General features: G+C 39.0%; 2 protein-coding genes across 3 annotated transcripts; both read left to right on the top strand.

Annotated features, from left to right (window-relative positions):
* Positions 1 to 28,205: 28,205 nt before the first annotated feature.
* On the top strand, positions 28,206 to 29,800 carry LOC130462753 (uncharacterized). Its single transcript, XM_056831643.1, has 2 exons — positions 28,206 to 28,363; positions 28,914 to 29,800. Exon 2 carries the CDS (start codon positions 29,023 to 29,025, stop codon positions 29,584 to 29,586), a length of 564 nt encoding a protein of 187 aa, XP_056687621.1. The 5' UTR covers positions 28,206 to 28,363; positions 28,914 to 29,022; the 3' UTR covers positions 29,587 to 29,800.
* Positions 29,801 to 30,410: 610 nt separating this feature from the next.
* On the top strand, positions 30,411 to 36,619 carry LOC110777747 (endo-1,4-beta-xylanase 3). 2 transcript variants are annotated; one of them, XM_021982332.2, is made up of 10 exons: positions 30,411 to 30,893; positions 31,011 to 31,076; positions 31,796 to 32,148; positions 32,243 to 32,393; positions 32,673 to 33,037; positions 33,117 to 33,270; positions 33,504 to 33,853; positions 34,256 to 34,433; positions 34,578 to 35,114; positions 35,285 to 36,619. In XM_021982332.2, the coding sequence occupies exons 1-10, from the start codon at positions 30,828 to 30,830 to the stop codon at positions 36,389 to 36,391; spliced, it is 3,327 nt and encodes a 1,108-aa protein (XP_021838024.1). In that variant the 5' UTR covers positions 30,411 to 30,827; the 3' UTR covers positions 36,392 to 36,619. The 2 variants fall into 2 exon arrangements, with proteins under 2 accessions (XP_021838024.1, XP_021838025.1); XM_021982333.2 differs by having other exon boundaries at positions 30,465 to 30,893; positions 32,676 to 33,037.
* Positions 36,620 to 72,089: the final 35,470 nt, after the last annotated feature.

The following is a 72,089-nucleotide window of genomic DNA, read 5'->3' as shown; positions in this document are numbered from 1 at the left end:
TTAAGTCTAATAAATGCGGTTCAGTATTAATTAACAAGTTAATAATTCAGTGAGATCAAGTGAGCTGAATGCCTAGCTAGAGGCCGCTTCAGTTCAAGTGGAATTAATGATATTAATCCACAGCTTACTCTTGACTGAACCCGTAGGGTCACACAAATAGTACGTAAACGGATCAAGTATTTAATGGCATTAAATACTCCATCTATGGATATTCGGAATCGACGGATCTTGGTTTCAGTGGGAGCTGAGATCGTCACAGGCAAGAAATGAATACTCAGGAAACGATGATATTGCCGGAAACGGAAATATGGATCGTATCGGAAATATAAATATTATCCAAGTCGTAGATGTTGCCGGAAACGGAAACATGGTACGTATCGGAAAATATTATCGGAAATGGAAATATTGCCGGAATCGGAAATATTGCCGGAAACGGAAATATTGTCAGAATCGGAAATATTATCGGAATCGGAAAATAATTTCGCAAACGGAAATATTAAATATTTGTTCGAAACGGAAATTGATTCCGGAATCGGAAATATTAAATATTGTTCGTATCGGAAATGAATTCCGGAATCGAGAATTTAATCGGAAGCGCATCGTACGAATTAGCATCGGACGAGGCCTGCCAGACGAAGGCCCAGCACGAAGCCGGGCCATCGCCTAGCAAGCCAAGCGCAACAACCACACGCCAAGCATGCGACCAGGCCCAGCGCAAATGCCAGGCCCAGCCGAAGCTTAAGCGCGCGCGGGGCTGCGACGAGTGGGCTGGCGCTGTGCGTGGGCCGCAAGGCCTGCGTGCGGTGCTAGCGTATTACTCGAAGTGTGTTACTAGAATCCTAAGGCTACCGGGATTCGTCATATGATTAAATCTAATCCTAAAAGATTTAGTTTATTTAATTAGAGTCCTAGTAGGATTATAATTAAATAAATTAGTATCCTAATAGGATTCCAAATCCTTTTCCATAACTCTATAAATAGGTGCCTAGGGTCACATATTTACGACGAGCATTCAAGTATTCAAAGTGAGTTTTTGAGAGCAAAATTCAGTCATACAATTGCCTATAAAGTGCCGAAAATTCAGAGTACCTTAAGGGCGATTCTAGTTGGTCAATCTTAAGGCGGATCCGGACGTGCTGTGGACTATCTACGGAGGGACGACAATTGGAGTCCTAAAGACTTGTTCTTGTTCGGTTCGGGCGCAGCTAGGGAAGGCACGCAACAAAGAGTATGCATCTAAACTATGCTAAATGATTATGTGTAAATAATATGTATTCCTGGCTTAATGGTTGTTTCCGCATGATTTATGAATTGTCATATGTATCATAACCTAACAGTGGTATCAGAGCCTCTTATTATTTTCATAATCTAAATTGCATGAACATGGTTAAATATTACAAATTTGCAAGAATTAAAAGGGGTGATTAATTTTCGTAATTGTTAATTAATTGCAAATTGCGTTTATTTAATTATACGTACGCAGTTTTTCGGCAGTTTCTTCGTTACTCATCCAAATCGAGTGATTTTTGTGTCAATTCCGCATGTAAAAGGCATTCTAAAATTTTGACAAAAATAATATTTTACTGCCGAACCCAGAATTCTCAAATTCGAAGCCTAACTATGACTTTTCGGAGGTTTTAGTTTTTCGAATGCAAAATTTCGTAAATTTAAGATGTTAAATTAAATATTTGCGATTCTTGTTGATAAATCTTGAATTTTTGATTGACCTACTGTATATGTTTAACAAGTTTGAATGCCTAGCCTTGTTAATTATGCAATCTAATTTGTAATTATGATTAATTTGTTGAAAATTAGAATAATTTAGAATTAATTTGATTTTCATAATTAATTATAATTTAATTAGATACCTATGATTAAAAACCACCATAAAAATTGTAAATTTATGATAAATTTTAAATTTTTATGACCTAGACTTGAATCCATGTTAATCGGAAATCAATTGAATAATAAATTTTCGATTTTTCGCCCTAAAATTATGAAATTAATATTATTTATTAATTTGTCATTAATTTTAAATATAAAATTTTTAAATTTTATGCGATTCGCTCATATAACTTGCACGCACAAAGCAATGGACGCTACGTGTAACCCTTAAGGGGTGTTGTATAGTGCGGGCATGTGACGACGAGCAAGGGAGCTCGTCGCCCATGCGGCACGAATGCAATGAGCAAGGCCATGGTGCACGAGCACAAGGCAGCAGCCCTGCCTTGTGTCGTGGGCTACGAGCAATGGACGAATGGGCATGGGCGAAGGCAAGGCACGGCAGTCGCGTGTGGGCAGCAAGCGAGCTGCGCCACAGCGCGTACTGCCTTGCGCAAAGCGTGCGGAGCCTCGCGCGCAGCGAGCGCAAGCTCGCGTGCCACGAGTGCTCCGCCCAGCGTCGATGCCTCGCATAGCGAGCGATGGCTCGCAGCATCGAGCGCTGGCAAGCGCATGCAGCGAGCGCTGGCGAGCGCGCACAACGAGCGCTGGCGAGCGAGCGCAGCGAGCGATGGCTCGCGTGCATCGAGCGCTGGCGCGCGCGCAGCGAGCACCAGCTCGCATGAGGCCTTGCGAAGGAAAGCAGCAGCAGCGATGCGACGCAGCGCATGGGCTGCGCGCACATGGCCAGCGATGGCTGTGTGCGTGTGGCCCATGGGCGTGCGTTGCGTGGGGTTGTTGCGTTGCGATTGGATCGTTTTGAAATTTTAATTTGAAATTTTCAGTTTACGTAATTTTAATTAATTTTAAAATTAATAATTTAAATTATTTTCTTGGATTTTAATTTTGAATATTGTAATTATAATAAATTTTATTTATTCTAATTATTTTACTAAAATTAAAATCATGAATTAATTTAAATACGACTGAAATTAAATTAAACTTTTTGGATTCAATTATAAATTTACATGAGCTTTAAATTTTAATTAAATTTGTATGTTTCCGGTTAGACTAGAAATACATTTTTATGTTTAAAATTAGTAAAGCATATGAATTTATTGGTTTAAGTGGGAGCCCTTTTAGTCATAAACTCTTGATTAGGTCTACAAATCCTTAAGGTTAAAACAACTTGATTAGAATTAATAAGGACTGAATAATTGGTAGATTATTGGTGCCCTTGATTAATTGCTGCAAATGTTTACGTGATGCATAATGTGTTTTACTAACCAGCTATGTGGGCCATTCATGATAATGAATGGGTGAATGGTATATATTGTATATGTACTGTTTTGCAGGTTATAAAGTGACTAGTATGGCCCAAATAGGATAGAAAATATGGTCTGCGTACCATTAATTTGAATGTAATTGGTCTAAAGTACCAAAGTTGTTTTTCAATTCAAATATGGTCTGCGTACCATCAAATAGTTGTAATTAGTTTTAATTATAGCTTATCCTATTTGAAGAAAATGGTGCCTCCCACGGAGATTTTCAAGACGGACTTTGAAGTTAAAACTTCAAGATGAAGTCGGGCCATACTAGATCACATTTATCTTATGCATGTTTTAAGTTATTTATTGCTTTTAAATATGTCTTAAAATGCATGAGATCAAAAGCTTGATTATGTTGCATGATTAAGGATTTTAGTTCACTTAAAATCTAACCAACATAGTAAGAGCCTTAAGTTCCAAACTTAAAAATTGAGTTAAAAGGTGCCATGCCAAAATATACACTTGCTTGGATATCCTTTACATCAATCTAGTAATAGTTTTCGCTCAGCGAGGTGTTACTTATTGGTCCTAAAGGGGCAAGGTACACAAATAATTGTGAGTACATGTTAGTTTTGGTGAAACTCAACGATATAAGTAAGGAGTCCTTTTATGTCGTGGCAAAATCGATAGGTTTACCTAATAAGTTCTTAGACGTACCTATCAACCAAGAGTAGTTTCTAGACTATTAGCAAAAGGCTTTTGCTTACCTAAAATGTTTTAGAATTGAGTCGACAAACTGTGCTTAATTCTTCAATGGTTTTAGGATCTTGGAATCATTTTATTCACACCTGCCGGAACACATAATTCGAATAAAATGCTAATGACTTGTTTAAATTGCATGATTGCTTTTATTTTCAAGTTATTATTCATGATAAATGTTTAGACTTTGCATGCTTCAATGTATGTTTTAATTATTGTTTATAATTAAATATCTTGCACTGCAATAAATCCTTTTAGAAAGGTAACAGTAAATTTCCTCGATTGGTAGTGAATCCAAGAACGATTCACGGAAATGAGAGAAAGTGAGCAATTTAAAATGTACGTTTCTTATATCGACTTTTATGGTTGTTTTCGAGTATCAAAGTCAAATGGCAAACCGATTGGTGCTTGTGAATTCAAAATACAATGTAGTTTTGAGATCATAAAGCATTGAGTTTAAACGCTCAGCTTTACCAATGGTTAACAACCTAAAATCCTTTTTCCATTTAATTCTCGAATGAGTCTAGTCCCTAGACATTCGAATAGATCGATGCTTAGAGAACTTTAGAAGCTTCTGGTAAGATCATCTAGTTGAAACTTAATGTTCAACATAAATTAAATGGAAAGAACCTTGTTGGTGAGATTGGACATGTCTAACAAAGTATAAAAGTCAACACTAAAGAATTCAATTCTTAAGACTATAAGAAAGGGTACAAGAAATAGGAAAACAAAGGAACAAATGAAAGGAATTTATAATTCCGTTTCTACCTATAAGTTTATGTTTAAAGAGAAGTGACCTAGGAATCAAACTTCCTTGGTATCATATACCGCTTGAGGTTCTTACTTCGGTAATAACTCAAATAATGGAAGCTAGGCTACACTAATGGCCTACAAGTGGGAAATGAAGCATGGCAATGCTACATTAATTGTAGGGTCATCTAGTTTGTTTTAACTCCTTTCAAAGGCTGGAACTTAATGGCTATTTTGTTCCATAATCAGCATACCTAAATTTCTGTTTTCAAACACAGAAAGACTCACATTCAGAAGAACAAAAACAATGTTTGTTTGTTTATTTGAATGAAATGGTCATTTACGGTTTGAGTCAATATGCTTGATTAAAACAAACAACTCTTTAAATAAAAAACTTTACTAGGTTCAAATCAAACCCTTGATTTGAGTTCCATTAGTCTTTGGCATTGTTGCTTAGACCATATCAACAAGTTAACATTCATAAGCTCTATTTTGATGGACTTTTGAAAGTTGTTTGATTTCTAGATCAACTTAAGACAAGCTAGTCTTACTTGTTGAAAGTAACAAAGAATATGAACTATTGTTAGAACGCCGAGACGATAGAGTTCAAAGCTAAAGAAAGGTTTTATGACTTTATTATTTCACATGGATTTGAGTGAATATAGGTTTATTTACTCAAATGTGATATAAGTTGAATCTGTTTGGCTAGTTCAAAGATTCAGAAGTATAAAATCCACTTGGTAAGAAATCATAAAGATCTAGGTTAGATCATGTTGATGATTACTTGAGACCAAATATGATCATCAATGATTGTGTGTTGTAATTTCACAATCTAGCTCCATAAGATATGGCATATCTACGTTGGAATAATCGAAGTCAATTAATACTTGATTCGATCAATGATGAATCATAAAGACTTTTCCTATAATTTCTAAAACAAAATGCTCAACTACCACCAAACTAAACCAAATTCTTCAAAGCTATTGAAAAGTAATTTCAGAATAACTTTTCATAAAATATATCTAGAGAGTTGCTAAACTCAGTGGGAGCTTAGTGTTTGTTATTCAACAAACTAAGGCCCAAGTATAGATATATGTTTCATTGTGATTTATTCAAATGAGACACAAGGGTATTGTTTCTACCACGAATTTTTGAGAACATAATGTTTGTTTGCTCGAAATGATGTCCTTTTGGAGATTCGTTTCCAAAATGACAAGTGGGAGAAAATAGACCTCGAAAGTCTTCGAGGCGAACAACAAACATAAACGGACATTCCGGAGGCTTTTCGAAGTTCTTTAGAAAATCTGAACACGTATTCTTTAAGGACTTTAGAAGTAGCTTTAAAGAATAGACATCTCTTAAAAGACTTTACAAGTGCTTCAAGGAGAACAGAATATTCAAAGGACTTTCAAGTGGCTATTGATATTCTATTGTTTGATGTTCTATACCCAAGTAGGCATAAAGTTCAGGTCACTGAATCTATGCGATTCTTCTATTAGATAAGTGAAGAAACCTACAACTTGCAGTCAAACTATTATCATGTAGATTAATGAGTTTGTGACTTGTAAGAAAGCTATGACGAAACCCAGATTCCCTAAAATGGTTAGAGGCCATATATAGACTCAAATGTTTTAAATGGTTAGAGGCCATAAAACATACTCAATGTTTTGATGACAAAATTGAAATTTTGTTGATTTGCAAGAATAGTTTCACACCTATTGGTTGCAAGTTTGTTTTAAGGATAAAAACTATCAAACATGAAATTGTGTTCACACACAAAGCTAGATTAGTTGCTAAAGGTTACAAGCAAATTCACGGCGTGGATTGTGTTGAAACCTCATGCATAATCGTAATGCTCAAGTCTATAAATCAAGCAATGATTGCATATTGGTACATATGGCAATTGGATGACAAAACAATTCCTCAATAAAATGTTGGAATAAACTATGTACATGGTATGTCATAGGATTTATGGATCCAAATAAATGCTTGAAAAGGAAAGCTAGCTTATGAAATCTAAATACAGATTTAAGCAAGCAATTGGGAATTAGAAATGTATTTTAGTGAAACTAATAAGTATTTTAGTTTCATAAAATGTACGTGATTCTTATAGATATATAAGAAGTTTAGTGGGAGTACATAAAAACTTAATTGGTTCTATGTGTATCATACACATATCTCTCTATTGTGAAATAACATTCAAATGCTAATGACTTAGATTTGAAATTATTCATCAATGATGGACCATGGCGAAACTTAGTGCATATTGGGTATTAAGATCTATTTATAAAGATCTTATAATATTGTTTTGGATTAAGTAATGGCATTTACTAAATCAAACACGAAATACTCCATTGGAGACATTCGACCCATATGAATAAATCTAAATAAAGAATGTTTGAACTATGTATAAGCATTTACTAAGTTAAACATCAAAGGATCTAAGTAAGATTCTTAACCTATATTATATGTCAAAGAATTTAGCTGGATTTAGTATCTACTGAAACTAGAATAAGCTAAAATTACATGAATAGAATTCAATTGGGAATTATTCTGCAAAAGAATTTATCATGTATGATATAATATGAGGATCGCCAAAAACGTATCGTATGGCTTTAGGCATGACGAACATATACCAATCTCTATTGATCTAAGTGAAGATCAACTAGATTGAGATCAAGAATACTTATGGTACTTGAAAAGGTACATAGGAATAGTTCTTGATTCAAGGAAATAAAGATATGTTAAATATTGATGCTACACGCATAAACACTGGCAAAGGATCAAGCAAGATTCCCTTGGAGTTAACCATTGACAAGGACGAGCTAAAGAGCATCGTGTTTCGAAATGGCAACATGGATTGGAGACCATGAGTTGTTGCGTGGGAAATTAAATATTAATTTCTATGTTCTAAGATACAACTGGAAAGTCTTCCACATATCTGTGAACTGCTTGGATAAGTAAATCCAAACAAAGCATCACTAGCAACCTAAACAGTTGAAGTAAAAGTACTTATTGCCTAAGAAGCAATAAAACATGGTTGTTTGTTTATGTTAAAGAGTTCTTCACTGAACTTGGGTAGATCATATGTCTGCTGACTTGATGGTTCTTCATTGCAAAATACGTAGAACCACTCTTGTAGCTAGAAAGAATAGATCACAAACTAAACACACTCAAAAGATCTTATCATCCTATCTCGAAGAGACATTCGATGAAAAGGATATTTAGATTGGCAAAGCATGATAACTAAACCTATGCAACAAGTGAGAAGCAACACTCACATTGTAGCACTGGAAATCAAGCATAGCTTTGAATTCCATGAACTGTTTTAGAAGATGGGTTTGAGGCCCATGGTTGTAAAACATTGGGGTTGAACATTTATCATATATGAAATGTATTTTCATATTCCATTTAATCTTGGTTTAGTATTAAATGATGAGTCCCTTCAATTTGACGATATATTCAAGATAGACTGTCAGGACCAGTCCTGTGACTAAGAAATGTCTATCAAGTGAACTTGAATGTCAAAGGTTGAAAATGGTCCCTAGTCAGAGTTTTCTATAAAATTGGACGCATAGAAAACGTTAGACGATTAGAATGCAAGATGACTAGTAGTTCTGTTTCTTGAACTATGTGGACATGGCAATGTCATAATCATTTGCATAGATACTTACTTTGGGAAGACTAGTATCGGACAAGACCTATGAAACTTTACTGTAAGAGATGAAAATCTGTCATAAGTAAATTTCATTAAAATTATTAGACACTAAATCCTCAATACCTGAGTGATTTGAGATTACTTGTTTGAGAACTGGTTGCTTTGACGTTGACCAACCGTCGCACCGTAAAAGGAGGCTATAAAGGCAACGCTCAGGTAATCACCTATCAAACGAAGTCTAATCTCAAGATCGCAAGATTGGGATTGTCCTCCCATAAATCGGGATGAGATGCTTAAAAGTTGTACAAGGCCACTCGGAGAGCTAGAAACTGTGAAATGCATGGCCGTGCTCGGATGAATCATAGGCTATGATTATCTGTTTATTTGATCAGTTGAACTCTGAAACCGAGGAACACCTCTGGACATAATAAGGATGACAACTCTTACCTTATGTTCAAGAGCAAGCATCGAGCGACAAAGGAATTAGGAAATGCACACTTGTCCCTAAGGACAAGTGGGAGACTGAAGGAAATAATGCCCTTGGTCCAAGTATGCATTCAATGTTAAGTCTAATAAATGCGGTTCAGTATTAATTAACAAGTTAATAATTCAGTGAGATCAAGTGAGCTGAATGCCTAGCTAGAGGCCGCTTCAGTTCAAGTGGAATTAATGATATTAATCCACAACTTACTCTTGATTGAACCCGTAGGGTCACACAAATAGTACGTAAACGGATCAAGTATTTAATGGCATTAAATACTCCATCTATGGATATTCGGAATCGACGGATCTTGGTTTCAGTGGGAGCTGAGATCGTCACAGGCAAGAAATGAATACTCCGGAAACGATGATATTGCCGGAAACGGAAATATGGATCGTATCGGAAATATAAATATTATCCAAGTCGTAGATGTTGCCGGAAACGGAAACATGGTACGTATCGGAAAATATTATCGGAAATGGAAATATTGCCGGAATCGGAAATATTGCCGGAAGCGGAAATATTGTCAGAATCGGAAATATTATCGGAATCGGAAAATAATTCCGGAAACGGAAATATTAAATATTTGTTCGAAACGGAAATTGATTCCGGAATCGGAAATATTAAATATTGTTCGTGTAACACCCCGACAATTCTCTCTTTTCTAAAATAATCTTTTAATATAAAACGTAGAGAATTATCAAGGCATTATCGCCCGTGTGAAAACGTAACGGCTTATTCAGAATTTTGCAGCGGAAAACATAAAACTATTTGTAGGTTTATAAATAATCGATTACAGGTTTAGTCCCAAAAATCATCCTACAAAAATAAGGAAATATAAATAGTACGACAAGTTTAAAGTCCCAATTAACAAACCCAAGTTAACTTAGCAAATCAAAACTAAATACAAGCTCTCTATTCCCGATCCCAATGATGCAACATCTTCAAACCTGCAGATGGACAATGCTTATTGATCCTTAGAAACTGCTCACCAAAGATTGGGTCATCACAGGATCAATAAGGCATAGCCATGATCAACATGCACAAGCAAAAGCACGTAATCAGCAAAGCTGAGTACTACATACTAAAACAATAATAATCCTAACATGATACTATTGAACGAACACACCTAACATGGTACTAATAAAACACGAGTAAGGGTAGACAAAACATGTTAATTTGACGACAACACTTTACTAGGCTAGGCTACACTGGACTAGACTTTTAAAACAATAACATTATTTTAATTGAAATAGTCAATGGACCGAGTTGCTACTAGAAACTTCTTCTTCTTCACTAAGGAAGACGAGGTACGGGCGCGACTCCGTAAACCCCAATGACCTGCGATATCGAGGGACTTTTAAATAAAAATAGAACCGGTGATCAATCCGGCCCCAGAAAAAGTCATAGGCTACCCATGACCCCAACTCCTGATTGTCCGTCACTTTAGACGTGCACAGTCTAAAGCTATTGCTACTCATTTTCACTTTACATGACTTAACTTTTAATACTTGGTTATGACTCATCAAACATAAATATTATATTCAACAAGTAAACACAACTTCTTTTATCTTTGAATTAAACAAGTGATCACAACGTTCAACCAAGAGCCAATTCCAACTATTTTAATCCTTCCTTTATCCATATTTAAAAACCTTTATTAGGTATAAGGTTCAACTACCAAACAAGGTCCTCGGCCCTTATAAAGTAGTGAAAATCTAAACCAATGTTAAATACTATAAAGTTCCACAAAACCAACATGCTTGCATCAATATTCCATGCTAACATGATTCGATTCTTATAAATAAAGTTCTATGCTCAACGCATTAATTCAACGACATTGAACATGGAATTCCAACATAAACAAGTTCATAAATATATTCATCATATTCTCAATACAACACACATCCAAGCACACGGTATGTACGTACCTTGTGTAAACAAACTGATAGGCCACTTTAAAGAATTCAAAAGTCGCCTACAGAGAATTCTCCGCCTAAAACAACCAACAAATATTCCCAATCAACTTCTAATCATTCACAACTATACTAACACATTCTAACTACATCCTAAACATATTTAGAACTTTTCTCCAATAACAAAACTTGAATATTTGATTTCCTAGCATAACAATTATTGAATTAAAGATTGAAATTCGTTGAAAACTCTTTGCAAATATCGTACTTAAATTTTCAGCAATATAACTTATTTAAAAACATTGCCAAGGCCAATCTACGTTCTTAGAACATCGAAACAATAAATTCAATAATCCACAATCATCCTGTCATGATTTAAAACTTAAAATTCATGCTTTTAATAATAAAAATCATTATTTCAATGCATTTATATAATCTGAAAATTAAATTTATTATTTAAACATAATATATAAATCTGAAAATTCTAATTAAAACATAAAAATGTATAATTTAAATTCAAGAACATAATTTGAATTATTAAAACTTAATTAAATTCGTTAATTAACTTAGGTTTAGAGAACAACCGAAATCAAGGAGGAGAGGAGAAGATTGGGCAGCGGCGTATGGTGCGGCGGCGACGGATGGCTGGTTGACGAAGGTGGTGTTGCGCGGCGGCGAGGAGGCTCGCGAAGAGCTGCACTGTTGCTTGCGAAAGGAGAAGGTTAAGGCTGGCTAGCGGCGCAATAAAAATGCACGGTGGCAGCGACGGTGCGGCGAGGCTGGTTGCGCGGTGCAAGTGGTGAGCGCTGGTGGTGGCTGAGCAAGAAGAGCAAAGGCAAGAAAAATAACAGATCCATTTATTAAGGAGAGAGGAACGAAAGAGATAAAGAAAGAATGAAGGAGTTACCGGTGGTAAAGGAGAGCGAGGAGAGGGACGACGATGGAGAAGCAGGCGGCGGTCAGGCGAGGTGGTTGACGGCGGCCTGAAGCAAGGAGAGGGGCAGCAACGCACTTCACGTGGAACTAAAGCAAAGAAAGGGTTTTGGTTTTGGTTTTACGTGAAATAGAAAAGAGGAAGGAGGATTATTTTGGGTTTATTGATTTGGGCTTTACCCATTTGGGCCTAGAATAGGATTTGGGTTTTAGTGTTTGAGTCAAACCGAATAGGATTGTTTTCTAAATTCAATCGTGTTTTCGTAATTCGATTTCTTTTCAACGTAAAATTATAAAATTACTTTTGATTTCATAAATCGTTAAAAATATTTAAAATGTAATAAAACAAATATACGTTAATTATATATTTATTAATAAAACTCGTAAATTCTATTTTAAATATAATTAACTATACATTAAAATATATTAATAAAATTTATAAAATTACGGGGGATTACAATCTACCCCTCTTAAAAGAAGTTTCGTCCCGAAACTTGACACGAAAATTCACATATCTTTCCAAACTTTTCAACTTATTCTTATTGTAGAAGTACTTTGTGCCACTCTTGTGCACTCTTTTTCCAACTAAAAGTTACTTGTAATACTCAAGAATACATTTTCTTATGCGGAGAATCTATTTACTTGCATCAACATGTATAAGTTGCTAAAAATTAGCATAAAATGCATAAAAATACCATAGAAATAGGTCAAAAGCGCGAATTTCTATCGCATTCTACCCCCCTTAAAGAAAACGAGTTACGCCCTCGTAACTCATCTCAGGGAATAACTTTGGATATTTCCACTTCAACGAATTCTGTCCCCAATACAATATTTTCACTCAAATCATTCAATGCGAACGCACTAGCAGCTAGCTTTAGGTAATGGGTAGGGTAATTGGTTTCATAAAGTTTCAATTGATGCGACAACCGGTGCGAAGGTCAAACGCTCTTTTAAAATCTAGAAAGCTTTCTCACATTTCTCACTCACTCGAATTTCGATTCCTCTTTCAACAAGTTGGCCAATGGTTTTGCTCTCTTCGAAAAGTCTTTCACCACCTCCCATAATGGTCATCTAGGCCTAGAAAACTTTAGATATCAGACACGTTCTTGGAATAGGTCACTCACTCACCTCTCTAATCTTAGCAGGATCTACAGAGACTCCTTCTGGTCAACTTTTCCTTTTTACCAAACCTCATTATGCCTTCCATGGATATGTATAACTTTTGGGCACAACTCCTAGCTCTTTCACCAATTCATATATTTCTTTTCATCTTTTTAAGACGCCAAATGATTTCTAACGATCCTGGACCACTCGAATCTTCTCTAAATTTATTCCCTTAAGTAACGTAGTTTTCAATCAATTCAGTCATTCACTTTTCCGCCAGTGTCACTTATACCCATATGACTTCAAGATTTGTATACTTCATTTAATAAAACTAGATTCTTTCTAAGCGTCTCCAAGTAATCCTCAAGTGTTTGTCATGCTCTTTCTTGTTCCTTGAATAAATCGGGATATCATCAATAACATAATAACGAACTTAATTCGGAATTCGTAGAAAATCTCATTCATCAAATCCATAATTAATGCAGGTACATTGGTTAACCTAAAAGACATTATTCTAAACCCACAATGACAATACGAATCCTAATGAGGTCTTAGGCCCTTATCAGCTATTCTAAATTGGTGGTACTTCAACACAAATCAGACTTTGAGAACACACTCGCCCAATTCAATTGATCAAATATGTCATCTATCCTAGGCAAAGGATACTCGTTCTTGATGGTGTTTAGCTCCCTAAAATCGATGCATGATTCCATACTCTTATCTTTCTCCTTAACAAACAACACAGGATCTCCCCACGGTGATGCACTAGGCCTAATATACCCCTTAACGAAACAACTCTTGCAATTGTGTCTTACTTTGCTCATTTCGAGAGGTGTCATTCTATATGGTGCTTTAGTTATAGGTGTCGTTCCAGGAACTAAGTTTATAGTGAACTCAAAGGCTCCAACAGGTAACATACTTGCAATTTCACTCGGAAACACATCAATGAATCCACTCACAATACATCCCTGATTTCCACTCCAACTTCTTTACCCACCTCTAACACACTGCAGAAAAACAGTTCACACTCCTTATTCATCAAGTCCTCACTTGCATTACAGAAATAACTAAAGGTTCTTGGACTTCTCAAAACATCTATACGAGGTCAATATTCCAATATGGTTCCTTAAATTTACTTTCTGAATTTCACAGTACATCTATCTTAGCCTTGTACAAACTTAGCCAATCCCATCCTAAGGTTTATGAACTATTGTGCCTTTTGCTTTCACATTAAAGGAGTTTCCTTAAGACAGTAACAAACGAATCCCAATTGAATCTCTCAACAGCGCTAAGTCTAACCCCATTTTCTCTCCACCACAAATCAGCTTCATCTTCCAAGTACAGTACAACTTGACCACTCTCATGTTCTCAAGATAGTTCACATCCCCAAACAGTTTCTCAAACTCTCTAACCCAGTTCTCTAAAAAGGTAGGATCAGCTTTCCCCTTAAAGTATGGTGGCTTAACTTGGTTAGCCTCTCAAACATGTCCCCAGTAGAATCAGGACGCTCAGTTCTCTCTTCAGCCGGTCTTCCCGCCAAAAGGCGAATAACAGCAACTAACTCACTATTGCTTGACATTCTAGTGTGCGACCTAAAATTAATTACTCTACGATACATAACTCATATGTCCTCTCTACGAAAGAAATTTAGATTTGATCATAGAGATCGCATCAACAAACACTTATTCGAGAATGTACACCAATAATAGAGCAATCATCGTCACTCATTCAAGAAAATATCCCCATCAAGGACATACAATTTGAAAATCAATGAATGGAAATTCAATCACAACAACTAAGTAATAATATTCCCATTCTCGTGCCCAAAATAAACTCTTGATCCTTTGGATAATCAATGATCTAACTCTATTTCTCAAAAGAATGTTAATAACAATCCTAAATATCCACAACACACCTGTCCTTAAAATAAAATTAAGAGTTCTATGATATAAACATAAACTATTGTTGGCGAATTATGGAATTCTCACACTGGAAACGAATACTTTAACTTTTATTGCTAATTCTATAAAGGTTTAATACATCCTTGAAAAGAATAAAGAATAACTCAAACTCTTATTGCCTTAACTTTAAACTGTTGTAGCTTTGCTACTTATTCTCCAAAACATTTAAGAACAAACTAACTATTACAACTTCAAATGTTTAAGGCATCTTGTCTATCTGTTCTTTCCTTGGAAATTTGTGAAGTGAAATCTAGATCCTCAGTATTCGTCGATCTTCTCAAAGGATCCTATGTTGGTGTACTTGGAAAGAAGCATTTTATTCATGAAACAAACAACTTAAGATCTTACTAGCGATTTCCCAACCAAAGCATAATCAGAATTCAATAAAACAATAAGTTTGGTGTAATCAAACAATTTTTATGCACATTTACATGCAACACTTAAACATTTAACATATGCACATAGCAATTAACTTCTTATGCTAGCAATTAACTACTAATGCACATATAATTCTATCCTATATGCCCTTTCCTATATTACCCATCTCTCATAATAAATCATAATAGGCCAAACATTGAAGAATTTAAAGAATAAAACAAGAACGATTAGTAAGAAAAAAAGTTTATTAAACGAATTAATAATAAACGAATAAATAAAATAAAGAATTTTTTTTTTTTTTTTTTCTTTTCTTTTTTTTTTTTTTTTTTTTTTTTTTTTTTAAACGAATAATTAATAAGAACTTTTTATTAAACGAATAAATAAAATAAACGAATAAATATACTTAAGGAATAAGATTTTTATTTTATTTTTTTCGAATATATTTAATTTAATTTCGAAAATAAAGAAAAACGTACTTAATTAACATAAACGAAAAGTTTCGAATAAATAAGTTAATTCCGAACTTAAATAAGAAATATTATATACTTTCAAACAAGATAAAAGGAAATCGGCCCCCCAAAAAAAAGTACCAATTTTTTGAACAATATAGTGCGTAGAAGCTCGATTTTTAAGAAATTTATTTTAAATAACTAGATAGTTAGGCGCCTACAAAAATTGTTAAAGTAAAACCTTAGCTTCTAGATACCACTTTGTAACACCCCGACAATTCTCTCTTTTCTAAAATAATCTTTTAATATAAAACGTAGAGAATTATCAAGGCATTATCGCCCGTGTGAAAACGTAACGGCTTATTCAGAATTTTGCAGCGGAAAACATAAAACTATTTGTAGGTTTATAAATAATCGATTACAGGTTTAGTCCCAAAAATCATCCTACAAAAATAAGGAAATATAAATAGTACGACAAGTTTAAAGTCCCAATTAACAAACCCAAGTTAACTTAGCAAATCAAAACTAAATACAAGCTCTCTATTCCCGATCCCAATGATGCAACATCTTCAAACCTGCAGATGGACAATGCTTATTGATCCTTAGAAACTGCTCACCAAAGATTGGGTCATCACAGGATCAATAAGGCATAGCCATGATCAACATGCACAAGCAAAAGCACGTAATCAGCAAAGCTGAGTACTACATACTAAAACAATAATAATCCTAACATGATACTATTGAACGAACACACCTAACATGGTACTAATAAAACACGAGTAAGGGTAGACAAAACATGTTAATTTGACGACAACACTTTACTAGGCTAGGCTACACTGGACTAGACTTTTAAAACAATAACATTATTTTAATTGAAATAGTCAATGGACCGAGTTGCTACTAGAAACTTCTTCTTCTTCACTAAGGAAGACGAGGTACGGGCGCGACTCCGTAAACCCCAATGACCTGCGATATCGAGGGACTTTTAAATAAAAATAGAACCGGTGATCAATCCGGCCCCAGAAAAAGTCATAGGCTACCCATGACCCCAACTCCTGATTGTCCGTCACTTTAGACGTGCACAGTCTAAAGCTATTGCTACTCATTTTCACTTTACATGACTTAACTTTTAATACTTGGTTATGACTCATCAAACATAAATATTATATTCAACAAGTAAACACAACTTCTTTTATCTTTGAATTAAACAAGTGATCACAACGTTCAACCAAGAGCCAATTCCAACTATTTTAATCCTTCCTTTATCCATATTTAAAAACCTTTATTAGGTATAAGGTTCAACTACCAAACAAGGTCCTCGGCCCTTATAAAGTAGTGAAAATCTAAACCAATGTTAAATACTATAAAGTTCCACAAAACCAACATGCTTGCATCAATATTCCATGCTAACATGATTCGATTCTTATAAATAAAGTTCTATGCTCAACGCATTAATTCAACGACATTGAACATGGAATTCCAACATAAACAAGTTCATAAATATATTCATCATATTCTCAATACAACACACATCCAAGCACACGGTATGTACGTACCTTGTGTAAACAAACTGATAGGCCACTTTAAAGAATTCAAAAGTCGCCTACAGAGAATTCTCCGCCTAAAACAACCAACAAATATTCCCAATCAACTTCTAATCATTCACAACTATACTAACACATTCTAACTACATCCTAAACATATTTAGAACTTTTCTCCAATAACAAAACTTGAATATTTGATTTCCTAGCATAACAATTATTGAATTAAAGATTGAAATTCGTTGAAAACTCTTTGCAAATATCGTACTTAAATTTTCAGCAATATAACTTATTTAAAAACATTGCCAAGGCCAATCTACGTTCTTAGAACATCGAAACAATAAATTCAATAATCCACAATCATCCTGTCATGATTTAAAACTTAAAATTCATGCTTTTAATAATAAAAATCATTATTTCAATGCATTTATATAATCTGAAAATTAAATTTATTATTTAAACATAATATATAAATCTGAAAATTCTAATTAAAACATAAAAATGTATAATTTAAATTCAAGAACATAATTTGAATTATTAAAACTTAATTAAATTCGTTAATTAACTTAGGTTTAGAGAACAACCGAAATCAAGGAGGAGAGGAGAAGATTGGGCAGCGGCGTATGGTGCGGCGGCGACGGATGGCTGGTTGACGAAGGTGGTGTTGCACGGCGGCGAGGAGGCTCGCGAAGAGCTGCACTGTTGCTTGCGAAAGGAGAAGGTTAAGGCTGGCTAGCGGCGCAATAAAAATGCACGGTGGCAGCGACGGTGCGGCGAGGCTGGTTGCGCGGTGCAAGTGGTGAGCGCTGGTGGTGGCTGAGCAAGAAGAGCAAAGGCAAGAAAAATAACAGATCCATTTATTAAGGAGAGAGGAACGAAAGAGATAAAGAAAGAATGAAGGAGTTACCGGTGGTAAAGGAGAGCGAGGAGAGGGACGACGATGGAGAAGCAGGCGGCGGTCAGGCGAGGTGGTTGACGGCGGCCTGAAGCAAGGAGAGGGGCAGCAACGCACTTCACGTGGAACTAAAGCAAAGAAAGGGTTTTGGTTTTGGTTTTACGTGAAATAGAAAAGAGGAAGGAGGATTATTTTGGGTTTATTGATTTGGGCTTTACCCATTTGGGCCTAGAATAGGATTTGGGTTTTAGTGTTTGAGTCAAACCGAATAGGATTGTTTTCTAAATTCAATCGTGTTTTCGTAATTCGATTTCTTTTCAACGTAAAATTATAAAATTACTTTTGATTTCATAAATCGTTAAAAATATTTAAAATGTAATAAAACAAATATACGTTAATTATATATTTATTAATAAAACTCGTAAATTCTATTTTAAATATAATTAACTATACATTAAAATATATTAATAAAATTTATAAAATTACGGGGGATTACAATCTACCCCTCTTAAAAGAAGTTTCGTCCCGAAACTTGACACGAAAATTCACATATCTTTCCAAACTTTTCAACTTATTCTTATTGTAGAAGTACTTTGTGCCACTCTTGTGCACTCTTTTTCCAACTAAAAGTTACTTGTAATACTCAAGAATACATTTTCTTATGCGGAGAATCTATTTACTTGCATCAACATGTATAAGTTGCTAAAAATTAGCATAAAATGCATAAAAATACCATAGAAATAGGTCAAAAGCGCGAATTTCTATCGCATTCTACCCCCCTTAAAGAAAACGAGTTACGCCCTCGTAACTCATCTCAGGGAATAACTTTGGATATTTCCACTTCAACGAATTCTGTCCCCAATACAATATTTTCACTCAAATCATTCAATGCGAACGCACTAGCAGCTAGCTTTAGGTAATGGGTAGGGTAATTGGTTTCATAAAGTTTCAATTGATGCGACAACCGGTGCGAAGGTCAAACGCTCTTTTAAAATCTAGAAAGCTTTCTCACATTTCTCACTCACTCGAATTTCGATTCCTCTTTCAACAAGTTGGCCAATGGTTTTGCTCTCTTCGAAAAGTCTTTCACCACCTCCCATAATGGTCATCTAGGCCTAGAAAACTTTAGATATCAGACACGTTCTTGGAATAGGTCACTCACTCACCTCTCTAATCTTAGCAGGATCTACAGAGACTCCTTCTGGTCAACTTTTCCTTTTTACCAAACCTCATTATGCCTTCCATGGATATGTATAACTTTTGGGCACAACTCCTAGCTCTTTCACCAATTCATATATTTCTTTTCATCTTTTTAAGACGCCAAATGATTTCTAACGATCCTGGACCACTCGAATCTTCTCTAAATTTATTCCCTTAAGTAACGTAGTTTTCAATCAATTCAGTCATTCACTTTTCCGCCAGTGTCACTTATACCCATATGACTTCAAGATTTGTATACTTCATTTAATAAAACTAGATTCTTTCTAAGCGTCTCCAAGTAATCCTCAAGTGTTTGTCATGCTCTTTCTTGTTCCTTGAATAAATCGGGATATCATCAATAACATAATAACGAACTTAATTCGGAATTCGTAGAAAATCTCATTCATCAAATCCATAATTAATGCAGGTACATTGGTTAACCTAAAAGACATTATTCTAAACCCACAATGACAATACGAATCCTAATGAGGTCTTAGGCCCTTATCAGCTATTCTAAATTGGTGGTACTTCAACACAAATCAGACTTTGAGAACACACTCGCCCAATTCAATTGATCAAATATGTCATCTATCCTAGGCAAAGGATACTCGTTCTTGATGGTGTTTAGCTCCCTAAAATCGATGCATGATTCCATACTCTTATCTTTCTCCTTAACAAACAACACAGGATCTCCCCACGGTGATGCACTAGGCCTAATATACCCCTTAACGAAACAACTCTTGCAATTGTGTCTTACTTTGCTCATTTCGAGAGGTGTCATTCTATATGGTGCTTTAGTTATAGGTGTCGTTCCAGGAACTAAGTTTATAGTGAACTCAAAGGCTCCAACAGGTAACATACTTGCAATTTCACTCGGAAACACATCAATGAATCCACTCACAATACATCCCTGATTTCCACTCCAACTTCTTTACCCACCTCTAACACACTGCAGAAAAACAGTTCACACTCCTTATTCATCAAGTCCTCACTTGCATTACAGAAATAACTAAAGGTTCTTGGACTTCTCAAAACATCTATACGAGGTCAATATTCCAATATGGTTCCTTAAATTTACTTTCTGAATTTCACAGTACATCTATCTTAGCCTTGTACAAACTTAGCCAATCCCATCCTAAGGTTTATGAACTATTGTGCCTTTTGCTTTCACATTAAAGGAGTTTCCTTAAGACAGTAACAAACGAATCCCAATTGAATCTCTCAACAGCGCTAAGTCTAACCCCATTTTCTCTCCACCACAAATCAGCTTCATCTTCCAAGTACAGTACAACTTGACCACTCTCATGTTCTCAAGATAGTTCACATCCCCAAACAGTTTCTCAAACTCTCTAACCCAGTTCTCTAAAAAGGTAGGATCAGCTTTCCCCTTAAAGTATGGTGGCTTAACTTGGTTAGCCTCTCAAACATGTCCCCAGTAGAATCAGGACGCTCAGTTCTCTCTTCAGCCGGTCTTCCCGCCAAAAGGCGAATAACAGCAACTAACTCACTATTGCTTGACATTCTAGTGTGCGACCTAAAATTAATTACTCTACGATACATAACTCATATGTCCTCTCTACGAAAGAAATTTAGATTTGATCATAGAGATCGCATCAACAAACACTTATTCGAGAATGTACACCAATAATAGAGCAATCATCGTCACTCATTCAAGAAAATATCCCCATCAAGGACATACAATTTGAAAATCAATGAATGGAAATTCAATCACAACAACTAAGTAATAATATTCCCATTCTCGTGCCCAAAATAAACTCTTGATCCTTTGGATAATCAATGATCTAACTCTATTTCTCAAAAGAATGTTAATAACAATCCTAAATATCCACAACACACCTGTCCTTAAAATAAAATTAAGAGTTCTATGATATAAACATAAACTATTGTTGGCGAATTATGGAATTCTCACACTGGAAACGAATACTTTAACTTTTATTGCTAATTCTATAAAGGTTTAATACATCCTTGAAAAGAATAAAGAATAACTCAAACTCTTATTGCCTTAACTTTAAACTGTTGTAGCTTTGCTACTTATTCTCCAAAACATTTAAGAACAAACTAACTATTACAACTTCAAATGTTTAAGGCATCTTGTCTATCTGTTCTTTCCTTGGAAATTTGTGAAGTGAAATCTAGATCCTCAGTATTCGTCGATCTTCTCAAAGGATCCTATGTTGGTGTACTTGGAAAGAAGCGTTTTATTCATGAAACAAACAACTTAAGATCTTACTAGCGATTTCCCAACCAAAGCATAATCAGAATTCAATAAAACAATAAGTTTGGTGTAATCAAACAATTTTTATGCACATTTACATGCAACACTTAAACATTTAACATATGCACATAGCAATTAACTTCTTATGCTAGCAATTAACTACTAATGCACATATAATTCTATCCTATATGCCCTTTCCTATATTACCCATCTCTCATAATAAATCATAATAGGCCAAACATTGAAGAATTTAAAGAATAAAACAAGAACGATTAGTAAGAAAAAAAGTTTATTAAACGAATTAATAATAAACGAATAAATAAAATAAAGAATTTTTTTTTTTTTTTTTTCTTTTCTTTTTTTTTTTTTTTTTTTTTTTTTTTTTTTTTAAACGAATAATTAATAAGAACTTTTTATTAAACGAATAAATAAAATAAACGAATAAATATACTTAAGGAATAAGATTTTTATTTTATTTTTTTCGAATATATTTAATTTAATTTCGAAAATAAAGAAAAACGTACTTAATTAACATAAACGAAAAGTTTCGAATAAATAAGTTAATTCCGAACTTAAATAAGAAATATTATATACTTTCAAACAAGATAAAAGGAAATCGGCCCCCCAAAAAAAAGTACCAATTTTTTGAACAATATAGTGCGTAGAAGCTCGATTTTTAAGAAATTTATTTTAAATAACTAGATAGTTAGGCGCCTACAAAAATTGTTAAAGTAAAACCTTAGCTTCTAGATACCACTTTGTAACACCCCGACAATTCTCTCTTTTCTAAAATAATCTTTTAATATAAAACGTAGAGAATTATCAAGGCATTATCGCCCGTGTGAAAACGTAACGGCTTATTCAGAATTTTGCAGCGGAAAACATAAAACTATTTGTAGGTTTATAAATAATCGATTACAGGTTTAGTCCCAAAAATCATCCTACAAAAATAAGGAAATATAAATAGTACGACAAGTTTAAAGTCCCAATTAACAAACCCAAGTTAACTTAGCAAATCAAAACTAAATACAAGCTCTCTATTCCCGATCCCAATGATGCAACATCTTCAAACCTGCAGATGGACAATGCTTATTGATCCTTAGAAACTGCTCACCAAAGATTGGGTCATCACAGGATCAATAAGGCATAGCCATGATCAACATGCACAAGCAAAAGCACGTAATCAGCAAAGCTGAGTACTACATACTAAAACAATAATAATCCTAACATGATACTATTGAACGAACACACCTAACATGGTACTAATAAAACACGAGTAAGGGTAGACAAAACATGTTAATTTGACGACAACACTTTACTAGGCTAGGCTACACTGGACTAGACTTTTAAAACAATAACATTATTTTAATTGAAATAGTCAATGGACCGAGTTGCTACTAGAAACTTCTTCTTCTTCACTAAGGAAGACGAGGTACGGGCGCGACTCCGTAAACCCCAATGACCTGCGATATCGAGGGACTTTTAAATAAAAATAGAACCGGTGATCAATCCGGCCCCAGAAAAAGTCATAGGCTACCCATGACCCCAACTCCTGATTGTCCGTCACTTTAGACGTGCACAGTCTAAAGCTATTGCTACTCATTTTCACTTTACATGACTTAACTTTTAATACTTGGTTATGACTCATCAAACATAAATATTATATTCAACAAGTAAACACAACTTCTTTTATCTTTGAATTAAACAAGTGATCACAACGTTCAACCAAGAGCCAATTCCAACTATTTTAATCCTTCCTTTATCCATATTTAAAAACCTTTATTAGGTATAAGGTTCAACTACCAAACAAGGTCCTCGGCCCTTATAAAGTAGTGAAAATCTAAACCAATGTTAAATACTATAAAGTTCCACAAAACCAACATGCTTGCATCAATATTCCATGCTAACATGATTCGATTCTTATAAATAAAGTTCTATGCTCAACGCATTAATTCAACGACATTGAACATGGAATTCCAACATAAACAAGTTCATAAATATATTCATCATATTCTCAATACAACACACATCCAAGCACACGGTATGTACGTACCTTGTGTAAACAAACTGATAGGCCACTTTAAAGAATTCAAAAGTCGCCTACAGAGAATTCTCCGCCTAAAACAACCAACAAATATTCCCAATCAACTTCTAATCATTCACAACTATACTAACACATTCTAACTACATCCTAAACATATTTAGAACTTTTCTCCAATAACAAAACTTGAATATTTGATTTCCTAGCATAACAATTATTGAATTAAAGATTGAAATTCGTTGAAAACTCTTTGCAAATATCGTACTTAAATTTTCAGCAATATAACTTATTTAAAAACATTGCCAAGGCCAATCTACGTTCTTAGAACATCGAAACAATAAATTCAATAATCCACAATCATCCTGTCATGATTTAAAACTTAAAATTCATGCTTTTAATAATAAAAATCATTATTTCAATGCATTTATATAATCTGAAAATTAAATTTATTATTTAAACATAATATATAAATCTGAAAATTCTAATTAAAACATAAAAATGTATAATTTAAATTCAAGAACATAATTTGAATTATTAAAACTTAATTAAATTCGTTAATTAACTTAGGTTTAGAGAACAACCGAAATCAAGGAGGAGAGGAGAAGATTGGGCAGCGGCGTATGGTGCGGCGGCGACGGATGGCTGGTTGACGAAGGTGGTGTTGCGCGGCGGCGAGGAGGCTCGCGAAGAGATGCACTGTTGCTTGCGAAAGGAGAAGGTTAAGGCTGGCTAGCGGCGCAATAAAAATGCACGGTGGCAGCGACGGTGCGGCGAGGCTGGTTGCGCGGTGCAAGTGGTGAGCGCTGGTGGTGGCTGAGCAAGAAGAGCAAAGGCAAGAAAAATAACAGATCCATTTATTAAGGAGAGAGGAACGAAAGAGATAAAGAAAGAATGAAGGAGTTACCGGTGGTAAAGGAGAGCGAGGAGAGGGACGACGATGGAGAAGCAGGCGGCGGTCAGGCGAGGTGGTTGACGGCGGCCTGAAGCAAGGAGAGGGGCAGCAACGCACTTCACGTGGAACTAAAGCAAAGAAAGGGTTTTGGTTTTGGTTTTACGTGAAATAGAAAAGAGGAAGGAGGATTATTTTGGGTTTATTGATTTGGGCTTTACCCATTTGGGCCTAGAATAGGATTTGGGTTTTAGTGTTTGAGTCAAACCGAATAGGATTGTTTTCTAAATTCAATCGTGTTTTCGTAATTCGATTTCTTTTCAACGTAAAATTATAAAATTACTTTTGATTTCATAAATCGTTAAAAATATTTAAAATGTAATAAAACAAATATACGTTAATTATATATTTATTAATAAAACTCGTAAATTCTATTTTAAATATAATTAACTATACATTAAAATATATTAATAAAATTTATAAAATTACGGGGGATTACAGTTCGTATCGGAAATGAATTCCGGAATCGAGAATTTAATCGGAAGCGCATCGTACGAATTAGCATCGGACGAGGCCTGCCAGACGAAGGCCCAGCACGAAGCCGGGCCATCGCCCAGCAAGCCAAGCGCAACAACCACACGCCAAGCATGCGACCAGGCCCAGCGCAAAAGCCAGGCCCAGCCGAAGCTTAGGCGCGCGCGCGGGGCTGCGACGAGTGGGCTGGCGCTGTGCGTGGGCCGCAAGGCCTGCGTGCGGTGCTAGCGTATTACTCGAAGTGTGTTACTCGAATCCTAAGGCTACCGGGATTCGTCATATGATTAAATCTAATCCTAAAAGATTTAGTTTATTTAATTAGAGTCCTAGTAGGATTATAATTAAATAAATTAGTATCCTAATAGGATTCCAAATCCTTTTCCATAACTCTATAAATAGGTGCCTAGGGTCACATATTTACGACGCATTCAAGTATTCAAAGTGAGTTTTTGAGAGCAAAATTCAGTCATACAATTGCCTATAAAGTGCCGAAAATTCAGAGTACCTTAAGGGCGATTCTAGTTGGTCAATCTTAAGGCGGATCCGGACGTGCTGTGGACTATCTACGGAGGGACGACACTTGGAGTCCTAAAGACTTGTTCTTGTTCGGTTCGGGCGCAGCTAGGGAAGGCACGCAACAAAGAGTATGCATCTAAACTATGCTAAATGATTATGTGTAAATAATATGTATTCCTGGCTTAATGGTTGTTTCCGCATGATTTATGAATTGTCATATGTATCATAACCTAACAGTGTGATGTAACTCACACTTGATGGAATTCACCTACTTAGGTGTGGAAGTGAGGCCGCTGCCTATGAGAATTGCATGGGCTATTCTCTAGAGCACCTATGAGCATCCAGGTTATGGACGTATGGCCAGTATAATGCGTCACTTTTATTGGCGGAGATTCAGAACATAGTATATGTTCAATTGTGTGCTTTGAGTAACGGGTTTCTAAACTCCTATTAAGTTCAAAACGAAAGTCACTTGGTAGGAAAGAGATCCTAGCTTGAATGCCACTAAGTGATAATTCAAGTCGCAAGACATTGATACTTATTCAATTGTTTGTTTTGCCCGGAAATTCAATTCCTTCATTTCTTTCTTTTTTCTTCTCATCTTCGGACCTGTGGGGATTGTTGGAAGTCCTAGTGAAAGAGCAAAAGAAAATGAGTGGGAAAGTTGGGAATGTGAAAAGGCCCAAATGGGAAAAGCACCTACTACATTCATTGTTTATATTTGGGGATTTGAGGGAAAGATTTGTTTAAGAAAGCATGAGAGTAGCATGGGTTTTGTGGGCCGGGTTATTCTTTTTGGGCAGAAGTGATTCTAATTAATTCTAACGGTTAGAAGAATTAATCAACCCATTCAATATTGTAACTACCCACTTATTCCACCCACTAATCATGTAACCACCCACTACTTCCATTATTTATTTTCTAGCCATTTTATGGCGGTTACAGTTCCCAGAAACTCTCAATATATATTTTCCACTTCCGTTCTTCAAAACACATTCACAAAAAACTGTTAACTCAATTCTCTCTCAAATTCTCTTCCGTTATGGGCAAATATTCTGGTCTCCAATCGAGTCTTGTGAGTGCACATAAGTCTTGATGTCGTGTTAACCCTGGAGGACAACCGCAAGCGTTCTACTGCACCGGGGTAGCGCGAAATTGTCTTTTAGAGTAGTGGTTCGGCCACGACGCGCCAATCGTTCTAAATTGGTCACCTCATTCATCACGATATTGAGATAAATTTATTCTAATTATATTCTTATTATGTTATTGTTGCAACATTATTATTTTATCGTATTAAAGCGCAACAATTTTGAAACCCTAATTTGAGATTTTTGAAGAGAAATGTAGAAGAAGAGAGATAAAATTACAAATTCTTTGCAAATGCTAATGAGGAATTGACTTTTAAGCAGAAGCTTCGATTGAAGATGTGTGAGGACTGAGGTGACGCTTATTTTAAATAAGTGTCACTTTTGAGCTTCACAAAGGTGGTTGTGTTTGTAATAAACACCACCTTTGTGAATCAAAGGTGACGCTTTTTTAGTGCGCCACATTTGTGAATTGGCCAAATGTGACCAGACCATGTGATGCACTTGTAAAGCGCCACCTAAACCCCTGTTTTAAGCGCCACCTTTGATGTTTTTTCTACTAGTCAAACTCGGAGTTAAGGTGTCGTTCTTTATTTTAAATCACCGTATCCAATAAGTTAGTAGCTCATAAATGCGACAAAAGTACCAATTGTTTGTTAGTTAAGTGGTATTTGAGGCTGAACTTGGTAGGGAGAACATGTGTTCCATCCCTCGCAACAACCATTGGGAGCGGACTGGAACCCTTCCACCCAAAACTCGCCCCGAATCCGGATCAGCCCTAAGGGTGAACCGGGTGCTAACACAAAAAAAAAAAAAAGCGACAAAAGTAAGGACTATTTTGACAATTTTGTCTGAAATTATATACCATAAATAAGGGATGTATGGTTCTGAAATATGTCCTATTTTTTTTGGACTGAATTATTATAAACTAGATTTTAACCCGTGTGATGCACGGATTCAATTAAATTGTTAAGTTAAAATAAAACACCTATGTATACCAACTGCTATTACATATTAGATTTCCGTCACTAAAAGATTGTTTCATATAATAAACTTCACTTAATTAAAATTTGAGTGTAAAATGCACGCATGATGTGTTGACAAAGAGGGTCCTCGAGGAGAACGATAGAGAGAGAGAAAAAAAAAGTTATTAAATAAGGTATGAGTAAACAAATAGAGACATTTAAAAAAAAGAATATGGAGTAATCCTTAAACAAAAATGATAAAGGTCGCAACAAGCGATCTTTAAGCCGTGTCAATAAAGACATGACATGCTTATGTGTCATGATTTAAATTGAAAACTAAAATATTTAACTTATATAATCTATTATATATATCTATTATATATATTTCAATAAACAAGAAGGAAAATCTTTATATTCTAATTTGTTTCTTTTTTTATATCAACTACCTTATTTATATATTTTCATAGTAAAAATATTGCATTGATATTTGATAGTAAAAAATTTCAATAACGCATAACTTACGTGGTGCCTATATGTACCAATTAAACTCAACACGTAAGATTATGACAAGTAAATATTGTCACAATTTGCAATCTTTATGATCACCCATCTTTAAAGACGGGGTGAGTACAAAAGAACGCGCTCTAAATTCGGAATAATTGGATGCAATATGTAGAGACGTAGAGTTGCTAGTTGCGACACACTCCATGCCTCGCTCCAACTACTAGTAAAAGTCAGGTAACTCACGTGAATATTTCACTCTGAATTCGTTACAATGTCCTCTTTCCTGTATCTCGCGCGTTTTATAATTTATCCCAACTGATATTATATTGTGAGTTTGTGACATATTGTTTCCAAAGTTTGCAGTGGTACTTCAACCTCCTTATTATGATGTCTCCTGGAACTCATTTGATTCTTCTTTGGTCAGTTTTCTATTTTACCCTTCGCTCTTGTTCTTTGTCTTTCATATTATGACATCATTTTGGGCTTATTTTTGTGTATATTAGGGAGTACTTTTGAGTTATTTGCCACATTTTTAATAAAAAATAATTATAAATAATGTATTGTATACAAAGTATTACACTTTCATACAAGCACTTCAGTGACACTAATGTTCTTTTTCTTCCTTCTATTTTCGGTATTAGAATAACTTTTTCTTAAATATATGTAAAAAGGGCAAAAATCGGTCTAAACCGGTCTGGTTCCGATCCAGGAATAACCGGTCCAAGTCGTGAATTTTAAGTTTACGGCAGGCACGGGTCCGATCTAGAGTGATTTGGTTTTGGACAAAGGAACAACCATATCTAGAGGCAACACCTTGATGTATCTCAATGTATTTAGTTATTTACTGATAGAAGTATATATCAAATAACATTGATGTTTTCCTAGGAATAGCTTTACAAGTTTATATTTGGCATTTCATTTGTATGTCCAGTATGAATTAGCTGATTATATATACCTCCTTTTGTACAGGGTTGGGTTACATTGTTTGTGGATCTCTTTCAGTCTTTAGCACATTGGTTTCGCGTACCTGAGCTTGTCGTTACAAAAAGTCTGAGAAAGATAACTTTTGAACTTACTGATGTTTAAGAAGTCAGTAATTAGAAATCCAAAGGCCAAAGGCTTGAGGGTACAGCATGCAGTTAAAACATGTTTGCTGATAGTGTTGGGTATCTGGATGCTGTATCAGCTTAAGCTCCTCCTTGTGAATTTAAATAGTAGAAAGAACGGTCTTATATCAACAGATGTTTCAGGGAATAAGCCAAAGTACATGAGTAATAAGCAATCGAAATTGACTAGAAAAAGCCTTTTCCGAGTGGAAACTCAAGTTGTCAGTTTTCAAAGTGGTAGTGATGAGGAGCAAGAAAGGAACAATGACAAGAAGAGGGATGAGGGAGATGAGGAAAGAGCACAAGAGAAGATGAAAATGTTGGATTATCAGATAGGCGAGGAAGCTGATATTCCGAATCTCAGGAATACAATCCAAACATCAGAGGATACAAAGTATCAGTCGGAATTCCCTTTTGTGAGTAAAAGAGACGAGTATGAGTCTTTTGAGTATTCAGAATCTGTTGTTGATCAAGACAGCAAACAAGATGATTTCGAGCTGGAAATATACAGATCAGTAATAAAAATAGAAGAGTAAAAGATACAGATCAGTAATAAAAATAGATTACAAGCTACAAGTATATACTAGTTGTTTAGTTCTTAAATTGCTCAGTATTTGTGCTAGTTAATTAGTGGTATCCAGCCGCATTAACAACTATAGCATCAGTTTATCTGTTATCCACATGGCTTTGTACCAAGTATTTCCACTCTGCCTTTATCTTGATATTTCTCCTTTGCTTGTATTTCATTAACATCCTTGTATGTGATTAGTTTGTTATTACCATAATTGGATGTGACAACAGACAAACCTATTCCTATTTATGACAAATCAGAGGTCTGCATAGATTCAGCTCTGCCGCCCTAGAAAATGTCGAGTTTGCCTGCATGTCGTGGCTACGTCAGATGGAAGAGGTTAATTTAACAATATCTGACTTGTAATGAATTGAATGATTCACAACTTATTGACATCCGGTAGAATGCTTATAATTGGATCAACTACGGAATCAGCTATACCATTAGCATCATATCTGTTGCTAAAGCTTCTGCTACGGAATAGGTTAATGTTCGGATTATGATGACAATGCATATATGTTCTGTCACTCAACATAAACACAATCTGATCATTAAAATTTTCCTTGGATATAAGCAACCTAAGATGCACAATGCAATTAAAATATTACAGCTTATTAAAAAGTAGCTCATGTTTAATGAAAAACCCAGCTCACCTAACATTAACAATCAAGTTTAGAATCCAGACACCAAAATTAAAGATTGGGTTAATTATAACTTGAGATGGAAGACTACACAAGAAAGGAATCAAGTAGGAAAAGCACAACTAACCCTTCCATTTCAATTCAAGCATACTCATCTAACCAAATATTATTGTATCTAATCTCTCCCCCAACCCCAAAAAAATTAGAACCCCCAACCCGGTTCACGTGCGTACGGGTGTTACAAAGACTTACCCCAGTTGTCACGTACCAGGTACCACAACCCTACTCCGTTACCCGGGCTTCGGACCAGTTAGAATTAATCTAGGGTCATTTATCGTTAAGAAAATTCCCGACACAAAACATCAAAAACACAAAACCCCTCAAAAACCCCAAAAGAGGGGAGACTGGAGAGTGGAGAGAGATAGAAACAGAAGGGTTTGAACTTTGATTGGAAGACTAGATTAGTTGGTGCCGCGCTTTCCTTAGACTTTACTTGAAATTAACATTCTAATTTTCTTTTCTCCAAAAACAAAAAAATAAAACCTTTGAAGTTTCCCACCTATAAATGAACAAGTTCAAAGGTTTATGCCTCCCACGTCCATTCCAGAACTTCAAAATCAAACATCACCTGGTAGAATATCGTCAAACACTTTAATTATTCCACATTTTCCCTAAATATTCTTATTTTCTGATTTTGTACCTTTTTTCGCTCTATTTTTTTTTTTTTTGTAATTTTGTATTTTGATAGGAATTCGGGAAAAAGATGGAGAATCAACAATGGAGCAACAGTTGCAGCACTGATGGTGTTGATGAGGTTATTCATTTGTTTTGTTCAATTCGAATTTAATTGCTTTTTATTTAATTTCTTTTTGACTTATTTTTTATTGAATAACTTTTTGTTGGCCTGGATTTAGAAATGAGTTGGGTTGAATTCAAATTGTACGATTCAGACTGTAATATCATGTTTTCTACTTGTTTTATTATCACTAATTCAGTATTATTACTATTTTCGGGCTTTTCGCCATAGTGTGGTTTAATGCAATCTCTTGACAAATTGTAATTTGTAACATTCATGTTGTGTTACTGAATTACCATCACAAAATCAATAAGCATGCTGATTTTCAGTAACTTTGTTCATTGATTTCAAATTTTGCTAGACTATAATTTTATGTTTTCGTCTCTAATGTCAAGTATATGATTTGATGCAAGTGTCGGTTGTTTATCTTCTTGCGTTCATACATTTCTGTGTGAAAGCAGTCTCTCTGATCAACTGAATCTTTTTACTGGTAACTTTCTAGTATCGTATTAGTGACCATTTATTCGTTGTGTCAGTGTTACTAGCAATACTAGTAGAGGTTAATTATAGGAGAGAAAAAAGTGGCACAATCTAGACAATTCTTTAGTTGGTCTGTGTTGATTGATAGCCCAAAAAGTTGCTGGTACAATATAGTATGTAATGATAGAGGCAATGTTGTGATGGTTTCAGAAAATTTGAGTTGTGTCTGATAGAGGTTTTATGCATTTTGATTACAGAAAGAGTTGGGAAATATGGGCAGTACAAGCAGTAACCTTATTGACACTGTTATACTGAGTCATGATTTTGCTCAAGGCCTGCACTCATGGCACCCCAATGGTTGTAAAGCATTGATAGTGCCACCCGAGTCAGAAAAAACTGATGGAACATCAGCCGGTTATGCTGTAGTCACAAATAGGAAAGAGTGCTGGCAAGGATTGGAGCAAGATATAACAAGTAGAGTTTCTATTGGTAAAACGTATAGAGTTTCTGCTTCTGTTGGAGTGTCGGGAAGCCATGAAACTTCTAATATCCAAGCCACGTTGAAATTAGTGTATAACGGATCTGACACTAGTTATGTGTTCATTGGAAAGTGAGTTTATCCCTGGCCACCCCCGCTGTTTGGAATTTCACACTGTCTTACACACTTGGAAAAATACTGATTTATTAATTGTTGACTGGGACAGGATTCCAGTGTCAACGGAGAAATGGGAATGTTTGGAAGGAACTTTCACTCTCTCGAAAATGCCTGATCGTGTTGTATTTTATCTAGAGGGGCCTCCTCCTGGTGTAGACCTGCTCATCAAATCGGTGGTCATTTCTTGTTCCAGCCCCACAGTAAGTAATGATATTATGACAGTTAAAATTTTTAAGGAACATTTCTTTTTGGTAAGATTCATAGAATTCATTCAGATAGCTGCTTAGAAAAGTAGAGTAGTAATTAATCATAAGCTGACTTTTCAACCGACAGGACATTAGTACAAGAGATATAGTCCAAGATAAGATGGTTGATTCAAATTGCAATTATTAATCTTATGATAAGGAGTAATAATGCAATCATGATATTTGATTAGAGAAATGCTAAGTTGCTTCTGACGGGATTTATTTTGGTGACAGAAGATGAAAGGAAATATTGGTGATACAAGGACTGACCTTCCTGAAAACATTATACTGAACCACAACTTTTCCCAAGGCCTGCATCTATGGCATCCCAATTCCTGTGATGCATCTGTAGTGTCACCTGAGTCAGGAAGTACTGAAGGAGTGTCAACAAAATTGAGTGGTGGCTATGCAAGAGTTACAAATAGGAATCAGAGCTGGCAAGGATTTGAACATAATATAACGAGCCTTGTTTCTCCAGGATCTACTTATAAAATTTCTGCACAAGTTGGGGCGTCAGGAACTCATGAATCTTCAAAGATTCAAGCTACACTAAGATTAGAGTACAAAGGATCTGACACCAAGCATCTTTCCATCGAAAGGTAACTGGACATTCTATTTCCAATTTACTCAATTTTAAATGTATTTGAAGATGCTGATGTATATGTTGGTCTGGCATAGGATTTCTGTATCCAATGAGAAGTGGGAGACCTTGGAAGGAACATTTGTTCTCACAACAGTTCCAAATCGTGTTGTGATCTATCTGGAAGGACCTAATCCTGGCACAGACTTGCTTGTAAAATCAGTCACAATTTCCTGTTCTAGCCCCGTTGAGGTGACTTTCATTCCCAAATCCTACTGGAAAAATACCCAGACTTAGGTACAGAGGTGCATAGGGATGATGATAATGTCTCCTGTACTGATGTGAAATATTATGTCTATTTAGTTATTTTAAGATGCTAGTATTGCTTGAAAACTTTACTTATTGGCATGAATTACCCTCTTATTACAAAATTTGGGGTTCGAATTTAAATATATTTTTATATGCTTGGTTGGGTAATTGGACAGACTGTGAGCAGATGTGGTGATGATGGAGATGAGAATATAATATTAAACCCCACATTTGAAGATGGACTCAATAACTGGTCCGGAAGGGGATGCAAAGCTGTGTTACATGACTCAATGGCAGACGGAAAGATTACACCTCAGTCTGGCAAGTGTTTCGCTGCAGCAACAGAACGAACACAAACTTGGAATGGAATTCAACAAGATATCACACCTAGAATTAAGAGAAAGTTGGCTTACGAGGTTACCGCTGTTGTTCGGATTTACGGAAATAATGTTACTAGTGCTAATGTCCGAGCTACGCTATGGGTTCAGACACCAGATAAGCGTGAGCAGTACATAGGCATCTCAAAGTAAGTTCCTTTTACTTGTACGCTTTTTCTTTAGATTCTTCCTTCTTTTTTTTTATATGTTAATCTCGGTTAGCTTTTTTAATTCCTCTTAAGCTATATTTTACCGTAAAGATACTCAATCTTGGACCAGTAGTAAATATTAAACAGAATATGGCAGCAAGTCATAATACTGACATCTGTAAAAGAGTTACTGGAATTCTGGTATCTTGATGTAAAATTATATTGCAATTTTCATGATTTGTAAATTTTACAAAATCCTTAGCTTGCAACTTAGATTGTAGATATCTAAGGTCTTCAAGTCTAATGCAATAATAAAGAAAACAGCACTTAGACTTGATATACTGAATTACCATGTTTTCTTATATTCTTTTCCAAAGTGCTTCTCAAACTTGGGTCATATAGTGCTCAGGCAACAGACAAAGATTGGGCTCAGCTCCAGGGAAAATTTCTTATTAATGGTTCTCCATCAAGTGTTGTCGTATATTTGGAAGGACCTCCTGCTGGTACAGACATCCTTCTTAACAGTTTTGTCATAAAACATGCACCCAGAACTCCCTCATCTCCTCCGCCAGCTATTCAGGTCAGTGCTTCGCATTACGACATTACCTTAGAATATTTTACATTGTAAGTTGTGAGTTGGAGTACTGGATTTTTAAACGACTTGATTGAAGTAAATTATTTGAATGCTTATAGTTTTGATGACAAGTTTATTGTTTTATAACAGAATTCTTCGTTTGGAGTAAATATAATTCACAACAGTGAACTTAGTGATGGTACCAATGGCTGGTTTCCTCTAGGCAATTGCACACTAAGTGTACGAAGTGGTTCACCACATATCCTTCCTCCAATGGCGGTGGATTCTCTAGGACCTCACGAACCACTAACTGGTCGTTACATCCTTGTGACGAATCGTACACAAAACTGGATGGGTCCTGCTCAGATGATAACTGACAAGTTGGAGCTTTTTCTCACATATCAGATTTCTGCTTGGGTTAAGGTTGGGCATACCGCTTCTGGACCACAGAATGTCAACATTGCACTGAGTGTGGATGGTCAGTGGGTCAATGGGGGCGAAGTTGAGATCAGTGATGACAGATGGCATGAAATTGGTGGTTCTTTTAGGATTGAGAAGCAACCATCAAAAGTCATGGTTTATATTCAGGGCCCTGTTTCAGGAGTTGACTTAATGCTTGGAAGTCTTCAGATTTTCGCTGTTGATCGACAAGCTAGGTTCAAACATTTGAGAAGGCAGACTGATAAGGTACCTTTCAATTGATTTTTATTAATTTTTTTTTTTCTAGAGGCAGAGAAACTGGGGAAGTATACTGTAATATGTTGATTGTAATCTTTGTAATATTTCATAACTAGAAAACCAATATGGCTGCAATACCAAACAATTTGAGTTTCATTATGATCTATTTTGTTTTGCAGATACGTAAACGTGATGTAGTCTTAAAATTCACAGGAGACGACACATTTGGAAACTTTGTGAAAGTTAGACAAACAAAGAACAGCTTCCCGTTTGGTTCCTGCATGAGCAGGACGAACATAGATAATGAAGACTTTGTGGCCTTCTTCCTGGAAAACTTCAACTGGGCAGTGTTTGGAAATGAACTCAAGTGGTATTGGACTGAAGCACAAAAAGGGAATTTAAATTACAAGGATGCGGATGACATGTTGGATTTATGCGAAAAGAACAACATTGAAGCTCGAGGGCATTGCATCTTCTGGGAAGTAGAGGACACAGTTCAACCATGGATAAAGTCCCTCAGTAAAAATGACCTAATGACAGCAGTGGAAAACCGTCTGACTGGCCTGCTTACTCGATACAAGGGGAAGTTCAGGCATTATGATGTGAATAATGAGATGTTGCATGGATCATATTACCAGGATCATTTAGGTAAAGACACTCGAGCCAACATGTTTAAGTCAGCAAACAATCTAGACCCATCTGCCCTTTTATTTGTGAATGACTATCATGTTGAAGATGGGAATGATCCAAGATCATGCCCCGAGAAGTACATTGAACAAGTGCTAGATTTGCAAGAACAAGGTGCACCAGTAGGAGGTGTGGGAATTCAAGGACATATTGATAGTCCTGTTGGCTCAATCGTCTGTTCTGCCCTTGATAAGTTGGGCATTCTTGGTCTTCCATTATGGTTTACCGAGCTTGATGTCTCTTCAATTAATGAGTATGTTAGAGCAGATGATTTAGAAGTCATGCTTCGGGAGGCCTTTGCTCATCCAGCAGTCGAAGGAGTTATGTTATGGGGGTTCTGGGAATTGTTCATGAGCAGGGAAAACTCACACCTTGTTGATGCTGAAGGTGATATCAATGCAGCAGGTGAAAGGTACCTTAAGCTCAAGCGTGAGTGGCTAACTCGTGCTCATGGTCATATTGACGATCAAGGACAGTTTTGCTTTAGGGGTTACCATGGGACATACCAACTAGATGTTGTTTGTTTTGATAAGAAAGTTTCCAAGACATTTGTGGTTGACAAGGGTGATTCGCCGCTGATTTTATCTATCGATTTGTGATGTTGATATCTCAACACTTGCTGGAAAATATATCAAAATTGTGTTCAACAACGGCTAGAGGAAGAACTAATGGTTCTACTCTCATACGTGATTTGATTTCTTGTTAATACAGTTGCGTTTTCGTTGTTTTTACTTTCTACCATTTCTGTATCCCACACAAAAAAATGTAAGAATTATACCACGGTGTTGTAAGTATTTGAATCAATAAAACAATGTTGCTTCGCGTTTTGGAGTTGGGTAATTGTAACCTTAAAATTCAGCTCAGTGTGTACTATGTATTTTCTTACTGTGCATAAGAATTAGTAATTGTTACTAACTACTACCCTCTTTCCCTAATACATGCAACCTTTCTTTATGCATGTATTCCAACACGCTTATTTGGACATTAACATCTCTAAATGCGGTTAAGTAAAATTATAAAAAAATTGATATTTGATATCCTCGCTTTTCACAATGCCTAGTACGCTCACGACTTTCCTTCCTGACCAGGCAAGCTACCTATATGATATCCCTGATGAGCAGCTCCCTAAAAATGCTCTGTAGCCCATACCACATCGGCTTATTTCCGTGACGCAGCACGAACTGCGGGCAACCCAGGCGAGCCTGGTCCCCTAGATCCATAGTCTATCTATGCTCGGTTCCGACAGTTAGAGCTCCGCCAAGAGGCTCTCACCTCTCGTTTCGATCGGTTCTAGAGTCAATCTAATTGATCGCTTTGAGAGTGATCACTAGAGAGCTATGTTCCCCATTTATTATTATTACGCCAGTCAGGGCTTTGTTGGTGAGTCTATCCAGCATGCACCCTTCATGGTTCCAGTACCCGCCGGGTGGTTATGGTGTTCCCAGCACCAATGACACTTATATGCCCACTACCACTACCCATGTAGTAGAGCGGAGGTACTAGAGCGGGGACAAGTGGTGCCCGACATGATGACGATGCTGATATTGGTGATGATTAAGACCAAGGTTGAGATGGTTTCATACCCGTTTGAGCCAATGAGGACATTATTTGATTTAGGTGTGGGGGGGGGGGGGGGGGTGTTCACTCTTCGTATGTACATAGGTATGATTTCTTCTTTTCCTTACCTTCATTCTATTTTCTACTTTTTGGTGTGTTTAGTTTAGTTTTCTGTGTTTTTTTTTTTGATAATTGGGGATTATTTTATTGAGGTAGATATTCGAATGGTTACAAGAGTGGTTGTTTAGTTTTGCCACTGTATGAGAAAAGACACACATTTTTTTACATGTAACTCAGGCAGCAACGCTACTCACTATAGCCATGCCAAAAATTCATCCTCCCTGCGGAGGCCTTGTTTGGCGAGTGCAGACCATAGAGAGGGGCGTTTCTGATGAGGTTCAGTATGAAGTTGAGGTTCCAAGGACCACTTGTCTTGTCATTGCACCATTTAACAGCATTTGCCGAGTCTGATTCTATGATCAAGCAATGATTATTTATCCGATCGCTGCTCATTGATATTTTAACAGCTCTTTCATTTCAAGTTTTGTGTGTAATTGAGATTTGTAGACCGTGGATTAGAATATGCACCTTTCATTTCCGCACCTTTCAATTCCGCACCTTTCAATTACGCTATTTCAATTCCACACTTTCAATTATGCAACTTTACTTGCCTAGTCCTTCTAGGCAATGTGGTTCTACTTCCTAGTCCATTTCTAGGGGGTCTTGTATTTTACTAATTCCACACTTATTTTCAAATGTGATGTTGCTTTACTTGCTTATCGCTTTCATCACCTCACATGCTAAATTCAACAAAATACAAGGTTACACCACGCTTAACAAAGATAATTTCTTGGACAAACCGATCTTAGGTTCCCTTAAATTAACTTTAAAGCAATGTGGCCACAATACAAAGTAGAAATTCTATTTGTCCTAAATTCAAACCCACGTAGTCTAAACTAGGGTATTTTCGAAAATGTTGTGTCACGCACTTGAATTATTTCTAAAGCTCGCGGAATAAGCATCTCGTTCCCTTGCCCGGATCTCACCCATCCGTTTCGAAGATTCAAAACCTTATCCTAATAGAGTCATCTTTTTGGTCTTTCCAAAGGAGACCCTAAACAATGTTTGGTGGCGACTCTCCTTCAAAGTACAAAAATACAAAGGTTCTAAAACCTCCCCCGTAGGAAGGGAAAGCAACGTACGAAAAATACCCGCCTATAATTCTGGCGACTCCACTGGAGAGTTCCTGATTTCAACTTCGAAAATACGAGCAGACTTTGAGCATCAAGCCACTGATCTGCTTAAGTTCTGGATGCCAGCACTGGTGCCAGGCGCAGGCCCCTGCGCAAACGCCACTGCTTGCATCCAGCACAGTGTCTCACAGTGGCTTGTTGCCCATGTTACGCGAGTTTTCAAGTGGGAGTCAGTCTATTTCTGTATTTTGAAGGACGCTCCCAAACCTTGAGAACGAATGTCGAAAAACGAGCTTTTCAAATACAATATTCAAGTGAGATTTCAATTTTCAATTTCTAGGCATTTCATGCATTTTTCGAAAACCATATTTGTGCAAAACGAATTTCTACCTTGCCCAAACGGATGTGTTCTACATTCGGGCTAGCCCCGGGGGCAACGAAATGGTGACTCTCCATACGGTTCCCGACCAAAGTGTGTGACCATTTCCGCGCCTACCGAAACTTGGCATTTGCTTGACATTCCCGATGTCAAGTATGGAGGTCGTCTGCCGACACACACGTCCCTTAGGTGGATGTGCAAGTTGTCGCCGGATCCGCCTCTTAGTCGAGTACCTTTTGACACCCAAAGCTGACCACTTGCATCATACAAAACTTAGACCGACCTTAGGTTGAGAAATTTGCATGTCGCATTCATATTCATGTTAGTGTGACAACGTGCTACTTGTGCATTGTGTGGGCGTCTTTGCACGCGTGAATGGCTAACCTCGAGTTCTAGCTTGCCAAAACCAATTAGCCTCTAACTAGGAAACCAAACCCCTAGGAGCATCATTCAAATTTCATGCATCCAAAATCGCAGATTTAAGGTCTTTTAGGAGTGCCACTCCATTTGATTCAAAACCCTCAAACACGCCTCACGCACAAATGCCAAATTCAAATTCAATCCAACGGCGTCATAATGCCGGATTTTCTAGTCCAAATTTCGAGTTTCAAATTCAAATTCAATCCAACGGCGTCATAATGCCGGATTTTCTAGTCCAAATTCCGAGTTTCAAATTTCAAATTCAAATCCAACGGCGTCATAATGCCGGATTTTCTAGTCCAAATTCCGAGTTTCAAATTTCAAATTCAAATCCAACGGCGTCATAATGCCGGATTTTCTAGTCAAAACTTCAAATTCAAACTCAATCCAACGGCGTCACGCTGGAGTTCCTAGCTCAAGCATTCAAATTCCAAGTTCAAAAATCCGATTCTAATTCCAGCATTCAAAGGTTCAATTCCATCCTTCAAAACCTCAAGTTCAAATCACCAATTTCAATCTCAAAACCTCAAACTCAAATGTTCAAATTATGTCGTCGTAATGCCGATTTTTTTTCCCATTCCATATTTCAAACCTCAAGTTCAAAATTCCTATGTTCAATCTTTCAAACTTCAAGTCCTATACTCCAAGTTTCAAGTTCCAAATCCGTGCCGTCATAATGCCGACTTTTCCATTCCATATTTCAAACCTCAAGTTCAAAATTCCTATATTCAATCCTTCAAATCTCAAGTCCCATATTCGAAACTTTCCAATTCCAAATCCATGATGGCGTAATGCCAAATTTTCCTCATTCAATTTCAAATTCAAAATTCCATGATCAAGCACTTCCAAATTCCAAGTCCATTGCAGCATGATGCCAGACTTTCCTAATTTCAAATCCAACTCCAAATTCACGATGGCGTGATGCCGGAGTATTCAAATTCAAACATCTCATGCTCTATACAAAAGTGCCTCTTTCCCATTTCAATGTTCAAACTTCGAATCAAATTCAAACTTCAAGCTCACCTTTAAGCTACAAATCCTCGCCTTCCGTCGCTCCCAAATACAAAATTCGAAAATATTTCCAATGGGTTGAAAATCCCTTGAAATAGTACAAATTCAAATTCTACGATGGGTTGAAAATCCCTTGAAATAGTACAAATTCAAATTCTACGATGGGTTGAAAATCCCTTGAAATAGTACAAATTCAAATTCTACGATGGGTTGAAAATTCCTTGAAATAGTACAAATTTAAATTCTATCATGGGTTGAAAATCCCTTGAAATAATACAAGTCCAAATTCTATCATGGGTTGAAATCCCCCTAAATATTCCAAGATTCAATGGGTTGAAATCCCCCTAAAATATTCCAAGATCCAATGGGTTGAAATCCCCTTAAAATATTCCAAGATTCAATGGGTTGAAATTCCCCTAAAATACTTCAATGGGTTGAAAATCCTCTGAAATAGTACAAATTCGATTTCCACATTCTATATCGAGTTGAAACTCCCCAGAAATAATACAAGTTCAAAATTCTATTCGATGGGTTGAAATCCCCCTAAAATATTCCAAGATCCAATGGGTTGAAACTCCCCTGAAATACAGACGGGTTGAAATTCCCTTGAAACAATACAAAATCAATTCCCTTTCAATCGGATTGAAACTCCCTTGAAATAATACAATATCCTAAAATATTTCCCACGGGTTGAAAATCCCTTGAAGCAATACAAGTCCAATTTTTACTGGGTTGAAATTCCCCTAAAATAGTCCAAGTTCCAATAAGTCAAAATCTTCCTTTTCAATATTGAAAGTTCTAGTGCAAGGAGTCAACTTCCACAAAAGAATGAAGTCTCCTCTCAAATATTTCCAACGGGTTGCAAATGCCGAATACAAATACAAAATCCAAAATCCCGAATCTTCGGAGTGGCAGTTAGAGTCAAGTATAGGTCTCATTCATTGCATGCATACCATATCATGTGTCGGGAAGTCCAAGTTCTAAAGTTCAAAATCATGTGGTAAATAAGTGCTCAGACTCATTCTCTCAGCATCCTATTCAAGATGACTTCACTAGTAGTGGCCGTAGCAGAACTCTATGAACGTGTTGAAGAAGCCGAGGCTCGCATAAGGGCTCTCGAAGACAATCAAGAAACTCTCTTCCATGCCGTGGGTCCTTTCGAGGTAGAGGAAATCTTTTATAGCCAAAGGCCTGTGCCACACCCTGTGCAGCCAAGTGAAAACTCGAAATCTGGATTACCTCAAGAAGACATTTGTGGGATATGGGCCAGCGATGATGAAGATACATATCAGGACCCTCCTATTGAGAACATCTCTGACGATGAATGCCGAGAAATTGTGAGCGCCGACTGGTACTTGGACCCTAAGGCAGAAAATAATGTTCATGTCATGACTAGATCCGGTCGAATTCAAGAGCCAGTCAACAGAACGACACCGGCAACCAACATCCCTCTATCTACTGAGGAGAATCCTTTGATCAAGAAATTGAAGCGCACTATGGCTGAGGTTAATATTTGGCAACTCATGGCTTCCTCTGTGGAGCATCGCACTGCTCTAATCAATGATCTTGTCAAGTTGAATGTCACCCCAGAAGTCACTCCTGATGAGTTGGTCGGGTTACTTACGAATCTGGAAGAAGGAATTACCTTTACAAATGAAGATCTCCCACCTGAGGGGGCGAGCCATCACATGGCTCTCTCTTTAACTGTTGAATACAAAGACAAAATCATCCCCATGACTCTAGTGGACAATGGGTCAGCCATTAATGTGTGTCCTCTTCGCACTGTTGAGAATTTGGGCTTCACTCCTAGTGACTTTTCTAGTTCCTCCCAAGGTGTTCGCGCCTATGACAACACTCGTCGGGAAGCAATGGGAACTCTCACTCTTTTACTCCGCACAGGCCCAATCGAGCGCAAAGTGAGCTTTCAAGTACTCAACATAAAAGCAAGTTTCAATATCCTTTTGGGGAGACCTTGGATCCATGACCTCAAAGCTGTGCCATCCTCGCTCCATCAGAAAGTCCGAATGTAGGTCCAAGGAAATGTCATTACTCTAAATGCATCCCATCCAAGAACCAAGATAGCCGACAAGGCTCTAATACTAATAGAACATGATGACAATGATGAAGACCTTTGGGGGTTCAGTGCCGAAGTTGGAGCCATTGAGTCCAAAATGATTCCCATGGCAAGGCGCATGATGATTAAGCGTGGGAGCTTCTTGGGTACTACTCTACCATCGCCTACCGAGTCTCCTTTCAAGCCCAAGGACAGACTGACTGTTGTGGTCTAGGATACAAGCCGACTAAGTTCGATAACAAGCAGAAAAAGGCTAAGCTAAGATCCCGTCGAGCTGGCAATGATCAATTCAACATACTTCCCCATCAGCGTACATTGAATGGGCAATTCACAAAAGAAGGAGAGCATGACTTGTACTTTGACTTTCCAGAGCCTTTTTACGACACTTCAAGAGGGATTCTATACTCTGGATTCGAGATCTTTCAAGACTGTCACTTCCTCGAGGATGCTCCTCCAATACAAGACAAGGCCACCCTTGAATGCCTTGATTCATCAGCTTTTGGTCTCTTGTTTGGCCAAGAGATAGCACCGATCATTCCTGAAGATACTATGGTCCAAATGATCACTCAAAATGAAGATTTCGACCCATCTAAGCTGATTACTCCAAGTGAGAAGATGGTCAATGGCTGGAGAAAGTCCCTCAAGAATCTGCTTCAAATGGCAAAATGTTCAAGATTACTGTGGGCGAAGGATCTATGATGAGCGAGTCCGAGTCAGAGGATGAGTCTGGATCTGAGTCTAGTAACGAGTCTAAGAGTCTGGGGCTAGAGTCTTGCATCAAGGCCGAGCTTCAAGTCAAAACTGTTGATGTAACACTAGTGGAAAAAGTACCTGTTGAGGGGGGCATTTTGGGTTTATTGAGGCGAACAAGGCCCGCCGCGACAGACGTAGCTTCAACAGCTCAGTGATCTGTTGAGGCGGGCTTTGTTCGCCTCAACAGGTGATCTGTTGTGGGGGGCTTTTGAAAGCCCCCCTCAACAACCTCTACAGATAAGCGAAAAATAAGGACCTGTTGTGGGGGGCTTTACAGAAGCCCGCCTCAACAGCCTCCTCTGTTGAGGCTCACTTCTTAAATGCCCCCCTCAACAGACCTGTATGAGGGCCCTATTGAGACGTTGCATAACCTTTGCCCGCCTCAATAGATGGCTAGAAAATTGCATTTTTGTATGATTTACTTTTTATTTCTTATGATTTGGGTCTTGATTAGTGCGAACAAAATATTTTTGGGAGGCAAAAAACTAGAAATACTAAACACGTCTCGTTATTATTATTCAAATAAGGAGTACAAGAGATATGAGTTTGTATACTATTACATTATACAAAATACTATCTTACAAAGTGAAATAAATCAAAGTACTGTAAGCAAATCTAAACTAAACAAATTGACGACATATGCTTTCCTGTCTTCCAACTAATTAATCTACCATCCATTACACACCTGCAAAAAAAAAAGCAAGACATCATCTAGTGAACAATAAAAATAAAACGCAAAGCTTTGCCAGGTGGTCTGAAAGAGTTAAAATGATGCCATTACATGCTGATCCACTAGAAACAGATAATTTCTCATACCCGTACAATGTACAATATTGTAACGAGTACGATTGATTATATTCATAGTTGTGCCTTCTAGCAGGCTTCTACGTGAGAGTTGATTCATCTAACGAGGACAATGGCATTGAGGATTGTTCTAATCTAGTCACCTTCTGACACAGAGCAGGTACAAAAGCACCAATCTGCTTTATGGGTGACAGTTGAAAGCAGCAAATACAAATCATAACCAACATATCTACAGCTACATGTAGTGCACACAACATTACCAATAAGAATAGCATCCAGTAAAAGTAATAAGTAAGTGTCAATCAAATTCAACTACTTTAGTAAGGCTTATAAAGAATTCAACCAGTTCATTAACGTTATACAGGAAATAAAGAGGATAAAAGGACTGTCAATTCGACATATATGAGCTCAACAACCAAAAACATTGAATGGACTCTAGTACATAACAACAGTATTAGATCTAAAATTCTAGATAACTGCATAACCTCAAGGAAATTCTCATTCTAGAATGAAATACTCAAACAAACAGGCGTTCAATGAGGTAGCAAAACACAATTCAAGGGCACACTAATAAGAATTCATGCTAACAATACCAAATTTTATTTACAAGTTCTCAAATTTATATAAGCATAACTGCAGACACAAGGCAAACCAAAATAAGACTAAACATGAATCCTATTATGCTCACAGTTTGATTGTATTAGATACACTAACCTCACTCGAATAAGAATGAGCTTGTATAATTTCCAATTTGAATGATGCTAATCTTAAAAAGAAATTCTTCTACTAAGGGCATAAGGCATAGGAAACCCATCCTTTACTGTTGTTATTGTCCTCCTGACAGGGAAGGGAAAGACATGCTCAGATTCCTATGTAATGAGTATTTTCTCAAACTTCTGCATAACTGCAGACACAAGGCAAACCAAAATAAGACTAAACATACCACCAATTTCTTATGCCTAAAGAGCATGATACTCCCGTAAACTGAAGTCAAACCAAAATAAGTGAAGAATGAAAGTGTGACTGGAGCATCAACACCTGCCAAAAATTAATACAAAATATAACCACCACTATAATCATGCTCCAAAGTCCAAACTCCAATACAATTAAGTAGAGACAACTAATCAGAGAAAACTAATCAGAGAATACAACCAAAACTTGCCAAAAACAAAAAATTAATCATGCATCCAAACTAATCAATGAATTCAGATTAAAACCACCAGCACAACCGCAACTAATCAGAGACAAAAAAAACTAAAATCAAAAACCCGAATTCACCACAATTGTAAAGCGTTAATTGGTGATGATGAGAGTAGTTCCAAGAAGAAGAAGAAGATCTATTTACCACAGCCATCACCTGCTTGTGCCTCATAATCTGACCACCCACGACCTACCGAAACCCAAGCCGCACCTCCACCACCGCCACCTCCAGTTAGAAAATTAAAATTCGTTAAAATCAACAAAATAATCAAAAACCTAAATTATAAATAAAAAAATTAATAAAAAATAATATGAAAAATCAAAAACCTAAAAGAATTGAAGAATGGAGGAAAGATGAAGGAGAGAGATGAAAGAGTTACATCATTTTGAGACAACACCGCCGCCTTGCTCGAGAATACGAAGTAGATAGCGGTTGAATTGAGATACGATTGAGGAAATTGTGTTGAGCTTGAGGAGGGAGATAGATCGACGAGTTTGAGGAGGGAGAGAAGTCGGCGGCGAGACCCTAGCTTTGCAACTCTTCCATGGAAGGCGGAGGCAAAGCTTCCACGTAAGCCAACGACTTTGAGGAGAGTAAGAGGGAGTCCGAGTTGTTGACGAAAGAGGCGGAGGGTTTGAGAAGTTTTAAACCATGAGAGGGGAGAGAGGAGAGAGAAAGGAATCCTCCAGGCTAACAGAAGAAATGAGGAGGAGAGAGAATTAAAATTTGGAGTATATGCCTATCTAACTTTGTCGCAGCGAACATTGGAGTGTACGCGTCAACAGATGATACTTTGTTGATGCAAACACTTAAATGCCCCCTTCAACAATAGTTATCGAAGCGAACAATAAAAATGTTCGCTATAACAACCCTTTATAATGTTTGACCCGCGTTGACTAAGTAGTTATTGAGGCGCGCTTATGTATGCCCCCCTCAACAAGGGGGCTACAACAGGGGTTTTTTCCACTAGTGTAATGATTGCTGATTTCAATAACACTTCAATTTCCTCTTACTCTTCAAGTCCAAATTCAAAACACATTTCTAATCCAAACAACTTTGCTTCACAAGAAACTGACCTTGAAATACTAAAAGCTATTGAAAATCATGAAAACAGGACGCCCATAATTGAGGAAACAGAAAAAGTTAACCTTTCTAACAACAGTGATTCAAAACTAGTTCAGATTGGTCTGACTCTATCTCAAGTAGAGCGGGATGATCTTATCAAGCTACTTTCAGAGTACATAGACGTCTTCACATGGTCCTATCATGATATGCCAGGGGTTGATCCAAGCATCGGTCAGCATACAATTCCCCTCATTCCAGGTTCAAAACCAATCCATGCCAGGGGTTGATCCAAGCATCGGTCAGCATACAATTCCCCTCATTCCAGGTTCAAAACCCATCAAACAGAAACTTCGTCGCATGAAACCGGACATTTCCCTCAAAATTCAAGAAGAAGTCTCTAAGCAACTAGAGGCCGGGTTTATTCGAGAAGCCAAATATCCAGAATGGATTGCAAATGTCATCCCAGTTCCAAAGAAATACGGCAATGTACGAATGTGTGTGGACTACAGAGATCTTAACAGGGCCAGCCCTAAAGACGGTTTCCCATTGCCTCACATCGACATTTTGGTCGACAACACCGCAAATCATGCCTTACTCTCTTTTATGGATGGGTATGCAGGCTACAATCAGATTCCCATGGAAGAGGAGGACATGGAGAAGACAAACTTCACCACTCAGTGGGGTACATATTGCTATACAGTTATGCCGTTCGGACTGAAGAACGCAGGGGCAACTTATCAAAGAATAGCCACAACTATCATGAGCGATATGATTCATAGGGAAATTGAAGTATATGTCGACGACATGATCTTCAAGTCCAAAGAGAGACATGATCATACCTCAGTACTCCAAAAGTTCTTCGACAGGCTCAGGCAATACAATATGAGGCTCAATCCTCAAAAATGTGCATTCGGGGTAACGTCTGGCCAGTTACTCGGATATGTCATCAGCTCTCGTGGCATCGAGGTTGATCCTTCAAAAATCAAGGCCATTCAAGAGATGAAGCCGCCAACGAATGAAAAGGAGATTCGGGGGTTTCTCGGTGTAGGGGGTTTTTTTGTGTCAAAACTTGTTTACCGTTCTACAAGAGGAGCGGTTCTTTAGAAAACCGTAGAATTTTTTTACCTCGAAGGATTCTCCACCAAACATTGTTTAAAGTCTCGTTTGGAAAGACCGCATGTGACTTTATTTTGGATAAGGCCTTGAATCCTTGAAACGAATGGGTGAGATTCGGGCACGGGAACAAAAATGCTTATTCGGCGAGCTTTAGAAATATTCAAATACGTTGGCACAACATTTTTTCGAAAATAAACCCTAGATTAGACTATGTGGGTTTGAATTTAGAGCAAATTAAATCTCTAATTGTATGGTGGTCACTTTGCTTTAAAGATTGATTTAAGGAACCTAAGGCCGGTTTGTCCAAAAAAATATCTTTGTTAAGCGTGATGTAACCTTTGTATTTTGTTGTATTTAGCATGTTGGTGATGAAAGCAATAAAGCAAATAAAGCAACATCACAATACTAAATAAAGTGCAGAATTAGTAAATACAAGACCCCCTAGAAAAGGACTAGGGAGTAGGTCCACATTGCCTAGAAATGGACTAGGCAAATAAAGATGCGGAATTGAAAGTGCGGAATTGAAATTGCGGTATTGAAATTGCGGTATTGAAATTGCGATATTGAAATTGCGGTATTGAAAGTGCGATATTGAAATTCGGTATTGAAAGGTGCGATATTGAAATTGCAATATTGAAAGGTGCATAATTGAAATTTGTACTTGGGCACATGATATTCGAACGCCAAGCGGCTCCTTAAAAATAAGTGCGCCCGACACGAATTCAAAGCCAAAAATCTCAACTTGGGAGAGGTTGCTCAACCCAAATATCCTAGATTTTGCATGTTAAACTTGAACTTGAAAGCTTGAATATTGAAGTTTTGAACTTGAAATAATTGAAATTTGAACTTGAAATGATCCTAGTTTAGGGAAATAACTATGAATAACCCTAAACATGGTAGGATCTTGAAAATTGAAAACTTGAACTTGTATATTGAAAATGGAGTTTTGAATCTCAAAAGACTAAACCTTTAAATGTTAAAAGGTGTCATCTTTGATTACCCCATGTTTGAAGGTGATTCTAGTCCAAGAGGTGATTGTAAACAACTTAGACATCCTTGAATCTTGAAAATATGTATTTTGTATTCTGAAAAAGTTTGTATTTTTGGAAAACATGTATGATTGTTGCAAGTGGTGGTTTTTAGTGATTAAAAAAACACCAACTTGCTAATCATTTAGAAATCAAAGCAACATAGTTGATTAGAATGGGATTCGGATTTACCTAGTTAGGTTTAGGCAAGAGCTCCCAATTGCTTTTTTTGAATTTAGGAATTTTGTATGTGTTTTTGAGGAGTTTTTGAGTTGTATTTTGAGGCGTAATGTCGAAATTACGACGTTGTATTGTTGTTCCCCCCCTTATTTTGCTGAAAATTAGGGGTATTTATAGAAGGAATGGGTGCAAGGCACCAGCACACGTTAGCGCAGGGCGCTGGTGACGTGGCTTGAATGCCGCCAAAGCAAGGACGGGGAATCGTCCTTGTTTCGTCTTGTAGTGTTGTACCTGTTGTACGAATAGTACTAGGTTTGGAGTTTTGTATTTGCTTGGAGGTTAAGGCATCATTTAGCGTGTAAAAATAAGCCTTTCTCGGGTTTTGAATTCCGATTTTACGGGACGGGGCCCGGCATGCTCGGTTTTGTGGGTCGGCGCCCAAATTTGACTTGCCTTATATGATTTTGAGTGGAAAAGGCCTAGTAAAACCAATGGGATGGTCTACTAGATTAGTTTGTACTTGGATTTTTAAATTGGATTTGGAAAGTTGTATTTTGTACCGAGAACCGAAAGGGGAACGGTCTCGGGGGTTGGATTTTGGATCTTGAACTTTGGAAGCATTCTTAGCAATTGGGATTTCCGCCTGGAGTTATTCCAATCACCTAACAAGGATAATGGTATCGTCATCATCCCAAAGGGGAGACACAAATTAGGTGTCTACAGAAGCCCCCACTTTGACTAAGCGTTCGGTTAGGAAAGCGCAAGTCAAAGTATTTCGAAAGGGACGAAGAATGATCAAGATGTTCTGCAATCAAGACCACTCTTTGTACGTCGGTACCTGCATAAAACAGGCGTTAGAAAAAAAGATAGAGTCTACCTTAGTGCGGTTGGTGATGACTCCGGTTTGTACTTGTATTTTTCCGCCTTCAGTTCAGGACGGAGCTTGGCATCGAAAATTTTGAATCTTGAATTTTTAAATCTTGAAATTTGAATCTTAAATTTTTGAATACCCGGAGTTAATCCGTTGCGGATGTGCTTTCCCGGGGATAAGAGCTTTTTTGCTGGCCCTTAAAATTTGGAATTTCGACTGACTTTCCCGGAGCTTGGGTCCGTTGGGAGTTGAACGCCTGAGTCGTTGTATTTTTTGGACTTTGTATTCTTGAAATATGCATCTGTTTGTATTTGGAGATACGGGTGTATACCCGTATTTTCGATGGATGGCTTGATGCGATGTTTGATGCTTGGTGCGGAAGACCGTAGCAGCGAAGGACGTGCAATCAGCACGGGAGACCGCGCGCGCTGCAGATTCCCGCATGCAGCAGGCAGCGCCGTGCCCTGGGGCGGCGCCTGGCGCGGGGCTGAGCTATAAAAGCTCCCCTTGCCGTGCCATTTTGAGGCACACTCTCTTGAATTCTTTGCTCTTTTCTCTCAAAGGTCGATTAGGCTCTTCCCTTGATCTTGTTCTTGCCTTATCCATGTAAGTATTTCATGTTTTTGCTTATGAAATAACTCTAGGATTGCATGTAGTTATGATTTTCTCGTACTTTGAAATGATGCTTGTATGCTTAAGCTTTTTGAATCTTGTAGAAGTCTGTTTGATAGCCACTTGAACTTGAACTGTTGGAACTTGTAGTTTTGAATTTTTGAAAGTTTTCTTGAATGTCTATTTCTTGTATCGGCTTCGGCATGGATAACCTAAGCGTTGTTGTGGAATTTGAATACCTGCTTTGGCATGGATAGCCTAGGCGTTGGTGTTAGAACTTGTATACCTGCTTTGGCATGGGTAGCCTAGGCGTTGGTGTTGAACTTGTATCTTGAACTAGAGGTCCACTGGGGATTTGTCTTAATTTTTTTTTGACTTTGTATAGGCTAGTATAGGATAGCCCCCAGTTTAGAATTTTGACGTCTTGTACTCCACTTGATTTAGTATGCCTCGTCACACTCGGAGGAAGCTCGCTGAATTATCGGTAGTTCGAGCTGCTGAGGAGGACGCTTCGGATGATGAGGCGGCTGCAATAAAAGCGCCCAACGGAGGTATGGTTCCTCGGGATGCGCCTTCTTTTAGTGGTGCTGGTTGGAATCCTTCCGACCTGGTGTTTCGGCCGGAGTGGCACTTATCTCAGCGGCCTCGCGCTGGCTTGGTGAGTCTTGTATTGTGCTTTGAATTTGTAGCTTGTATTTTTATAGGTTTGGAGTTAACTCGTTCACCTGTAGGCCGATGGAAAGCCATTTCGTACTTTCTGGTCCTTGGTGGAGGTTCAGAGGGCTTTTAAAGCTCTTCGTGCTGATGAGGAGACCATGGATATTTGGTCGCAGGCGGGCCTGACCGACTTCTGGCGTATCATGGGAGGCTCTTCGAGGCGAACGGGGATCAAGCCCCGACTGTGGGCTTTGTTGGAGCGGTGGTGGGATACCACCAATACTTTCCACATGGCATGGGGGGAGATCACCATTACCCCCTTTGAGTTTTTTATGATCACGGGTCTTCCTTTTTCTGAGAGGAATGTGACCTTTGATCCGGAGCTGACGTGGCGCTCTGCCGCTCCCAGGGACTTGCTTGGCCCTGTTGTTGACTTGTCAGATGATGATGCTCATGCTTCTGTGACTGTGATCGTGGAGGCTATCTGCGGTGTGGGTGTATCCGCGCAGCAGAGGGTTAGGCTCTTCCTCCTAGCCTTGGTGAGAAGAGTGATGGTCCCGAGTAGGAACAGTCGGGTGCACATCCGATTCCTGTCTGTTCTGGGGGACTTGAGAGCTGTTTTGAGCTATAACTGGGGTGGCTTGGCATATAGCCACATTTTGTATGAGATGAAGCGGGCTTCCCGGACTGCGGTGGGGGGTGACCCGAGCATGGCTGCTCTGTGGAGTGTGCTGGAGGTATTTAAGACTCCTTGTACTTTGTACTTTGTACTTGTATGCTTGTATTTGAACTTGACTGATGTTTTGCTTGCTTCTTGAAAGATTTGGATATATGAGCACTTTCTGACTTTGGCGCCGGATCATACTAGAGATGCGGCTTACCCGTATGCTGCCTCTTGGATAGGAGCGGTGCGCAGCAGTGTGCCTCTGGCGGCCTCTCGCAAAACTTGGAGAGTCCTATCTGCTGAAGAGGTAATATTCTTGTACTATTGTGCCCTCTTTGTATTTGTATTTGTGTTGTTGCCTGAGTTGTCTGTTTTGCAGGTGGTATGGCGTCCTTTCGCCAACGCGCTTATACCTGCCTCGGCTGCTCGTGCCCATTTCCTGTCTGGGCGGCGGGTTTTGCTTCCAGGTGTGTACCGCCATATGTGGTACCTAGGGGAAAGAGTGTCCCCTCAGCACAATTCGGGGGAGAGACTTATCCCCAAGGACCCACCGGGGCCCATGCTGGCGTTGGATGAAGAGTTGGCCCGGCTCTATGTGGAGGCTAGGGGCGATGCTGTTTGCCGCTCTTGGAGGGATTTTGTACACAAGAAGGGGAGCTATGACGACTTCCTGAGGAGGCTGGCTCCACTAGTACGCTTCGTACTGCCGGTGAGCTTTGAACCTTGCATTCTTGTATTCTTGTATTCTTTTCTTGTATTCCTGTATTCTTGGATGATTGCATGATTATATGATTGTATGTAGGAGGAGGAGGTTGATCCTGAGGACATTCCCCATGCTGATAGGATCCTCCGCTACAAGAACTCGGACGGGGAAGAGGTGGTGGAGACCATCCCTTTTGCTTCTCCTTCCGGAAATCATATGATGTTGTACCTGAGCATTATGCCGCTGTAAGTACTGTTGCATTTTTTGAAACTGTTTGTAATCTTGTATTGGGGAATTGATCTTGGATTTTGTATGCAGGCGCCTCGGGCGAGAGTGCGTTGCTGGATGCTCTTGCTTGATTCTTGGAAAAGGCATTGTGCCAAGCTGACCCGGAAGCTTTCTGGCCGGGACAGAGAGGTGCCTTTCTTGATCTTGAAATTGTATTCTGGAAATTTGAACTTGGATGTTGACTCTTGAATTTGTATTTTGTATAGGAGCGCCGTCGAGACCGTAGAGGATTCGTTGACAGAGAACCCCAGGCGGAGACGTCCTTGAGGCAGGAGGGGCCGAGCTTGGATCTGGGACAGGGATCCGGTGCTGGTGCTCATCAGAGGCATTCTGATGCTGAGCGGGGAGCTTCCCCTTTTGTACATGTTGATCCCACCAGGCATTCATTTGGAGGTGCAGGCAGTTCACGGCCCTTTGTTTCTTCCTCTGGTTACTATTTCGGAGGAAGTGGTCCTCAGCCGTGGGGTGCAGATTCCTGGGCTTACTATGCAGAGATGGAGAGGATGCGCCAGACTCAGATGTTTGGGTCGTACCAGTATATGCCGATGCCGCCGCCGTATCAGTATTCCTCTCCTCAGCGGGGAGTTTATCCTACCGCTGGCACACTTTATATCTCGGAGCAGGATCCTAGTACCCCTGGGACGGAGATGGATCAGGAGCTGGAGCGCCTCAGGAGGCGGAACAGGTGCAAGGCACCTGTGGTTGATATCATTGCTGGTGACGACTCGAACTGACCCTGCATGGTAGCGAGTTCCAGCTTGCCTGGGTTGATTTTGTATAGGCTGTATTGTATTGTATTTGTATGGATTGAAACTTGAATTTTTGTATGGTTTGTATGGTTTTGAACTTTGAATTGGTTTGCAAAATTTGAGGATTGGTTTTTTGTATGCTTGAATGTTTGGAATTGTATGCGTTGTGTGTGCCTTGAAATTTGTGGCTAGATGCATGTATGAGAAATTTGCCAAAAAAAATTTGAAAAAAATTTGCCCCATTTTTTCGGGTGTATGTACTCACTATAAGCCCCCACTTTGACTGAGGTTTTTTGGTTAGGAAAAGCGCAAGTCAAAGTATATTTAACTCTTGCTATACACATGTAGACTCGACTTAGGACGCCGATGTAGGACTAGGATGCTTGAATTTTGAAATGACCTGAAATCTGCCCGAAGCGTTGATCCGGACTGCTTGAAGTTGCGCGGTTTGCGGCTTTGGAATCTTGAATAATGGAGGTTGTACTCTGCTGTCCGAAACACTAAAGAGTGTGTACTCGGAGTCATAAGAGAGGACGGTGGCCTCGTCCTTAGATGCAGACCCTTGCGCCTGGCGCAGGCTTGGCGCCTGGCGCTTGTGGGCTATCGTGCAAGCCGACTCTTGTATAAATAGGGAGCTTGTTGGATCATTTCTTGCATCAATTCTTCCCTGCTATCATTGCATACTGCTTCCTCTCGAAAAGAAAATATGGCTGTGTCCTTTGAGAGTACCTTGAACTCGTGGCTTGGTTTGCTAGGCAAATTGGAGAAAAGGGAGCTTGATGGCATGCATCTTGGGGTGCTCGTCTATTTCCGATTTTTAAAACTGGATTTGCACTTCATTCTTGCTGCTCTTGAGGCTTGGGACTCGAATCATCATGTCTTCCATTTTGGAAATAATGAGGTATGTCCCCTCCCTGAGGAATTTAGTGCTATATTGGGGTGGCCCATCATGCTGGAGCCATGCATGCCCAGTGTTGAAGAACACTTTTTCTTGAGTTTTGAAAGGTATTTGGGCTTGAAGCCCCCACTTTTGAGTGTTGTATATTGCAGAGGGGTGGATTTGTCCTTCTTTGTCACCTACTTCGCTGGGCTTGATGTTCCCAAAGTATTACGCCTGAGAGCCTTGAGTTTTTGTATATTCGCTCGCTTTCTCTTTTTGAAACAGGGGTTTGGCAATGGTGATGCCTCCCTAATAGAAATTGTAGAGCAGTTTGCTAATGGTCGGGACCCAATGCCGCTTGTGATTGGCGAAACATTGATGGGCCTTGATATGCTGAAGTCGGACCTCTCTTCTTTGTCATCGGGAAGTCCGGTGTTACTCCAAGTAAGGATCTGGAGCTCTCTTGTATATTGATTTTGTACTAGTATTTGAATTTTGAATGTTGAATTTTGAAATGCGCTTCTTGTATACTCCCCAAGGTTTGGCTTATGGAGAGGCTCATGTTGGTGGCACCACCGGAGAACATGGCGAGCTATAATAGAAAGGGATTCACTGTGCGGCCCATGTTGTATGGCCGGCTTTCATTGGATGAGTGGCGATGCACACTCTCTGGGATTGAATCTTGTATAAGGTGGGTAGTTCCTTGGTGGGGGATTGCTGCTATGAGACATGCCCCTGGGTCTACTGCTTTGAGGGTGCCAAGCCTCACAATGCTGGTCTTCTACTCGCCTGCTCGAGTGATGAGACTATATGGCTTGAAACAGGAGATCTCGGACTGTACTGAAAAGAACCCGAAACCTGTTGCGAGAATGCGAATCGGCTTGAAGTTTGGAGGCGGTATTGGGTTGCCAAACCATTCTTGAGTATCCAGTTCCCACCTGAGTTAGTTACTCTGTCTGCGGGGTATATTGTATGGATGAGAGGCCTAAGCCAGAGGGACATTTCTTTCTCCGGACCAGCTAGAGTCCGAGGTTCTAGAGCTAGACGTCCTGCATCAACTGACTATGAGGAAGGTGACGGGAGTGTGGCCCATCTGGTGCATGACCGTTCGGAATCCAAAGGAGGTTCGTCGTCCTCCCGCCTTGGAAGGCTTACAAGTTCCTTCTCCCGCCGCTTGGGAAAAGGGAAGATTGATGATTTATTGCGGGAGGAGCCAGGGGATAGTACTCAAGGTGCCAAGACTCGAGAGCATAGTTGCCCGACCCTAGATCTTTGTAGGCTAAATGTGTTTGGAATGAATTGTGTTTGGAATGTGTTTGTAATGTGTTTGGAAGATGTGTTTAGAAGATGTGTTTAGGAAGTGAAAAGGCTTTTGAACTTTTCTTCACTTGATCCTGACTTTGTATTTGAATTAGCTTTGAAGGTTTTAAGGCCAAATAAAGAGTTATTGTGTTAAATTCTGCTTGAACATGCTTTGCTTTGAATTGGCACATTTGGAATAAAAACAACAACAATTTTGAGTTTTGAATTTTGATTTGATTTGATTTTTAGGATGCCCTTAATTGAGGAAATTTTGATTTTTTTTTTGTATTAAAGTGGGCGGGCCTCGAAATGAGGTTGCCTACGTGTCCTGTTAGGGAATCAGGCCTGACGTTGTTCTGACTACCTTACAGGACTTGAATTTGGATTCTTGAGTTTGAACATGGAACTTAGACATAGAACTTCTTGAGTTGATCGAGGTTGGTCAGAGATCTGAATTCTGTTCCGTCGATGCCTGTTAGTTCGACTGCTCCCTCGGAGAGGATTTTCTTGACAATGTACGGGCCTGCCCAGTTGGGTTTGAATTTTCCCCTTGGGTCCATGGTGCTTTTGCGAAGGGCTTTCAGGACAAGCTCCCCTTCCTTGATGTTTCGGGTTCTGACCCTTTTGTTGAAATGTCTGGCCACTCAGCGCTGATAAACTTGTACATGGTGAGCGGCTTGAAGTCGTCGCTCATCGAGCATGACTAGTTCGTCATATCTGGCTTGTACCCATGCAGCTTCTGGGATTTTGCTTTCGAGGACTATCCTTAGAGAAGGTATCTCTAGCTCGATAGGTTGTACTGCTTCCATTCCATAGACCAATGAGAACGGAGTTGCACCAGTTGAAGTTCGAATTGAAGTTCGATATCCCCACAATGCGAAATGCATCTTTTGGGGCCAGTCCATGTAATTGGTAGTCATTTTCATGATGATGGTCTTGAAATTCTTGTTCGCTGCTTCGACTGCCCCATTGGTTTGTGAGCGATAAGGTGAAGAGCGATGATGTTGAATCTTGTACTCGGTGAATAGATCTTCACACTCTCCTTGAAAATGGGTTCCTTGGTCGCTGATGAACTCGTGAGGAACACCGTATCTGCATATGATGTTTTCTTGTATGAACTGGGCCACTTTCTTGGAACCCAATACTTTGAATGATCTGGCCTCGAACCATTTGGTGAAATAGTCGATGGCGACTTGTATGAACTCATGACCCCCGGTGCTTGTTGGAGTGACTTTGCCGATGACGTCGATACTCCAGGCTGACAACAGCCACGGTGATGATTGAGAGTATAGTAGTGATGGAGGAATTTGCTTCAGATTCGCACACTTCTGACATGTAGGACATTTCTTGACAAAGAAGTAGTAATCCCGTTCGAGGGTAGTCCAATAGTATCGTGCCCTGATGATCTTGAGGGCTAGCATTTTCCCATTCATGTGGGTGCCACAGACTCCAGCATGTATATTGTCCATGACTCTTTGAGCTTCGTGCTTGTCAACACATCGGAGGTTAGGACCGCCAAGGGACCTTTTGTATAGAATGCCTCCTTCTATGACGAAATTGGCTGATTGTAATCGTAAAGCCCTTTGATTTTTGCTTGAAAAGTGCGGGGAATACTCTGAATTTTGTAGATACCTTTGAATGTTTGTAAACCAAGGCTCATCTTCGTCTTGCTCGACGCTGTCAATAGCATGGACATATGCTGCTTCTTGACGTGTTTCAATTGTAAGTGGCATTTCAGTCATGCTGCTTTGAATGTTGATCATTGAAGCCAGTTTTTGCAGTGCATCGGCGAATTGATTCTCCTCTCTCGGGAGGTATGTGTAGCGAAGCTCTTCTATTTGTTCAGACAGCTGTTCGAGATAGGACTGGTATGGAGCTAAGCTCTCGCTTCTTACTTTCCATTTGCCGGAAATTTGATTGATGATTAGGGAGGAATCCCCGTACACTCGAAGTTTCTGGACGCCCAGTGCTAAGGCGGCTTCCAGGCCCATGATGCATGCTTCATATTCTGCCGCATTGTTTGTGACGTTGAATTGTAGTTTTGCTGATATCGGAATGTGTGTGCCGTCTGGAGCTACTAGGATTACTCCAACACCACATCCGTTCTGGTTGGAAGCACCGTCAAAATGCATTGACCAACTGTCACCACTGGTCATTAAGATTTGCTCGCCGGGTAAGTCGTAATCTTCCTCTTCTGCCTCGACAGGACAGTCAGCTAGGAAATCTAAGACTGCTGAACCCTTGATAGACTTCTGTGGAATGTATTTGAGGTCGAATTCTGCTAGCATGACCAACCATCTGGACAACTGCCCGTTGAGTGGCTGGTTTTTCGAATAGATACTTGAGAGGATCCGCTTTGCTGATCACATGTATTGTATGGGAGAGCATGTAGTGCCGTAGTTTCTTTGTGGCCCAAACCAAGGCGATGCTGAGTTTCTCGAGCTGAGTGTATTTGGTCTCGTACTCGATCAGCTTTTTGCTTATGTAGTATACGTCCTTCTCCTTGCCTTCAATTTCCTGGGCAAGCATAGCCCCCACTGCTGAATCGGTTGTTGTGAGGTAGAGCCTGAGGGGAATCCCTGTCATGGCTGGCTTTAGTACTGGTGGGTTGGAAAGGTAGCTCTTGATTATTTCGAATGCATGCTGACAGTCGTTATCCCACACCTTGGGCTCGCTTTTTCGGAGCTTTCGAAATACTGGTTCACAGATCATTGTGAGTCTTGAAATGAACCTGCTGATATATTGTAGTATGCCGAGAAAACCCCGAATTTCCTTTTCATTCGTTGGTGGTTGCATCTCGAGAATTGCTTTGATTTTTGAAGGATCATCCTCTATGCCTCGAGAGCTGATAACATATCAGTAACTTGCCTGACGTTACCCCGAATGCGCACTTTTGAGGATTGAGCCTCATGTTGTATTGTCTGAGCCTGTTGAAAAACTTTCGAAGTACCGAGGTATGCTCGTCCCGTTCTTTGGATTTGACAATCATGTCGTCGACATATACCTCGATTTCCCTGTGAATCATATCGCTCATGATGGCTGTGGCTGTTCTTTGATAAGTTGCTCCTGCGTTCTTTAGTCCGAACGGCATAACTATATAGCAATATGTACCCCACTGAGTGATGAAGTATGTTTTCTCCATGTCTTCCTCTGCCATGGGAATCTGATTGTAGTCTGCATACCCGTCCATAAAAGAGAGTAAGGCGTGATTTGCGGTGTTGTCGACCAAGATGTCGATGTGAGGCAATGGAAAACCGTCTTTAGGGCTGGCCCTGTTAAGATCCCTGTAGTCCACACACATTCGTACTTTGCCATCTTTCTTTGGAACTGGGACGACATTTGCGATCCATTCTGGATATTTTGCTTCTCGAATAAACCCGGCCTCTAGCTGCTTGGAGACCTCTTCTTGAATTTTGAGGGAAACATCCGGTTTCATGCGACGGAGTTTCTGCTTGATGGGTTTTGAACCTGGAATAATGGGAATTGTATGCTGACCGATGCTTGGATCAACCCCTGGCATATCATGATAGGACCATGCGAAGACGTCTACATACTCTGAAAGTAGCTTGACAAGATCGTCCCGCTCTGCTTGAGAAAGAGCTAAACCAATCTGAACTAGTTTTGAGTCACTGTTGTTAGAAAGGTTGATTTTTTCTGTTTCCTCAATTATGGGCGTCCTATTTTTTGATGATTTTCGATAGCTTTTAGAAATTGAAAGTCTTGTTTGGATTAGGATTGTGTTTTGAATTAGGACTCGAAGAGTAAGTAGAAATTGAAGTGTTATTGAAATCAGAAATCATTACATCGACTGTTTTGACTTGAAGCTCGTCCTTTAGAGGCTCTTGATTGATGCAAGACTCTAGTTCTAGACACTTAGACTCATTACTAGACTCAGATCCAGACTCATCCTCAGACTCGGACTCGCTCATCATAGATCCTTCGCCCACAGTAATCTTGAACATTTTGCCATTTGGAGCAGTTATCTTGAGAGACTTTCTCCAGCCATTGACCATCTTCTCGCTTGGAGTAATTAGTTTAGATGGGTCGAAATCTTCGATTTGAGTGATCATTTGAACCATGGCGTCTTCGGAAATGATTGGGGTTATTTCCTGGCCAAATAGCAGGCCAAAAGCTGATGAGTCAAGGCACTCAGGGGAAGCCTTGTCTTGCATTGGAGGAGCATCCTCTAGAAAGTGACAGTCTTGAAAGATCTCGAATCCAGGGTAAATGATCCCTTTTGAAGAGTCATAGAAAGGTTCTGGGAAGTCGCAGTATAAGTCATTCTCTCCTTTCACGAATTACCCATTGAGTGTGAGTTGATGAGGAGGTATTTTGAATTGATCATTGCCGGCTCGACGGGCCTTTAGCTTAGCCTTTTTCTGCTTGTCATCGAACTTAGTTGGCTTGAATCCCAGTCCGCAACAGTTAGTCTGTCCTTGGGCCTTGAAAGGAGATTCGGTGCGCGGTGGCAGAGTAGTGCCCAAGAAGGGCCCACGCTTGATCATCATGCGCTTTGCCATGGGATTCATTCTAGATTCGATGGCTCCAACTTTGGCACTGAACCTCCAAAGGTCTTCGTCATTGTCATCATGTTCGATTAATATCAGAGCCTTGTCCGCTATTTTGGTCCTTGGATGGGAGGCATGCAGGGTAATGATGTTTCCTTGGACCTCCATTCGAACTTTCTGGTGGAGGGAAGATGGCACTGCTTTGAGGTCATGGATCCAAGGTCTTCCCAATAGGAGATTGAAACTTGCTTTGGTGTTGAGCACTTGAAACCTCACTTTCCGCTCGATTGGCCCTGTGCGGAGTAGTAGAGTGAGAGTTCCCATTGCTTCCCGGCGGGTGTTGTCATAGGCACGAACACCCTGGGAGGAACTAGAAAAGTCACTAGGGGTGCGGAGATTTTCAGCAGTGCGGAGAGGACACACATTGATGGCTGATCCATTGTCCACTAGAGTCATGGGGATGATCTTGTCTTTGTATTCGACAGTCAGATAGAGAGCCTTGTGATGGCCTGCCCCCTTAAGTGGGAGGTCTTCATAAGTAAAGGTGATTCCTTCTTTCAGATTTGTAAGCAACCCGATCAATTCGTCAGGAGTGACTTCTAGGGTGACATTCAGTTTCACCAGAGCATTGATAAGAGCTGTGCGGTGCTCCACAGAGGAAGCCATGAGTCGCCAAATGTTAACCTCTGCCTTAGTGCGCTTCAATTGCTTGATTAGAGGGTTCTCCTCGGTGGGTAGAGGAACATTAGTTGCCGGTGCCGTTCTGTTGGCTGGCTCTTGAATTCGACCAGACTTAGTCATGACTTGAACACTGTTTTCTGCCTTGGGGTCCAAGTACCAGTCGGCGCTCACGATTTCTCGGCATTCATCATCAGAGATGTTTTCGATAGGAGGGTCCTGATATGTGTCTTCATCTTCGCTGGCCCAGATCCCGGAAATGCCTCCTTGAGGTAACCCAGATTCCTAGTTTTCACTTGGCTGCACAAGGTGTGGCACAGGCCTTTGGTGGTGAAATATTTCCTCTACCTCGAATGGGCCCACAGCATGGAAAAGAGTTTTTTGATTGTCCTCGAGAGCCCTTATGCGAGCCTCCGCTTCCTCAACACGTTCATAGAGCTCTGCTACAGCTGCTGCTAGTGAGGTCATCTTGAATAGGATTTTGAGAGGAGGAGTCTGAGCACCTAGTTAGGACATGATTTCGAACTTTAGAACTTGAACTTCCCGACACATGATATGCATGCAATGAATGAGACCTAGACTTGACCCTAAGTGCCACTCTGAAGATTCGGGATTTTGGATTTTGTACTTGTATTCGGGATTTGCAACCCGTTGGAAATGTTTGAGAGGAGCGTTCATTCTTTTGTGAAGGTTGACTCTTTGTACTAGAACTTGGAATGTCGAAAAAAGAATATTTCGACCTATTGGAAATTGGACTTATTTGAAGGGAATTTCAACCCGCTCAAGAATTTGGAAATTGGACTGTACTAGAAAATTGAATTTTGTATTATTTCAAGGGAATTTCAACCCATCAATAATTCAGGGGAATTTCAACCCATTGGACTTGGAGTATTTGAAGGGAATTTCAACCCGATTGAAAAGGGAATTGACTTTGTATTATTTCAAGGGGATTTCAACCCGTCAATTTTTTTTAGGGAGTTTCAACCCATTGGATCTGGAATATTTGAAGGGAATTTCAACCCGCTCGAGAATTGGAATTTGTATTATTTTAGGGGAGTTTCAACCCGTTGGAAGATTGGACTTGTATTATTTTAGGGGAGTTTCAACCTGTGGATAGAATTTGAACTTGTATTATTTCAGGGGATTTTCAACCCGTTGAATGGAATCTCGAACTTGTATTATTTCTGGGGAGTTTCAACCCGTTGGAAATGTTTTGAATTTTGTATTGGGGAGCAATGGAAAGCAAGATTTCTTCGTAGCTTGAAGATGAATTTGGAATTTGAATTTGGCTTGAAGTTGAACTTTGAAATGGAAAGGACGCACTTTTGTATGAGGCTTTGTGTTTGAAAAATCCGGCATTATGCCGCCGTGGATTTGAAACATTGAATTTAGGAACTTGAAAGTCTGGCATTATGCCGCCGTGGACTCGGAATCTTGAAGTATAGGAATTTGAGGTTTGAAATATGGAATAGAAAAGTCGGCATTACGACGGTATGAATTTGGAACTTGATCCTTGAAGCTTTGAAATTTTGAAAGGTCGAGTTGGAAAGTTGGCATTATGCCGGTATGGGCTTGGACATTTGAACTTCAGACTTTGAGATTGGAATTGGCAACTTGAGTTTGAGGTTTGAAGACTCACATGTTTGAAATAGGAAATTCGGCATGACGCCGTTGGATTTGAACTTGAAACTTGAAATTTGGAATTTGAACTAGAAAATCCGGCATTATGGCGCCGTTGGATTTGAGGTTTGACTTGAAACTCGAAATTTGAATTTAGAAAGTCCGGCATTATGGCGCCGTTGGACTTGGGTTTGAAAATGGAGGTTTTGGACTGGAAAATTCGGATTTGAACTTGAAACTCGAAATTTGGACTAGAAAATCCGGCATTATGCTGACGCTGGATTTGAACTTTGACTTGAAAACTTGAGGTTTGGATTTGAAAATTTGGATTGAATTTGAAACTTGAAACTTGGACTAGAAAATCCGGCATTATGACGCCGTTGGATTTGAGTTTCGAAGATTGAGGTTTGGAATTGAAAATTTGGATTGAATTTGAAATTCGAAAATTGGACTTGAAAATCCGGCATTATGACGCCGTTGGATTGAATTTTGAACTTGGAACTTGGAATTTGGACTTGAAAATCCGGCATTATGACGCCGTTGGATTGAATTTTGAATTTGGAACTTGGAATTTGGACTTGAAAATCCGGCATTATGACGCCGTTGGATTGAATTTTGAATTTGGAACTTGGAATTTGGACTTGAAAATCCAGCATTATGACGCCGTTGGATTGAATTTTGAATTTGGCATTTGTGCGTGAGGCGTGTTTAGGGGTTTGTAATCAAATGGAGTGACACTCCTAAAGACCCTAAAATTGGCGATTTAGATGCATGAGGTTTAAATGATGCTCCTAGGGGTTTGGTTTCCTAGTTGGAGGCTAATTGGTTTTGGCAAGCTAGAACTCTAGGTTACCCATTCACGCGTGCAAAGACGCCCACACAATGCACAAGTAGAACGTTGTCACACTAATCATGAATATGAATGCGACATGCAAAGTTCTCAACCTAAGGTCGGTCTAACTTTTGTATGATGTAAGTGGTCGGCTTTGGGTGTCAAAAGGTACTTGGCTAAGAGACGGATCCGGCGACAAGCTGTCACATCCGCCTAAGGGAAGTGCGTGTCGGCAGACGGCCTCTGTAGACACCTACTTTTGTCCCCATTCCCGAAAGGGAAGGTTCGATGATGAAAACGTAAATCTCCACTTGACAACGCATCTCCTATAAAATAACGAATCTCAATTCCCCTTTTCATTTCACCCGAAACCTGCTATTTATGGAAACCTGCTAAAAATAGTAAATGCCGTAAAGGATAGCTTCTAAAAGTGGCAAGTCATAAAAGATAGAAACCTGTCAGAATTAGGTGTTGCACTCCAACATAAATCCTAAATGAGATAGAAAACTGCGAGAATCCTATTCCTAATATGATTCGGAAATAAGAGTTACGTATTAATTAAAATCCTAACGAGCCTAGAGTTCGTAACGGGCCCAGACACATTCCGTCATGAAATTGATACGCACTAAAAGACTCGATTAAGTCTCATACACTCCGGATTCTAAGAATCCGAATCTGACAAAGAAACGGCCCAAACAGCAATTTCAACGCCTAGCCCTGGGCGCAGAAATTGCCTGGATCCTATTTCCAACGCCCAGAGCTGGGCGCCGAAATCTTTGACGCCCAGCCCTGGGCGCTGAAAATACTCGGGACGTGTTTTTTCCTAATTCCTCGAGGATTAGAGTTCTGCAATTCTATCTTTCCACAAACTCTTTCCTATAAATAGACCCCTAAGTTCGACGTGAAACACACAACAATGACACACAACACACAATTCATTTTCTGAGTATTGACTCCAACCCTTAGCCTAAGCCTCACGCTGCGAAACTGTTCACGCGTTCTGTCGCAATCGATCCATAAATCGAACAGAACGTATCCTGTCCCATAATTGAGATTCGTTAAATAAAAAGGAGAAATAGCAAAGTCAAAGTGGTTAGTTTTCTGAGAACCGTGACGCACCTCTCAAGGGTGCGTCGTAATGTGTCCCTTTTCGATGATTTAATTGCTTTCCTCGCCCTTTTTATGAACTGTTAAACTAACTAAATCTGATTGTTCTATCACGCCTAACAAATATAATATTTTTGGGAAATTGGATTATCATGCTAGGTCCCTTAATACTATTTAAATCAGATAATCACGATCGATCTAGTATTATATGTTGCATATTGCTAAAATCAACTCAGATTAGTTTAATAGTTAACGCATGTCTCTTCAATTATTTATGCTGAGCTAGTAAGGATATCCTGCCTCTGGAGTTATCGACGAGCGAAGTACTCCTCTCGGTAGTTACAGTCCCCCGAACCCTCAATCTCTACCTTGCGGGTGTATGTTGAGAGATCCCCACACCAGGGATCACAAGGGAACCTACGGCCGTCGTGGTCAAATAATATTGCACTCCCTTTATGTCACGATAACCGGGTTTTGTCAGTTTTTCTCATTGTCGTTAAAAACTGAATGGCGACTCCTATATTACTAGTCAATTGGGTGTAAACTCACAGGAAATCCAATTACACTTGATTGAATAAAAAGAATCGTCACACCCACGAGGGACGAGGTCACGCATTAGCCTTGTGCTTTTTCGACCCCCTCACAGTGGCGACTCCACTGGGGATAGTGAAGGAAATACTCGTGCTTGTAGGTAATCAAAATAGCCGAAGGGTGAAACGATCCTACCCCGCGTTTATTTCCCCATCAAGTTGGGACGACCTGAAAATCAGCATATTAATGTGAACGGGAGAACCGCATAACGAATCTCGGCTCCCTCGGGAGTTGGGACTAAGGATACCTTTTTTCGCCAATAGGGGGGTGCATACGCCGCGCATGTTGCCCACTCGGTACTTGTGCAGGTAGTACACCTATCCCGAACCCAATCGCTCGCTCATTAGGTCCCTCTCGCCTGCATGCCCCCTTGGCTTGCACTTGCGGGTTGGCCTTGTTAGGTTATGATTCATATGACAATTCATAAATCATGCGGAAAAACCATAAAGCCAGGAAAACATATTATTTACACATAATCATTTAGCATAGTTTAGATGCATACTCTTTGTTGCGTGCCTTCCCTAGCTGCGCCCGAACCGAACAAGAACAAGTCTTTAGGACTCCAAGTGTCGTCCCTCCGTAGATAGTCCACAGCACGTCCGGATCCGCCTTAAAATTGACCAACTAGAATCGCCCTTAAGGTGCTACTTATTTTCGGCTAAATGGGCAAGAGTTATGGCTGATTTTTGTGCTTAAAAATCCTAGCTTTGAATACTTGAAAACTTATTTATAAACAATGACCCTAGACCCTTATTTATAGAGGTATGGAAAAGGAATTGGAATCCTATTAGGATACTTATTTATTTAATTAGAATCCTGCTAGGACTCTATTTAAATAAAGTTTATCTAATAGGTTTAGGATTTAATCTTTTATTGAATCCCGATAGCTTTAGGATTCGCACACGAGCATCGCACGAGCACCGTACACCCGCGCAGGCCTTGCGGCCCACGCTGAGCGCACAACGCTCGGCCCATGCTACTATCCGCGCGCGCCCATGGCTTCGGCTGGGCCTGGCTTGCGCTGGGCCTGGTCGAGGCTTTGGCGTGTGTTGGTGATGCATGTGGCTTGCTGGGCGATGGCCTGGCTTCATGCTGGGCCTTCGTCTAGCGAGCCTCGTCCGATGCTAATTCGTACGATACGCTTTCGATTAAATTCCCGATTCCGGAATTTATTTCCGATACGAACAACATTTAATATTTCCGATTCCGGAATTAATTTCCGTTTCGAACAAATATTTAATATTTCCGTTTCCGGAATTATTTTCCGATTCCGATAATATTTCTGTTTCTGACAATATTTCCGTTTCCGGCAATATTTCCGATTCCGGCAATATTTCCATTTCCGATAATATTTTCCGATACGTACCATGTTTCCGTTTCCGGCAAAATCTACGACTTGGATAATATTTATATTTCCGATACGATCCATATTTCCGTTTCCGGCAATATCATCGTTTCCGGAGTATTCATTTCTTGCTTGTGACGATCTCAGCTCCCACTGAAACCAAGATCCGTCGATTCCGAATATCCATAGATGGAGTATTTAATGCCATTAAATACTTGATCCGTTTACGTACTATTTGTGTGACCCTACGGGTTCAGTCAAGAGTAAGCTGTGGATTAATATCATTAATTCCACTTGAACTGAAGCGGCCTCTAGCTAGGCATTCAGCTCACTTGATCTCACTAAATTATTAACTTGTTAATTAATGCTGAACCGCATTTATTAGACTTAACATTGAATGCATACTTGGACCAAGGGCATTATTTCCTTCAGTCTCCCACTTGTCCTTAGGGACAAGTGTGCATTTCCTAATTCCTTTGTCGCTCGATGCTTGCTCTTGAACATAAGGTAAGACTTGTCATCCTTATTATGTCCAGAGGTGTTCCTCGGTTTCAGAGTTCAACTGATCAAATAAACAGATAATCATAGCCTATGATTCATCCGAGCACGGCCATGCATTTCACAGATTCTAGCTCTCCGAGTGGCCTTGTACAACTTTTAAGCATCTCATCCCGATTTATGGGAGGACAATCCCAATCTTGCGATCTTGAGATTAGACTTCGTTTGATAGGTGATTACCTGAGCGTTGCCTTTATAGCCTCCTTTTACGGTGCGACGGTTGGTCAATGTCAAAGCAACCAGTTCTCAAACAAGTAATCTCAAATCACTCAGGTATTGAGGATTTAGTGTCTAATAATTTTAAATAAATTTACTTATGACAGATTTTCATCTCTTACAGTAAAGTTTCATAGGTCTTGTCCGATACTAGTCTTCCCAAAGTAAGTATCTATGCAAATGATTATGACATTGCCATGTCCACATAGTTCAAGAAACAGAACTACTAGTCATCTTGCATTCTAATCGTCTAACGTTTTCTATGCGTCCAATTTTATAGAAAACTCCGACTAGGAACCATTTTCAACTTTTGACATTCAAGTTCACTTGATAGACATTTCTTAGTCACAGGACTGGTCCTGACAGTCTATCTTGAATATTTTGTCAAATTGAAGGGACTCATCATTTAATAAACCACAAATTAAATGGAAAAATGAATTCTTTTCATTTATTGTGAATGATTAACCAATAATGTTTTACAAAGATTTAAACTCTAAAACTTTAAAACATTAAACAGGGATATCAAAGCCATTCTCCAATATGCTTGATTCCCATAGCTGCAGTGTGCGAGTTGTGCTTCGCCTGCGGTAGAGGTTTAGTCAATGGATCTGATATGTTGTCATCAGTTCCAATCTTGTTTATCTCGACTTCTTTGCTTTCAACGAACTCTCGTAGAAGGTGAAATCTACGAAGTACATGCTTGACTCTCTGGTGGTGTCTAGGCTCCTTTGCCTGTGCAATAGCTCCGTTATTATCACAATACAGGGCTATTGGTCCTTTAATGGAGGGGACTACACCAAGTTCACCTATGAACTTCCTTAGCCATATAGCTTCCTTTGCTGCTTCATGTGCAGCAATGTACTCCGCTTCAGTTGTAGAATCCGCATTGGTGCTTTGCTTAGCACTTTTCCAGCTTACTGCACCCCCGTTGAGGCAGAAGACAAACCCAGACTGTGATCTGAAATCATCTTTGTCGGTTTGGAAACTTGCGTCCGTATAGCCTTTAACAATTAATTCATCATCTCCACCATAGACCAGGAAGTCATCTTTGTGCCTTTTCAGGTACTTCAGAATATTCTTGGCAGCAGTTTAATGCGCCTCTCCTGGGTCTGACTGGTATCTGCTCGTAGCACTGAGTGCGTACGCAACATCCGGGCGTGTACATATCATAGCATACATTATTGAACCAATCAATGATGCATATGGAATCCCATTCATTCGTCTACGCTCATCAAGTGTTTTTGGGCACTGAGTCTTGCTTAGAGTTATTCCATGAGACATGGGTAGGTAGCCTCGCTTGGAGCCTGCCATCTTGAACCTATCAAGCACCTTATTGATATAAGTGCTTTGACTAAGTCCAATCATCCTTTTAGATCTATCTCTGTAAATCTTGATGCCCAATATGTACTCTGCTTCTCCTAGATCTTTCATCGAAAAACATTTCCCAAGCCAAATCTTGACAGAGTTCAACATAGGAATGTCATTTCCGATAAGTAATATGTCATCGACATATAATACTAGGAAAGCAATTTTGCTCCCACTGACCTTCTTGTATACACAAGATTCGTCTGCGTTCTTGATGAAACCAAAGTCACTGACTGCTTCATCAAAACGTATATTCCAGCTCCTGGATGCCTGCTTCAATCCGTAGATTGACTTCTTTAGCTTGCATACCTTTTTAGCATTCTTTGGATCCTCAAAACCTTCAGGCTGTGTCATAAACACAGTTTCTGTTAAAACGCCGTTTAAGAAAGCAGTTTTGACATCCATCTGCCATATTTCGTAATCGTAATATGCAGCGATTGCTAACATTATCCGAATAGACTTTAGCATTGCAACTGGTGAAAAGGTTTCATCGTAATCCACACCGTGGACTTGCCTGTAACCTTTTGCAACCAATCTAGCTTTGAAAACTTCAAGTTTCCCATCCTTGTCCTTTTTCAGTTTGAAAACCCATTTGCTTCCAATGGCTTGGTAGCCATCTGGCAAATCGACCAAATTCCATACCTGGTTTTCAGACATGGAGTCTAATTCAGATTGCATGGCTTCTTGCCATTGCTTGGAGCTAGGGCTCGTCATAGCTTGTTTGTAAGTCGCAGGTTCATCACTTTCAAGTAATAGAACGTCATAGCTCTCGTTCGTCAAAATACCTAAGTACCTTTCCGGTTGAGATCTATATCTTTGCGATCTACGCGGGGTAACATTTCTAGATTGACCATGATTCTCACCAGATTCTTCTAAAGATCTCTGAGTTTCATCCTGAATGTCATCTTGAGTATTCTCTAGAGTTTGTTGTTCGACTCGAATTTCTTCGAGGTCTACTTTTCTCCCACTTGTCATTTTGGAAATGTGATCTTTCTCCAAAAAGACACCATCTCGAGCAACAAACACCTTGTTCTCAGATGTATTGTAGAAGTAATACCCCTTTGTTTCCTTTGGATAGCCCACAAGGATACATTTGTCAGATTTTGGATGAAGTTTGTCTGAAATTAATCGTTTAACGTATACTTCACATCCCCAAATCTTCTGAAAAGACACATTTGGAGGCTTTCCAAACCATAATTCATATGGAGTCTTTTCGACAGCTTTAGACGGAGCTCTATTTATAGTGAGTGCAGCTGTATTTAGTGCATGTCCCCAAAATTCTAATGGAAGTTTGGCCTGACCCATCACTGACCTGACCATGTCTAGCAAGGTTCTGTTCCTCCGTTCCGACACACCGTTCCATTGTGGTGTTCCAGGAGGAGTCAATTCTGATCGAATTCCACATTCTTTCAGATGGTCATCAAATTCATAGTTCAGATATTCACCGCCTCTATCAGACCGCAGTGCCTTAATCTTCTTGCCTAATTGATTCTCTACTTCACTCTGAAATTCCTTGAATTTGTCAAAGGATTCAGACTTATGCTTCATTAGGTAGACATAACCATATCTACTGAAGTCATCAGTGAAAGTGATAAAGTAGCTGAAACCACCTCTAGCATTTGTACTCATTGGTCCACATACGTCTGTATGGATTAAACCCAATAGTTCATTTTCTCTTTCTCCAACTTTAGAGAAAGGTTGTTTTGTCATTTTGCCAAGTAAACATGATTCGCATTTACCATAATCCTCTAAGTCAAATGGTTCTAGAATTCCTTCCTTTTGAAGTCTTTTTAAGCGTTTCAAGTTTATATGGCCTAATCGACAATGCCACAGATAGGTGAGATCTGAATCATCCTTTTTGGCCTTTTTGGTATTTATGTTATATACTTGTTTGTCGTGATCTAATAAATAAAGTCCATTGACTAATCTAGCAGATCCATAAAACATCTCTTTAAAATAAAACGAACAACTATTGTCTTTTATTAAAAAGGAAAATCCCTTAGCATCTAAGCAAGAAACTGAAATGATGTTTTTAGTAAGACTTGGAACATGGAAACATTCTTCCAGTTCCAAAACTAGTCCGGAGGGCAACGACAAATAATAAGTTCCTACAGCTAATGCAGCAATCCGTGCTCCATTTCCCACTCGTAGGTCGACTTCACCCTTGCTTAACTTTCTACTTCTTCTTTGTCCCTGTGGATTGGAACATAAGTGTGAGCCACAACCTGTATCTAATACCCAAGAAGTTGAATTAGCAAGTATACAGTCTATAACGAAAATACCTGAAGATGGAACGACTGTTCCGTTCTTCTGATCTTCCTTTAGCTTCAAGAAATCTCTCTTCCAATGCCCCTTCTTCTTGCAGTAGAAGCATTCGGATTCAGAAGTGGGTTGACTGACCTTCCTCTTTACAGATTTGGCGCCAGTTTGCTTAGTTGGGCTGGCCTTGTTGCCACCTTTCTTAGCATTCCTCTTCTTTCCAGATTTCTTGAATTTGCCCCCACGCACCATAAGCACATCCTGCTTATCACTTTTGAGCGTCTTTTCAGCGGTCTTCAGCATACCGTGAAGCTCAGTGAGCGTTTTTTCCAGACTATTCATACTGTAGTTCAGTTTGAACTGATCATACCCGCTATGAAGAGAATGGAGGATGGTGTCTATAGCCATTTCCTGAGAAAATTGCTGATCCAGCCGACTCATATTCTCAATGAGTCCAATCATTTTGAGAACATGTGGACTTACGGGCTCGCCTTTCTTAAGCTTGGTCTCAAGAATTTGCCTATGAGTCTCGAATCTTTCGACTCGAGCCAGATCTTGGAACATGTTCTTCAACTCACTGATGATTGTGAAAGCATCTGAGTTGATGAACGTTTTCTGCAGATCTGCACTCATGGTGGCGAGCATTAGACATTTCACATCCTTGTTGGCATCAATCCAACGATTGAGGGCTGCCTGAGTGACCCCGTCGCCTGCGGCTTCGGGCATCGCCTCTTCTAGGACATACTCCTTTTCTTCCTGCATAAGAACTATTTGCAAGTTCCTTTGCCAGTCAAGGAAGTTTTTCCCGTTCAACTTCTCCTTTTTGAGAATTGATCGAATGTTGAATGAATTGTTGTTTGCCATATTTAAAACTACAATTGAAAAGAATAAACAAATAAATAACCATTCACAGTTTCTCTTAATAAACTTAAATTCTAGCATACATGCATAATTCAATGTTTATTAAGCATTTTATTCAAGTTATGTGTTCCGGCAGGTGTGAATAAAATGATTCCAAGATCCTAAAATCATTGAAGAACTAAGCACAGTTTGTCGACTTAATCCTAAAACATCTTAGGTAAGCAAAAGCCTTTTGCTAATAGTCTAGAAACTATTCTTGGTTGATAGGTACGTCTAAGAACTTATTAGGTAAACCTATCAATTTTGCCACGACATAAAAGGACTCCTTACTTATATCGTTGAGTTTCACCAAAACTAACATGTACTCACAATTATTTGTGTACCTTGCCCCTTTAGGACCAATAAGTAACACCTCGCTGAGCGAAAACTATTACTAGATTGATGTAAAGGATATCCAAGCAAGTGTATATTTTGGCATGGCACCTTTTAACTCAATTTTTAAGTTTGGAACTTAAGGCTCTTACTATGTTGGTTAGATTTTAAGTGAACTAAAATCCTTAATCATGCAACATAATCAAGCTTTTGATCTCATGCATTTTAAGACATATTTAAAAGCAATAAATAACTTAAAACATGCATAAGATAAATGTGATCTAGTATGGCCCGACTTCATCTTGAAGCTTTAACTTCAAAGTCCGTCTTGAAAATCTCCGTGGGAGGCACCATTTTCTTCAAATAGAATAAGCTATAATTAAAACTAATTACAACTATTTGATGGTACGCAGACCATATTTGAATTGAAAAACAACTTTGGTACTTTAGACCAATTACATTCAAATTAATGGTACGC

This window comes from Spinacia oleracea, chromosome 6, assembly GCF_020520425.1.
Source record: "Spinacia oleracea cultivar Varoflay chromosome 6, BTI_SOV_V1, whole genome shotgun sequence".
NCBI classification, from domain to species: Eukaryota; Viridiplantae; Streptophyta; class Magnoliopsida; order Caryophyllales; family Amaranthaceae; genus Spinacia; species Spinacia oleracea.
Note: the sequence above shows the minus strand (reverse complement) of the source record. Positions and strands in the feature narration are given on the sequence as shown.

Bases quoted from the DNA above. Each gene is read 5' to 3' on its own strand.
- LOC130462753 (XM_056831643.1), top strand. From the start codon at position 29,023: ATGTTTAAGAAGTCAGTAATTAGAAATCCAAAGGCCAAAGGCTTGAGG.
- LOC110777747 (XM_021982332.2), top strand. From the start codon at position 30,828: ATGAACAAGTTCAAAGGTTTATGCCTCCCACGTCCATTCCAGAACTTC. The intron at 30,894-31,010 runs GTAGAATATCGT...GTATTTTGATAG, and splicing joins TCAAAATCAAACATCACCTG to GAATTCGGGAAAAAGATGGA. The intron at 33,271-33,503 runs GTGACTTTCATT...GTAATTGGACAG, and splicing joins CCTGTTCTAGCCCCGTTGAG to ACTGTGAGCAGATGTGGTGA.